The 61794-nt window shown below is 43.9% G+C and overlaps 1 long non-coding RNA gene across 2 annotated transcripts; it reads left to right on the top strand.

Moving 5' to 3' along the window:
* Window positions 1-6575: 6575 nt before the first annotated feature.
* On the top strand, window positions 6576-42567 carry LOC135982077 (uncharacterized). 2 transcript variants are annotated; one of them, XR_010599287.1, is made up of 3 exons: window positions 6576-6689; window positions 34673-34859; window positions 42450-42567. It is a non-coding gene; the product is annotated as an uncharacterized LOC135982077 (long non-coding RNA). The 2 variants fall into 2 exon arrangements; XR_010599286.1 differs by having other exon boundaries at window positions 6594-6689; window positions 34640-34859.
* The last annotated feature ends 19227 nt before the right edge of the window (window positions 42568-61794 follow it).

Genomic DNA, 61794 nt, shown 5'->3' with positions numbered 1-61794 from the left:
AGGGGATCAGGGGATCTATCTATCTGCCATGTTCTCCCTTTCCTCTGTAGCATGGTGGGAAGAATGGGTATTGGGAGGGGGGGTGTCTCTCTGCCCTGTTCCCCCTTTCCCTCATAGGTAGTGGGGCAGTGGGCATTGGGTATCTGGCTTTCTGCCCTGTTCCCCCTTTCCCCTGTAGATAGCTCACACCTGGGCCAGGCTAACTCAGGTTAACACTGCAGTGAAGACACCCTTATTTTTTTCTGCAAAGAATCAAGTCCAAGCAGCCCAGATGCACTTTTGAGTCCCACTGTGGAGGGAAGGGGGGAGTTAACCTGAGGGAAGAAACAGAGCCCCTAGGATACACATGATCTTATTTAATATTTATATTGAAGTAGTGCCTAGAAGCTGACCTGGCTAGGACCCTGTTATGCTAGGTGCTGCACCGACATATAGAAAATGACAGTCCCTTTCCCAAAGAACTTAAGTCTGCACAATCTATTGTGAGTGACACCTTATTTTGGTATCTCAAGTATGCAGTGCATATTGCCTTTGTGTTTTTCAATGAGATATTGAATCTCTCCCATTCACATTGTTTTCACAGTGGAAACTGCCAAGGTGTACACAAAAGACGCTCACACTCACTTTCATTGTACTTACTTGTCCTACTAACAGCTTTTGCTAATTAAAATTAATAATGTATATATGGTTTATTGTATTTCACTGAATGTATTTGGATGGGGAAACCAAACTGGTCATGATCATTTCTTGATTCTCTTGCACCAGTGTAATGCTGGGTTCACAACATGGCAGAACAATGTTATTATCATTTTGAAAATTTTCATTAAAATCTGTAAATATTTTATTTGTATTAAGTTGTTAGCCCTCTCAAGCATATACACCATAACTTTTATAATATCTTCGGAAAATTGTTGGTCTAAAAGAAGCCAATAGTATTAATTTTAAAAAGCCATCTGTGTGCAAACATGTAATATACTCTTGAGTTTCCTTTGGTCCCAAACAGAAAACCCAGGTGCTCATCAAAATAATAATTTTGTACATCTCTCATAAAGATAAGACATAACTTTGTGAAAGTCTTTTACTGGTTTACACTGTACCTATTAGCCTCACAGCTCTTGTCTGGGAAATCAGGTGGAAGGGATCTTTATTGGATTTGCACCTCTCAGTTCAGATAAAAGTGGTAGGGTGTCAGTAGTTCAGTTTTCTTTATTCGGTCCACTTAGGCACCAATTCTGGAAAGTGATCCACAAGAGCTGACCCTTCTGCCGGTGCAGAATCATTTTACAGTACCTGCCACAGAAACTCTCAGTACAATTTACAAGGGTGGATAAAGATTCTTACTTTTCATTGCTCTCCTTAAGTCATACTGTGTCTGTGTAAATTTAGTGCTTGTGAAAGTTACAGAATGGATAGCAGTATTTGTCTATTGTAGAGTTTTATAAGGCGTCTGCATACATGAACCAACTTGCAGGATTGGGGCCTAAGTCTATGGGCGGCGGGTATCATAGGCTGGGGGAGGCTGTGTCTCCCCAAACAGCCGGGCTTGGCCCCAGCCATGCTTCATCCCCAGACCCCCTCCTGCATCCCACTGCAGTTCCCCCTGTGCAGGGGCCCTGGCTCGGCGCTCCGGGAGGGGCCCTGCGGCTGTGCCACCCGCCCTCCTAGTGCTCCAGGGCTAGTGGGGGGGATGCCTCCCGGCACTCTGGGGCTGGGGACCGACAGCCACCGGGGGGGAGGGGTGCAGAATGGCTGGGGTTGGGGTTAGCCTCCCCAGCCAGTGGTTCACGTGCCATCCAGGTCTAAGTCCTTTGTATATATTCACAGAACAAGTATAGCAGTGGCAGTTGAAGCTTATGCACATTGGCATTGTTTCAAGTCTGACCTAGGGTGACTATCTCTAGAGGTGAAAGGGTAGATCAGTCTCCATACTTAGTCATTCTTGGTCTCTTTGATGAAACTGACAGTGAATACTAACTGGTGATTTTTGTGATGTGGCCACTGACATCTAAACAGAAAGCAAACTCATTTCTCAGCAGGGCACCAAAAATCATCAGATTGTAACAACTTTTGGTTACTACTGACTAAGTAGTGAAAGCCCCATCACAATTATCCAATCCCACTTAGGAAAAATTCTTAATCTTTAACGCCACTCTATTTAAAATAAATTCTTTTTCAAGAGTTTTAAACATCACTTTTTACTAAAGATACAGATAAGATATAACAGCTTATTAAAGAGTAGCTAATGCCTTGTGAAAAATGTTTATAACAATCTGCCTAGACACAATTCTGGATCTGTGAGATATTTTCATTATTTTGTTCCTCCCACCCATTTTGTAATAAGTTACAGGAAAACAGGATCTTTTTTGGATCTCCTCTGCAATAGTATACACAGAATTATCAATATGTTTGCAGTCATAGCTATTATGCACTGTATATTTATACGCTGTGCACTGAATGCTCTTTTCTTCATTGGTGATCTTTTTCTTAGTTAATAAAAATAGCTTATCTTAAAACAGTAAATGGAATAAAAAAAATCAATGGTATGTTCTTACTTTATTTTTACCTTTAATATTGAAAAGGACAGAATCTTATTTATACCAAATGGGGTCTCCCCTTGAGCTTGTTATTTAAATCAAAGTAAGCTAGATGCCTAAAGAAGAAAAATACAAATATCAATCCCATGGAAGAGGAAGTCCAGGGGAGCTCTTCTAGACACTTACTCCAGTGCTTAACTTTACTATCCCACACAGTCCCGTTAAAAATCACTAGGACTGCTCATGGCAAGAGTAATGAGCTGGGTGGAATGGTTTTTGGGGTTGCATTAAAACCCCCATTGATATCGATTTGTGCGAGCTCACCCTGTAATTAAGTAAGCATACGCCCCCACCTAAGATTAAAAGAGCATCTGAACCAGTCCAGGAGCTGTTGGCTGAGTATTGTTTTGGGCATGTGGTAAGGCAGAAAAGACCAAAGACAAGAACAGAGAGATGCAGAAGGGCATAGGCGTGAGAAGTAGGGGTGCTGAGAGTGTTGCAGCACTCCCAGGTTTTATGCAGGGCTGCTGGCCCCACACCCCACTCGCTGGCTTGGCGCATAAATCCTGGGGGTGCTTCCCGTACCTATGCCCTATTCCCAGCTCTCCGCTCACACTCTACTCCCCAACCCCTCACCTCACATGGGGCTCAAGTCCTGGCCATCAGCCCCACTCCCCAGCCACTGTGCCCAAGACCCCACTCCCAGCCCCATGCCTGGGGCCCTAGCCACCAGCCCCACGCCTAGCCCCACCCCCCGCTCCCAGGCTTCTGCGCCCAGCCACCCCACCCCCCACTCCTGCGGCTCAGGTCCTGGGGTCCCAGCCACCAGCCCCATGCTTGGCCCTAAGCTCCCAGGGCCCTCTGCTTTTGGCTCCACACATGGGGTCACAGCTGCCAGGCCCTGCTGGGGGCTCCACTCCTGGCCCCACTTGTAACTGTGGCTTTGGCCCCCTTACCCCATCCAGATCCCCCCCTCCTGGAGACATAGCTCTGCTCCAAGCCTTAGCAGGGCAGGGGGGAAGATAGGGGTAAGCAGACTGGATTTCAGCACCCCCACTACTAAAAGTGTTCCAGCACTACTGCAGAGAGGAGAAAAAAAAGCAAGAAAGCCAAGCATAGAAAGCCAAAATATGACCATACAAACATCACAAACCAGGATGTGGGAGCTCAGACCTAGTGGTTGGAGCAAGAGTCAGGAACCACAGCCAGAGGTCACAGCCATCAACAGGAAACTAAAGCCAAGAGGGTCAGCATTGGAATTATAAAGCCAGGAGGAAGGGAAAAGATAGCACAAGCATTGAATAGCCAGAAAGCACTGCTTGCTGTTGGGGTTAAGAGCAGGTTTGCTGACTTCCCCAGCCAATCAGGAAGCGGAGTCAATCAAGTAGCCCTGCTGTGGTTCAGCTGTGCTCATAGGCTGCTTGGAGACTGGGCAGCTACAGCTGCAAGTTCTCAGTCCATCCTGACAGTGACCCTAGAAAAAGACAGAGAGCCAGGGCTTGGCTCTGTTGGCAAAAGAGGCTTGAAGCTGTAAGCTAAGAAATGGCTCCTTTTGGTCTCAGTTCCTCCTGCCTTTTGAGAAGGACTTTATATGTTCCCTGTAAATAAATAAGACTGCATTAAGGAAAATACCAGACTCCACCAGTCTCTACTTTCACCCTCAACTTTGACTGCTTGGTTCAAAAAGGGGCAACAGTAGTAAAATTAAACACATGCATAAGTGTTTGCGGGATTGGGGCCTTAATTTGTACTAGGGGCCTGATATTGGGAGTCTTTCCATTGACTTCAATGGGGTTTGGATGAGGCTGAGGAGGGGGGCAGTAGAAGCAGAAGTGATTGGGGATTATATAGGCAGAGAGGGCCCTAGAAGAGGGGTTCTCAACCTTTTTCTTTCTGAGGCCTTCCCAACATACTATAAAACCTCAATGGCCCATCTGTGTCACAGCAACTGATTTTCTGCATATTAAAGTCAGGGCTGGCATTAGGGGTTAGCAAACAGGAGAATTGCTTGGAGACCCAGGCCACAGGGAGCGCCATGAAGCTAAGCTGCTCTGGCTTCGGCATCAGCCCAGGTGGCGGGGCTCAGGGCCTCAGGCTTCAGCCCCATGCAGTGGGGCTTTGGCTTTCAGCCTTGGGCCCCAGTGAGTCTGATGCTGGCCCTGCTTGATGGACCCCATGAAACCTGCTCACGGCCCCCCAGGGGATCCCAGACCCCTGGTTGAGAACCACTGCCTAGAGGAGCAGGACAGTAGGATGGGGAGGTTGCAGTATCTGGCATGGTGGGTAGAATAGGAGCAGAGGAGGTCAGGAATAGGGGGGCAGGGTCAACAACAGAGGAGGGGGACAGGAGTCAGGGTGAAAGGGGATTGGATAGGAGCAGAGTGGATGGACAGGACGGAGCTTGGATATGTGGGAGGATCAGGGCCGGCGCTTCCATTTAGGTGACCTAGGCGGTTGCCTAGGGCACCAGGATTTGGGGGGGGGCGGCAATTCGGCAGCGGGGGGTCCTTCCGCGCTCTGGGTCTTTGGCGGCAATTCTGTGGCAGGTCCTTCACTCGCTCGGGGACCCGCCGTCGAAGTGCCCTGAAGACCGGGAGCGCGGAAGGACCCCCCGCCTAGGGTGCCAAAATCCCTGGCGCCGCTCCTGGGAGGATACAAGCAGAGGGAGAGAAGGGCAAGGAGCTGGTATGGAGCAGTGGTTGGGAAATGGGGACAGGAGCTGGGTTGGGATGGGTGGGTAAGAGCAGATGGGGAAGGAGATGGGCTAAGGGCAGAAGTATCTATAACCATTATCTCACACTCCTATGCAGAACCTGAAATTGAGCTCATGAGTCCTGTCGGCAAAAAGCTGTGAAGCCTTTTGGCAAAGTGTTCTAGTGACTGGTTCACATAGAGGATAACAGGCTTCTACTGTTACCATTAGCTCAAGTGGTAGAGGTATGTGCTGTGGATCTAAACACTGGACCCTGCTACCGACCCAAGTTATGGGTCTGTAGGGTTCCTCATCATGGTATTTCTGTTTTTTTAATTTGGAAATGATGTAAAGGTTGCAAAGTCAAGCACTCAAAAGTTAGGAAATGCCAGGATTAAGGTTGCCTGTCACACTACTTGGCATATGTAATTATATTTACTGACAAAAAACTTTGTTAACACAGAGTTAAGGTTACCTGGTGATATCTTATGCCCTTCCAGAACATAAACTTCAGCACAACTCAAATTTCTGAAAACCAAGAAATGTAGAGTTAAGGTACATACCAATGTGATCTCAACGCTGCCCTGTGAAGCTGGCAATAGCTACTGGGAATTTTCTGCATGTACTCCAGCTGCATTTACTGTGTTATGTGTAGCTGTACTGCATGGTGAAAGGATTAGTTGGCGCAGTTTGTTAGAGCTGTGTTTGTGATATGCGGTGAGCCGGGGGGCGCATGCCCCTCTGGGAGCAGGTTGAGTCCCTCTCCCAGATCCCTGTGTGTGTGATCAAAGGAAAGAGGTGCATGTGTACACTGAGAGATCCAGAATGCCTAATTTCAGCACTGCATTGTGTAGGTTGTTTCAGTAATAGGGCACAGGGGTCTTCCTGCTATGGGGATTGTCAGCAGTTAGGTGGGAGATGAGTATGGTCTGTGGGTTTAATGAAGGATTCATAGATTCATAGATTCTAGAACTGGAAGGGACCTCGAGAGGTCATCGAGTCCAGCCCCCTGCTCTAATGGCAGGACCAAATACTGTCTAAGCAATGTTAGATGGCATCATGTGCATAAGGATGAAGGGGTTGTAAAATTTAGCATATATTCTTTCTGTGGAGTAGGCTAAGTATAAATTTGAGTGGAGGGCCGGCATAGCTCCTGTTCAGTACAGTGCAAATGCAGAGTGCAAGTGTAACCCAGGTGCCTAATAGGGAGATATCTCTTTAAGAGACCTATTGAGGGGAGGTAGGAGTGAGTTGGGTCTGGGTCATTGTTGCTAGGCAGATTTAGCACTCCACATCCAGAAGCTTCTGGAATTGGGTGTGGTAGTTTCTGGTATGCTCCAATGGGTTCCCTTGTTGCTGGGGTCAGACTCCATGAGGGCAAAGAGTCAGGGCAGCTGCTTTAGTAAAGACCATATATCCTGTGTGGTGAGTTGGGAGAAGCTGAGCCCAGGAGCAGAAAGCAGGTTGTTGTCCCTAACTTGGAAGCATTTTACAGCAGGGTTTTCTTTAAATCTGTACATTTGTGACTTAACTGAGTGATTGGTTAATCAGTTTGCTGACTGGCTAGCAGTGATTTCAACAGAGGAAGAATCTGTATGGATTCCAGCTGAAGGTTCCTACAAGCAAGTGGAGGGAAAATGTTGTTTTAAACTCAGCAGACTGAATAGATTTGGTTATCTAAGACTCTGAGTCTTAGGTGAACTAAACCTAAGCTTTTGGGAACTCTCAGTTTCTTTAGGGACTAAACTGTTCAGATTTTGGTTTGTTTTCTTTCTTTATGTTTATGTATAACTGTGAAGACAATGTCTGGGTTATAAAATAGCCATGTTATGTTGTAAAAATTAGATTATTTGTTTATTATAAGATTTTATAAAGTTATTTAATTAACTTCATTTCTTTAGTTCCTTTTGGGACTTGAATGAGGGGAGGTTGACCCTGTGCAATCCTTGCTGAAAATCCTTAGAGATTGAACCACTGGAGAAGGCAATGAAGCGAACTCTAGCCGACCCAAAGGTTATACAAGTATGTGCGTTGGGTGTATTGGGGCATTGCTCAAAGAGGGCAGAGTTAAGGTTATGTGGGCATTTACCTTAACACTATATTTCCTGGGGTTTAGAAGTCTGAATTTTGCTGAACTCAACGTTCTGAAAGGGCATGAGATATCATCGGGCAACCTTAACTCTGCATTAAGTTTTTGTCTGTTAATTTTTTTAAGCAGAAAGAAGTGTTGTTGGTAGGAGTTAGTAGTCATTTAGGCAGTTGTAGTTATGTAGGTTTGCAATTGACATGCTATTGTGGCCAGGTAATAATTGGGGGGAGGGATAGCTCAGTGGTTTGAGCATTGGCCTGCTAAACCCAGGGTTGTGAGCTCAATCCTTGAGGAGGCCACTTAGGGATCTGGGGCAAAATCAGTACTTGGTCCTGCTAGTGAAGGCAGGGGGCTGGACTTGATGACCTTTCAAGGTCCCTTCCAGTTCTAGGAGATAAGATATCTCATTTAATTTAATTTAATACCTAGCTGCTAGTGTTTTTCAATAGAGCTCGAAGCACTTTACCAAGAAGGGAAAACATCATTATACAGATGAGGAAATTGAGGCACAAAAAATGACTTGGGAGGGGCTCTACACTTCCATCTACAGCACAGGGGGCTTGGAGAGGTGTGAAGTGGCCAGTCATCTCAATGTGATATTTTCAGATGAATGAGAACACCTTGTTGTGATGAATAAAGCCTGAAAAATAGCTCTGAGACATAGAAACTTCTCCATTCATCTCAATGGGTGGCCTAGTACCCCTCCTCCCCCACACCTACCCCAATGCTAGTGCTTGAGAACCTTTGATATACATCAAGCATGCCCGTTCTCAACTCCTCACCCCAGTCTCAGCAGTGTATTCTTGGTGCATGCTCCCAGCATACCTGTTCTCAGCTCCCCACTCAGCTTTCCAAAGGGGCAGTGCTTCTCCAGATACTGGCTCACATGGGCCTCCAGATCTTGGCTCACCTCAGGGTAGGGAGAGGGGCTCTACATACTAGAGGGAGAGGGTGTCCCCAGATCCTTGCACTCAAATGGGAGGCAGAGAGAGATGCTTGGACACCCACAGAGGGACAGCCTCCCACCCCCAGATCCCAGCACACACAGGATGGGAGAATGTGAGGTTGACATGCTCCCAGGACCCCTAATGCCCCCCACTCATCCTGCTACCTGCCTACATGTAACCCCTTCCAGTATCTCTCCTCTTCCCTTGCAATTTCCCAATCCCTACATCTCCACCCCCCAACCGGAGTCCCCAGCCCCTATCACGCATCCCTATTTATCCCTCTTCCCATAATTTCCCTCGGCTTGCTGCAGCCCCAAAGCCCTCTCCTCCTATTCCCCCCCACCTCCATTTCCCTCTCCTCTCCCAGCAAGCATTTATGTATGTCATTTATTTTTCTTTTGGAAAATACTTTGGGGGTCTTCTGAATTTTCTGCTTGTAGTAGGGTTACATTTCCTCAGCATAACCTGCCTTCTCCCCCGCTAAAACCCTTTGACAGAGGCCAATGGTAGCAACATGTCTACATTTCATTTTCACATTTCTGCCCAAGGTTGGGTTTGAATTTGCGGTGCTTGAATGGTGTGCAGGTTTAATTGACATAATATGTCCTGGCCACACAGAGCCGGTGAATAGCAGATGGCTAGCCACCCTCTTGGGCACTCTATCTGCATATGACCAGTGTAATCCTTTTGATGTGTGAGCATTAGGCATGACCCTGTCTGTAGAACCTAACTCTTTCTTGAATAGTGTTCCCAGTATTGCTGCTCCAAAGGGATAGTGGATAGCAAGCACTAATTGGGTTAGATGTTTGGTCCCCAAAGGGTCTCAGGCACTCATCAGAGACCTGGCTTGCAAAAAATGTTCATAGAATCTGTCATGCTTAAGGAAAGATGTTTTTGGGGAGACTGTATATCAGGCACCTTGTGCTCAAATGGCCCCAAAATTAGCTCATTAACCCTAACCCATGCCCCCATAAGGCACACCAAATTTCAGAGCAATCCAAGTAACCATCCAGATTTTAGAGCACTTAGAAGAGTCATCCATTAAACAGAAAGTGACTCTTAACTTTAACTACAGTGGAGCTGGCTCTCTGCTATAATACATACTCAGAAATTGTCTTCAAAGAACATGGCTCTGGATATTTAGCCAAGAAAGGGATTTCACTGCTAGCCTGTGGTATGTAATTTTTCTGACTGAGCTGGTTTGCTACTACTGGCGTGAGCTATTCATGTCTAGTACTGACAGTTGTAGTTCAATCCTTGCTTATTTTCAATTGCTTAAGACTTCAGCTTGAACAGCGAGGCTTCCGTTTGAACCAGCGAGAGACAAATAGTGTTCATCTTGCCTAGAGATGTCTCTTAATGTTATGCTCTACTTGGCACCCATGGATTTCCACAAGATTTTCTATATTTTTTCACCCCTTCAACAGAACTATCTTTGCGGGAGATTGTACATTAGTCTGGATCCCAGTGGACACTAGGATTAGTGTGTTGAACAGGTCATTTCCCCCATTTCACTCCAAATTGAAGCCAAGATTAATTGTAGTATTCACCAGCCTCTAAAACAAGTTAGGTTATAGAAACTCTCTGTGAGCTCACAGAAGCAGTGCTAATCTCACTGCTCTCAATGAGGGTCTCTTTCTTTGACCAACTCATTCTCTCTCAGCAGGCCAAAACATAGCCACAGGATACGAGTGCTTAGTTTACAATCATGTTAATTTTGCTTCTAGTTTGTCTTTAGCCATTGGAGATTAATGAATAAAAGTGGTATTTAAATTTACAACCTGTTCTCTTCTAATCATTTGGCAGTATATGGCTTGTAGTTTGCTACTTTGATTACCTGAGCCAGTCTTCTGAAAGACTCCTCTGTTTCATTTAAAGCAAGACTTTTCAATAGATGGAGTGCAACCTACAGGTGAGTTGTGAGGGGTTGTTTCCTGATAGCTACCCCATGGGTTGAAAAAAAAACAATTCCTAAAATTTCATGGTCTCCCAGTCCCAGCAGAAGATCATGAAGGGAGGTAAGGAGCTGCTAGTTCTCTCCTTGCTACGCGCCCTCTGACCCACCTCCATTGCACACTTACCCAATCCCAAAGAAATTGTTCATCCTCTTCCTACTCTACTCCCTCTTTCCATACACTGCTCAACTCTGGTGCTGCCCCGTAAAAGAGAAGTCTCTCTCTCAATACACTTCAGAGTAAGAGCAAACTAGGACTGATTATTAGAGAACCAGGAGTTTGCTGAAAATCTCTCTTTGCCACCTCTCCTCCCTTTAGCATGGCTAGCTTTGCGTTTATGACAGTAGAATGGATTATACAGCTCCTTCCACAAATAAGGTATCTAAACAACAATCCTCCACCCCGACCCTACCAGTTCTTGAAAATCATTGCAACACACAGGTTATATAGACAGAATCTTTAAAATCTTCTTGCCCAACAGCCCAGGCATCAGCTCTGTTCAATTGAGCACCTCCAGAATAGAATGGAAAACTGATAGAGCATAGGAAGGGGGCTTTTAATGGTTAGTTACTCAGTAAATGAGTTGTTTCAGGACATGCAGAGAGAAGCTTTAGGTGTGAGGGTAGGAGTTCACATTAATTTGATAATATTTGTGAAACTGAGTGGAACACTTATGATCTTGATTATTAGAATTCTCATAACTATTCAGTGACCTTTGTATTTCTCAATACAAAGGGGAAGTTTACTGGTGCATGAGATGTATTTCTATATTATGTCATTAGCATTTATTATTTCTAGAGTGCTGTAAGTTTGTTTTTTCTCCACTATTTGTCTCTTGTCATATGCTAAGATTGTAACCTCTTTGGACAGGGACTGTCTTTTTATTGCATGTATGTATAGTGCCTAGCACAATGCGGCCTTGATTACAGCCTCTGAGGCCTTGGCTACACTTGGCGGCGCGACTACACTCGCGCTTCACAGCGCTGCGAGAGAGCTCTCGCAGCGCTGTATGTACTCCACCTCTCCGAGGGGAGTAGCTTGCAGCGCTGCGAGCGAGCGTGCAGCGCTGCAGGCGCTGATTACACTGGCGCTTTACAGCGCTGTGCTCGGGGGGGGGGGAGGGTGTTTTCACACCCCTAAGCGCAGCAAGTTGCAGCGCTGTACAGCGCCAGTGTAGCCAAGGCCTAAGTCAGAGGTGGGCAAACTACAGTCCACGGGCCACATCCAGCCCACGGAACTGTCCTGCCTGGCTCCTGAGTCCAGGCCGGGGAGGCTAGCCCTCCTCTAGTGATCTCCCTCCCCCACAGCCTCAGCACGCCATGCCGCCCGCGCTCTGGCCTGCCGCTCCTGCCGGGTAGCGTGGCTGGCTCCAGCATGGTAAGGGAGTGGGGAGTGGGGGGTCCCAGGAGGCAGTCAGGGGACAAGGAGCAGGGGGCGTTTGGATGGGGCAGAGGTTCGGGGGGGGGGGGGGGTCAGTCAGGGATGGGGAACAGGGGTGGGGGTTGGATAGGCGTGGGAGTCCCAGGGGGCCTGTCAGGGGGTAGGGGTGTGGATAGGGGTCAGGGCAGTCAGGAAGAAGGTGGGGTCCCTGGGGGGTGGTTAGGGGCGGGGAGGGAGCGGTCAGGGGACAAGAAGGAGAGGGGGTAGGATGGGTTGGAGATTCTGTGGGGGGCAGTCAGGGGGCGGGACCAGGCTGTTTGGGGAGGCACAGACTTCCCTACCCGGCCCTCCATACAGTTTTGCAACCCCAATGTGGTCCTCAGGCCAAAAAGTTTGCCCACCCCTGCTCTAAGTGATAGTGCAGTATTAATAATTCATGGCGCTGACTCCAGCTGCAGTTTGATTACTGTGTTTTCTGTAAAAAGGGTTTATAATTTGCTAATGGCCAGGGAAAAGTAATGCCTCAGACACAGGTTAACACCGGTAGCAGAGAGGACAAACTAAAAGTTGTGTAGATATAGACAGCTAGTTATGACTTTGAATCCCTCATGGCTGGTAGCCTTAGTGTTAGAGGATATTACATTAGAAGTGGACAACCTCCCAGCAAAATCAGAAGAGGGACTTGTTCTTATGTTTCATTTGGAAGGAATGACAATGGGAAAAGTAAATTAGAAAACAAATGTAATCCAACACAAAAATCTTTTGTTAAAATCAAGTTAAGGTTGAAGGCATTTATCAGTGTTTTTAGTGTGTATTACCTTTCAAAAATGTTAGAGCTAAAAAAAAAATCAATAAGAACAACAAAAATAACTTAGAAAATGTGCACCACAAAATGGTCTGCAATTATTAAACAAAATTGTGATTTTTAATTTGCCATTCTCTGTGCACTCTTCACTGTAATTAACCCAGTTGTGTCCACAGAGCTTCTAGGATCTGAAGCAAGTCTCCACATCTGTGCAGTGGCCCAAAATACATGTTATGCACATAAGGTAGGGAAAGGAGAACATGCCAGGGGACATGCAAAATTAGGGGATTTTTTGACAGCACAGTTTGCACTGTTTAACATTTGGTCTGTGCACTGTGTTTGATAACTGGTTGTGGTGTGGGTTAATTACTGATGTTTAGGTGTTCTAGTGGCAGCTGGCTAGCCTGGCAACGCTCTAATATTGTTAGTTTTGTAATACAAATGATGTGATCATTACATCACATCTTATCATGTGTATTTTGAATAATAAAGATAAATACAGGGTATATACAGTGGCAGATTACCCACTGGGCTAACGGGGCCCGTGCCCAGGGGCCCAAGCCAATTGGGACGCCCTGGAAAAATGGGCGCCCCCGCACCCTGACCCGCTCCATCCACTCATCCAGCACTCCTGACAGGGAATGGAGTCAGGGGGTGGGGGCTTGCCCTGCTCCCCCCACCCAGTGCTTCTGCTGGGGAGTGGGGTTGGGGTGTGCAGGGCTTGCCGTGCTTCACCTGCCTTGCACTTCTGCCAGGGAGCGGGGGAAGCCCCCGCACTCCGATTCTGCTCCCCAGCAGGAGTGTGTGTGTGTGGGGGGACTGTTTGTTCAATATCTTCGTTAATGATCTGGAGGATGGCATAGACTGCACTCTCAGCAACTTTGCAGTTGACACTAAACTGGGAGGAGTGGTAGATACACTGGAGGGTAGGGATAGGATACAGAGGGACCTAGACAAATTAGAGGATTGGGCCCAAAAGAAACCTGATGAGGTTCAACAAGGACAAGTGCAGAGTTCTGCACTTAGGACGGAAGAATCCCATTCACTGTTACAGACTAGGGACCAAATGGCTAAGAAGCAGTTCTGCAGAAAAGGACCTAGGGGTTACAGTGGACGAGAAGCTGGATATGAATCAACAGTGTGCCCTTGTTGCCAAGAAGACTAATGACATTTTGGGCGGTATAAGTAGGGGCATTACCAGTAGCTCGAGGGACGTGATCATTCCCCTCTATTGGACATTGGTGAGGCCTCAGCTGGAGTACCGTGTCCAATTTTGGGCCCCACACTACAAGAAGGATGTGGAAAAATTGGAGAGTCCAGCGGAGGGCAACAAAAATGATTAGGGGGCTGGAGCACATGACTTATGAGGAGAGGCTGAGGGAATTAGGATTGTTTAGTCTGCAGAAGAGAAGAATGGGGGGGATTTGATAGCTGCTTTCAACTACCTGAAAGGGGGTTCCAAAGAGGATGGATCTAGACTGTTCTCAGTGGTACCAGATGACAGAACAAGGAGTAATGGTCTCAAGTTGCAGTGGGGGAGGTTTAGGTTGGATATTAGGAAAAACTTTTTCACTAGGAGGGTGGTGAAGCACTGGAATGGGTTACCTAGGGAGGTGGTGGTATCTCCTTCCTTAGAGGTTTTTAAGGTCAGGCTTGACAAAGCCCTGGCTGGGATGATTTAGTTGGGAATTGGTCCTGCTTTGAGCAGGGGGTTGGACTAGATGATCTCCTGAGGTCCCTTCCAATCCTGATATTCTGTGATTCTATGATTCTATGATTGCAGGCAGAAAGGGTGGGGAGAGGCCCCCACTTGCTCTGGCCCAGGAGCCCACAAAAGCTTAATCTGCCTCTGGGGGAAGCAAATACCTCTATACCCAGAAGGCCAAACCATGGGCACATGAGTCCCATCAATAGTGCAGTTTGTAAAGCCCATTCTCTCAAAGCTAGTAATTATTTTAGGAGTATTGTTTATGTCCATCACTTTTGCATAAATCACATGCCTCATCACTTCAGAACCTCTGCCACCACTTTACCTACAGTTGACTTCCCAACATCAAACTGGTTAGCAATGGATCTGTGGCAGTCTGGAGTAGCCAGCTTCCAGATGCTTATAGCAACTCGCTTCTGGTCTGATGTGGCTGCCCTCATGTGTGTGTTGTGATGCTGGAGGGTTAGGGCAAACAGCTCGCAAAGCTCCAGAAATGTAGCTTTCTTCATGCGAAAGTCCTGGACCTACTGCTGGTCATCCCAGGTCCACTTGATGATGTGATCCCACCAGTCTGCACTTCTGGCTCTGCTCCAGAAGTGCCAGTCTATGCAGGGGGCATCTGTGGCTATTCTGAGAGTCATGAGCGGCATCAGCCAGTTGGGATCTTCCATGTCTATATCCTCCTCCTCCTGCTCCATCATGTTTTCCGTCAGAAAACACCACCAAAAGGTCCATCAGCATCTCATTTCAGTTCTGCCTGTTTCCTGAAATAGGAGTAAAAGCCCAAGCAAGAGAAATTCTTCAAATGGTGATTCCTCCACATTGCTGGGATTGTGCAGACCAAAATGATGGCTTGACAAAATGCGCTGGCAGGCTACAAAATCTTCCTGTGATGTGGGGTGGTCTGATGGGGAGACAGTTAAGTTTTCCCACACAACACCATGAACAAAGTGCTAGAGTGGCCACATTTTGGGAGGGCACTAGGTCGCTTCAGATATGATTGGTTGGACTCAGGTCTACCTACTGCAGTGTGGACTCTGGGGTCCTGGTGTGAGACCTGGGCTCAAAAATTCTTAACCTGGGGTCTCCAATGAGTGTGGACAGTCAAGCCCTGGGCTTTCAAACCCAGGGTCCATGAACTTGGCTTACATTGCAGTGCAGACATACTCATAGTGAGGAACTCTCAAATCCCTGGCTTCCTGCTGTACCTTGGTTGTTTCTTGGGCCTTGAGAAAAACCATGGGCTATATCCTCAGTTGGTGTAAATTAACAGAGCTCCATGGAAATCAATGCGAGTTTGCCAGTTTTCATCAGCTCAGGATCTGGCCCACGATTTAAAGGAAAGCTTCAGGTGAATAAAAAATAGTTTCCAAGTATCTGATTGAATGTAAAACACTAAATCACTAATGAGCACTTCTTATAAATGCTCCTTGTATAAAAAGTTAGATATGAAATTACTGAGCTGGAATCGGACCCATAGTCAGTGTGATCAGGAGGATGCGACCTGCAGGCAGTCACAGACATAGCCCTCATCCCACAATGAGCTCTCTGTGGGTGGACACCTGTGTAGGTGGAGCCCTATTGACCTAGAAGATTTCCTCAGCTCTTATTAGGTAAATTCCATATTTGTTCTGGGTTTTTAAAGCTTTTGTTGTTTACTGCATGTATTCACCAACTACTTACACTTCTGGTCAATGCTGGAGGTGCAGGGGGACCAAAAGAGTGTAGGCCGGCTCTACAAACTCCAGCTGTTCCCTTTGTGTCTGCCTCCATTTTGTGCTCCCACTCCTGATAGACATAATCGGGATGCATTTCCTGTGTAATTATTATTAAACAATGTGACAAGGAACTTGGGAAGGGAGGAAACGGTTACAGAATAAGGTTATGTGGTTACGTAGTTTTATGTGCATATCCTGAAGCTGTTTTACATGTTTGTATATAAATATGTATACATGAACATAGCACTGTTGCCTTCAGGGCCGGCTCTGGCTTTTTGGCCGCCCCAAGCAAAAAAAAAAATAAAAAATGGGGCGGCCAGAACGGCAAAGCAAAAACAAAACAAAAAAAAGCCTGCGGCGTGGCCGGAGCGCGGGTGCAGGGGCACCGGCTGGTGGGGGGAGAGGAGGGAAGGGAGCGGGCAGAAGAGAGAGAGAAGTGGGCGGCCAGGGCTACAGCAGGGGCGCTGCCACGCGGCCCGTCCCGCTGCGCCGCCTCCTGCCGCCTGCTGTGAGGGCTCCGCTCCGGTCGGCGGGGAGGGAAGGAAGAGGACTACCCTGCAGGACGCTGGAGCGGAACAAGAACAAAAAAAAAAAAAAAAAAAAAAGCAGCCGTGCCACCCTAGGATTGGGCAGAATGCGGCCTCCAACAATCTGCCGCCCCAAGCACCAGCTTGCTCAGCTGGTGCCTGGAGCCGGCCCTGGTTGCCTTGATGACTAATAAGCAGAGGTCAAGGGGGCAGAGCGCACATTGTAGGCAACTAGGAAAGCAGCTCCTCTATGTGCTTTCAACCATGTAAAAGTTTCACAGTTCACCTTCACTGTGTCTTCTTTCATTACAAGTAAGGGACCTAATAGCCAGTATGTTATACTCCCCCCTGTCCACCAGGGACTTGATATATAGTCTAGTTCAGTGGTTCTCAACGTATTACACAATGCGTTACCTGGGCTGCAGGGACTGGGTGGCAGGGCAGCAGTAGCCTGGGACCTTGACTCTGGACCCCCACCATGTGGGGCTGGCTGGCTGCCCACCCCGGAACCCCGCCGCACAGCTGCACCAGTCAGACCCTGGACCCCGTGGGGCCAGCTGGCAGCCTCAGACCCCAGGCCCCACTGGGCGGGCAAGCAGTCCCAACCCGGACCTCCGCTGCGCTGGGCCAGCCGGCTGCCCGCCCCAGACCCCCTCTTGCACTGGGCTGACTGGCTGCCCCGACCCCCGCTGCGGACCCCAGCACGCAGGCCAGCCTTTAGCACACAGCTGAACTGGACTGCAGCTGTGTGCTAATTGGGCCATATACGGCCCACGGGTTGAGAACTGCTGGTCTAGTTAGTATCCTGCCTCTAGCAGTAGCCTGGTGCTCCAAAGGAAGGCAGGACAAAAATGCATCTAGCCAGTGGGTATAAACTATACATAAGGGACACATTGCTCCATGATTCCTGCATATATCCTGAATCTCAGATGTTGTACTAGGGAGAAATTTGCATCCTGTTGTTGTTGGTATTTTGGCTTGCACAGCTGTTAATTTTGTTATCTTAGATTTTTAGCTCTAGCCCTAGTATAGTCTGTATTACCTGTGGCATTGAATTCCATGGGTTGTCTGTGCATTGCAAAAAGCACTATTCCCCTTTATTGGTGCTACCTGTTAACGTCATTAAAAGTCCTCTTGTTCTTGTATTATTTAACATTGTAAAAAGGAAAGACAAATCAATTTTCACTATGGCCTTCATAATTCTAAATTCCTCAATCAAATCCCCTTTGCACTTCTCCATTCCAAGCTAAATAACCTTAACTTTTTGCACTCTACTTCTAATCACAGAAGTACCATATTGAGCTAATGAATTTCCAACTGTCATCTGCAAATGTGCTGCTTTGGGGAAAGCAGTGAACAGCTTTTTGAAACCCACCAACCCACATTTCTTCTGCGGCTGGTCCCTATACAGCTGGTCATAGGAACAGCTCATGAATATAAAGCTACTTAAAGCATGTGAACAATCCCATCTTTGGTCAGCAAAGTCCCTTAAGCACATGCTTAAATTTATGCACATGCCTTAGTGCTTTCCTCAACACGGAGGGATTACTTATGTGCTTGAAGTTAGGCATGTATTTCAGTGTTTGGCTAAACTGAGACCTTAGGAAGCAGCTCAGAGGTTCAAAGCTTTATGTCTTTGCAACACATCATTCAGCTGGGAGGACCTGTATGCCATCTCCACAGAGCTCCAGTGGATCCCCTTCCCCGAGGAATACGTAGGCTTCTGGTGAGTGACATAACAGTTAAGGGGAGCAATCAGGAGAGAGGAGCTAAAATAACCCCCACAACCAAGGAAAAGTATAAAATTAAATAAAAAGAGAAGTCAAAAGAGAGAAAAAACAAGGAGGTGAAGGGAAAAAAGAATGTGAATGGAAAGGGGTTGGAAAGAGAGAGAATGGACAGAAAGATGTACAGTCATGACACCTGCTGGAGAATTGGGCAAATGTGGGTCTATCTATCAATCTCTCACAATGGGTGAGGGGCTCCAACAGAAAAGAAAGTAGGGAACTACTGAAATATAGGGCCTGATTCTTTATGTACACTAAGGTCACTTTCCACTGTGCTAGCAATGCAAAGGGGGCATTAGAGGATGTATAAATATAATTTACTCTCACTTTAAGACTCCTTTACACTACTGGGATGGTGTAAAGTGGCCTTAGTATGCCTGAAAATTGGGCCCACAGAATTCAGGTGCTATAACTCAGTGCATCCCTACTGTATGTGTCAGTCGCATTTAGATTTGTACCATTCTGGTCCATCCACATCCTGTTAAATAATGTATATTTGCTTTTTTTCTTTTAGGGAACACAATTCCAATTTAATCTAAAAGCTTCCACTTAATATACTTGCTGTCTGTGATAATGTAATAAAAAGGGAGGTGTTTGCAGAGTAGATGCCTGTACATTGCTTTCCAATGTACTGTATTATTGTTTTTCAAGTAATCTCTTTTTTGATGCAGTAGGAATTTGTCGGTAGATAAGGTTTCCATCTTTAAAGCACTTTGTTTTCCATAAGGAGCTGTTGTTTAATCGATGAGAACTAGATATGGTAGCACCTCCTGGGATGGTTCAGTTCACTGTTCAAAGGCAAGTCTCTTGCAGCTCTGCACTTTGCTATTTTATACAGTAATATTTCATTCTTTGCAGATATTTAGGGAACAGTATTAATTAATTTGCACATAGTTGTTTTTAATTATGTTCTCCTCTGACAAGCTTTGGGGATGTTTTATTATAGTGTGAGGCTGGGGACATGTAGAAGATTAAAAAGTCACACTTTAACACTTGCTTTTTGTACATACTTTTCTGTCTTTGCTACATAACTTGTGCAAACAACCAGCATTTACAGGGATTAAAGAGAGTTACATAGCTAAATCCATATGCACCCTAATGAAGAACAAATTCTGGCAGAAGAGCTACATGGACATAGGCATGAAAATAAAGGGATATGTCAATTTAAGGTAACTGAAAACTGCTACACACTGAAAATACATGATGCTGCAATTGTGCATGAGGGGATAAAAACAGACATGTATCCCCATGTGTCCTATAGGTGAATGTATGGCACAGGGAAAAGGAGTGTTGTTTATTTGTAAGTGGATGTGGCCCATGTCCACACCAATATCCTATTTGACAAACTACACACAGCTTCCTTCTCTTGATGGATCATTGATTTGCTTTTTTAACTGTATGTAGTGGCACCTATGGACTAAGGGAATGCGTGCTAATAAAAGGGAATAATAACAAATACATCTTGTCGCTGTTTGTGTATCATTAGTTGCAATGATTCCCTGAATAAGACAAGTGGCTCTCTATTGGGATGATTTTTTACTGAAGAGAACCCCAAAGTACTTCAAAGGTACTTCAAAAACCGAAAACTCTTCCAAGTCTTGGGGATTGTCTATTAACACCTGATTTAGAGATCTGAACCGTGATCTGGGTACTCATCACACATTATCCATCTTTGTTTTCCCCGTGATTTTTATAATCACTTTGGGCCAAATACTGAGCCCCGTGCAAAGCTTATTAACAGGGAAGAGTGCAGGGATTCTCAGTGGGAGATTGGAAGATTTTCTGCTCCCCACACTGCAGAGTACCCTTTGTGAGGCTTTTCCATGGCTGTTAATGCACCCTAAAGGTTGCAGTAGTATCTGCAGCCTCTGTCGCTACCTTCATGGGAGGTTTTGGCGTGTGGTCTAATTGCCTCACACCTGTTGCTTCCTGAACTTGCCTCTGATCCCAGTGGCATGGAGAGTTACTACGGAATACTGCTCTGTACAGCATGGCAGGGGCAGAGTGCCTCTGGATAGACTTCACAGCTGGGAACTTCCAGCATCAGAACTGTAGAGGTTCTGCTGTTCTGAGGCCTTTTGTGATCCTTTCAAGGTTACAGGATTTGACCTTGTCTGTAGTAGTGGAAAGGTAGAAACATACAGGCTGATTTTCATCCTGGCCTTAAATGAGTCTCCCTGTTTGTGCCTACTATTTAGTGGTGCCAATACTTGCAGGCACAATTTTAGGTAAATTTTTAGATATCAAAGTAGTAGAGTGCTATTAAGTACCGAGACATCTAATAGACCTAAATTACACCCACAGATGCAATTTTTCATCAGAGGAAAAAGAGAGCCAACTTGTCAAATATCTCGCTCATTGATGCAAATTCCATAACATGGAGGCAAGGTGTTCACATGGGAAATCCCTCTTCTTTGCATCTTTTAAAAAAAAAAGTCTTCCCTCGTATAGCTTTTGTAGCACTATAGAAGGTTTTGTCTTAAAACCTCTCCTATTGGTTGGGATTGAAGTAATATTTACTGTTAATACAGAAACAGAACAGGAGCTACTAATTTGCTGCCTTGAATCTCAGCAACCACGTATTCAGTTCCATCCCTCTAGAGCAGGGGTGGGCAAACTTTTTGGCCTGAGGGCCACATCTGGATATGGAAATTGTAGGGCAGGCCATGAATGCTCACGAAATTGGGGGTTGGGGTACAGGAAGGGTGAGGGGTCTAGGGTGGGACTGGGGAGGAGGGGTTGGTGGTACAGGAGGGTGCTCCGGGCTTGGACCGAAGGGTTTGGAGGGCGGGAGGCGGATCAGGGCTGGGGCAGGGGGTTGGAGCACAGGAAGGGGTCAGGGTTGCAGGCTCCAGGTGGCACTTACCTCAAGCAGCTCCCAGAAGCAGCGGCATGTCCCCCCTCTGGTTTCTATGCAGAGTCGCGACCAATGGGAGCTGCGGAGGCGGCGCTTGGGGTGGGGGCAGCGTGTGGAGCCCCCTGGCTGCCTCTATGTATAGGAGCCGGAGGAGGGACATGCCGCTGCTTCTAGGAGCCACGTGGAGTGGGGCAAGCCCCTGACCCTGCTCCCCAGCTGAAGCGCCAGAGCGGGCAAGCTTCGGACCCTGCTCCCTGGTGGGAGCTCGAGGACCAGATTATAATTTCTGGAGGGCCAGATGCAGCCCCCGGGCCAAAGTTTGCCCCACCCCTGTTCTAGAGACAGTCTAGATTTGTACAACTGATGCAGAATAAAGAGAGAGCTCAAAAAGTACAGTTGTCCAGTGCATAAGCCCTTTCACAGCAAAGAGATCTAAAGTTGGACTGTCCGTACATGATGCAGATAAGTAAAGTATTTTTGATTTAAAAAAAAAAATCTTTCAGATTTTAACTCCTGGGGGAAAAAATCTAATGCCTTTTCTTTTTCAGAAATGTAGGTTGGGAGACATTTTTCTCTGGTACCATATCTTCATATCTAGATCTGAAATTGATGTGGATTCATTCTACACTCCCTCTATATGCATACCACCAATGGAGTATCTAAGAAGATGACAAAAATTGTTAATTAGTCAAGTTTGCTTATACTTAGGATTGATAGGTTTTCAGGTTTTCTAATTCCACACTCTACTGTAACTAACCCCATTCAAAACAGCACCCTAACCTGATGTATAGGACTAGAAAAAAAAAGTGAAAACATGGGAACTATTCAGATTTTACCTTTACAAACTGCATACTTGTGTGTAACGGCTATACTGCACATTTCCAGTTTAGTGAATGTTTCCTGGCTGTCAGTAGATAAGCCTTAAGTTCTGCTTCGAGTGCTTGTTCATGTCCATTCCAATTAGGTGTGCGCATGCAATGTGCATGATTGTCGGAAGGTTTTTCCTCTAGCGGTACTTGTTGGGTTGGCTGTGGAGCCCCCTGGAGTGGTGCCTTTATGGCGGTGTATATAGGTCCCTGCCTTTATGGGTGTATATAGGTCCCTGCCGAACCCGCCTGCTCAGTTCCTTCTTACTGCTAGTGATGGTTGTTGGAGCAGCTCGGTCTTCTGTATTGCAAGTATTAGAGGGGTAGCTGTGTTAGTCTGGATCTGTAAAAAGCAACAGAGGGTCCTGTGGCACCTTTAAGACTAACAGATGTATTGGAGCATAAGCTTTCGTGGGTGAATACCCACTTCGTATATGCGTCTGTTAGTCTTAAAGGTGCCACAAGACTCTCTGTTGTATCGCAAGTGCCTACTTAGCGGTCTTTCTTCGAATAGTTGTTGTAAATAGTTAGTTAGTTACCCATTAGTGTTAATTAGTTGAATAGTACTTAGCTGGGGGATTTTCCCCTATTCCCTTTCCCCCAGACCGGGGCATGCCCCAGTCCCAAGGCTTTAAGCCCTGTGAGACATGTCTGAAGCCTATGCCACGTTCCGATCTGCATGACTCCTGCCTCAAGTGCCTCGGGGAGGGTCATCTGGTGGATAGGTGCAAGATTTGCAGGGGCTTTAAGCCCAGAACAAAGAAGGAGATGGACTCTCACCTGAAGCTCCTCCTAGTGAAATTTGCACTTCTCCCATGGCACTGGCAGCCTCAGTGCACCGGCGTGGGAACCCTTGGCACCGAGAAAGGACTCCAGTATGGAGCATCAGCACCACTCCCCAGCCCCAAGGCCCAGCTCCACCTTGAGGCACCGTTCACAATCGCCAGTGCCACATAAAAAGAAGAAGGCAGACAGGGGCCGCTCGCTGGCATGGCACACCAGTGAGGTGCATCCTGTGTTGGGACACCCCAAACCTGGCCTCCAAGTCCAGCAGCCATCGACTCCAGCCATGACAGGGGTGCTGTCGAGTTCAGTGTGGGTGGACTCTCCCATGCCGGAGGACTGGGAGGGAGAAGACCTCAATCTTCCTTCCACACCAGACACATTCCAAGTGGCATGGGATCTGATCGCCATGACGGCTCAATCCCCGGGCACCACCACCTACCACGGTGCCGACATCGATGGCTCTGACAATGACGGCACTGATGATGGTTCCGTCTCCATCAGACATAAGAGCAAACCCGTGATGATGGGTCATCACTCATCCTTGCTGCGGCACTGATCTCCGGCACCATCGGTTTCTGCTACGCCTTGGTCTGCATCTAAGTACTCCTCTGAGTCGGAAGTGGACTCCTACCCCCGGTACCGCTCTAAATCCCAGCACTGTTCCCGGCACCGCTCGAAAAGCAATGCACCCCAACCGGTGCCAACGGTGTCAAGGCCTCCCCAGTGGCAGAAGTCAGTGCAGTGGCCCTACTGGACCCCATCAGGTCCAGGGACTGGGCTCGAGGGCAACTTCAGTGGCCTCGGGACCCCGTTGGCCACATGGGTCTTAAGGGATCTAGGAGTGTGAGCTGCATCCCCAGAGGAAAACCTGGGACAATCCAATCCTCAGATGGGAGCTGTTTTCACCCACCCTCGGTGCAAGGAAGGACACCTATAGCTGATGCACCTGAAACTGCCCCGGTGACCATCAGGGAGATTCGGAAGGGCAAGAGGACCCAATCCCTCCCCGGGCAACTTCTTCCTCCTCGCCCAATGAGGCGGTGGCAGGAATGACTACCTCTCTGCCAGCAGTAGACACCAGGGTCCATCAGGAGCTCCTTTGGTGTGTGTCACAAAACTTGAACCTACAGGCTGAGGAGGTCACAGAGGATTCACACCCAATGTTTGATATCCTGACTCTTGAGGGGCCCTCTAGGGTGGCCCTTCCTCTTACTAAGACTATTGTAAATACAACTAAGGTTCTCTGGCAGAATCCAGCCTCTATCCCACCAACAGCTAGAGGGGTAGAACACCGATATTTTGTTCTACAGAAGGGGTACGAGCACCTCTTCATCTATCCTCAGTCGGGCACATTGGTGGTGGATGCTGACAATTGCAAGGAACAACAAGGACAGCCGGGTCCCACTCCAAAGCTCCAAGGAGCCCAAGAAGCTGGACCTCTTTGATTGCAAGGTGTATTCTACTGGTGGGCCCATCAGAATGCAGTGCTTAGCCGGTACGGTTACAACTCCTGGGCCTCCCTGTCCAAGTTCCTGGCATTGTTGCCCACGGACTCCAGTTCGGAGTTCACCACAATACTCCAGGAGGGTAAAGTGGTGGCTCGGACCTCCCTCCGAGTGGCCCTGGACTCGGTGGACTCAGCTACGTGGACGTGGCCACCGCGATTACTATGCGCAGAAGCTCAGGCTTCTGGTGTTGGGCCTTCCTGTGGAGGTCCAGAATACCATCCAGGACCTCCCCTTCGACTGTGCTGGTCTTTTTGCAGAGCAGACAGACTCACGGCTACACAGTCTGAAGGATTTTAGGGCAACCCTTAAGTCCCTGGGAATCCACACCCCAGCTCCGCAGAGGAAGCCCTTCAAGTCCCAGCTTCCCCAGCACTTCTACTTGGGGAGCATGATGCAGGACTTCAGTCAAAAGAGGGGCAGGAACAACAGGAGGAGGCCATCAAGATCCCCCTCTTATCAGGGCCATGGTTTGTCCAAACAGCCTCCTGGCCCTAAGCCTAATTTTTGAAGGTGTGCCCGAGGACGGAGCACCAGTCCATCTCCCGGATCCTTCTCCCCCCCTTTGTGAACCGTCTGTCCCAGTTCTGTCATGCCTGGGACCAGATTACCTCAGATTGCTGGGTACTGAGCATGGTAGAGGTGGGATATTCTATTCAATTCTGTTCTTGCCCTCCCATCCCCCTTCCCCGTCCCTCTTCAGGGACCCCTCTCATAAGCAACTCCTTTTACAGGCGGTGCAATCGCTCCTCGCTCTCAGGGCGATAGATGAGGTTCCTCAGGAGTTCAGGGGAAAAGGGTTCTACTCCAGACACTTCCTCATCCCCAAGGCCAAGGGCAGTCTCAGAGCTATCCTAGATGTGCGAGACTTCAATGTATTCATAAAGAAAGCGAAGTTTTGCTTGGTCTCTCTGGCCTCCATCATTCCTTCCCTGGATCCGCAGGACTGGTATACCACCCTTGACTTGAAGGACGCATACTTCCACATCTCCATCATCCAGTCCCACAGATGATTTCTCCAGTTTGTGGTCAACGTCCAGCACTACCAGTTTACAGTGCTCCCATTCGGGCTCGCAGAGGCCCCTTGGGTATTCACAAAATGCATGGTCGTCATGGTGGTCTTCTTCCGCAAACATCGGGTCTAAGTCTTCCCATACCTGGATGACTGGCTCATCAAGGCCAGGTCGCAAGCACAAGTGGAGGAGCACCTGGCCCTCACTCGTGCAACCTTTCTCAGGTTGGGCCTCATGCTGAACATTCCCAAGTTCACACTGACCCCAATGCAGAGGATAGAATTCATTAGGGCTCTCCTGGACTCCACGCAAGTCAGGGCATCCCTGCCCAAGGCCCACTTCCAAGCTCTCAGGGACATTATCAAGAACCTCCGCTGATTCCCCCCAACCACTGCCAGAAACTCTTGAGGCATATTGCGACCTGCATGCCAGGTTGCGTCTCCGTCGCCTACAAATGTGGCTGGCACAGGTATACAAGCCCAGTCAGGACTCTCTGGACAAAATAGTCACACTTCCCTCTCAGGCTCTAGAGTCCCTTGGTTTGTGGTTGCAGGCTCGGGTGGTCTGCGGGGGAGTACCCGTTGTCAAACCACAGCCCTCACTAGAGTTAGTCACGGACGCCTTGGTGCTTGGGTGGGAGCACACCTGGGCACTATCAGGACACAGGGCAGGTGGTCCCAGGCAGAATTATCGCTGTATATCAATGTCAGAGAGTTGAAGGCGGTCCATCTGGCATGCCAGGCATTCCAAGCTCATCTTCAAGGCAACTGTGTGTCAGTACTGACGGACAACACCACAGCGATACTCTATATAGGGTGGTGCTCGCTCTTCTCCCCAGTGCCAGGAAGCCCTCAACCTGTGGGACTTCTGCGTCGCCTATTCCATCCACCTGGAGGCGTCATATCTGCTGTATGTGAGTGGATATCACCCTGGACATCTTCTGGAGGTGGGGCTTTCCCCACTTGGACCTATTCGCGACATGGAGCAACAGGAAGTTTCAGCGCTTCTGCTCCTTCCTGAACCACAGCCCAGGTTCCATCACGGATGCGTTTCACCTGTCTTGGGTGAATCACCTGCTCTACACATTTCCACCCTTCCCTCTCATACATAGGGTCCTCCTCAAAGTCTGCCTGGACAGGGCCTCATTGATCCTCATAGCGCCGGCATGGACCTGCCAACACTGGTTCACCATGCTGTTGGACTTATCAGTGGACAGGCCCGTAGCCCTTCCTCTGTTCCCGGACCTCATCACACAAGACCACGGCAGGTTACAACATCCCAACCTGGAGTCCCTCCACCTCTCAGCGTGGAAGCTCCAGGGTTAAACCAGTCTGAACTTCAATGCTCCAACTCAGTTCAGGAGGTCCTTCTCGGAAGCAGGAAGTCCTCTACTCGAGCCACTTACCTCGCCAAGTGGAAGTGGTTATTGATTTGGCCTATGCAGAAGGGTACTCCTGCACCACGAGCCTAGATCCCATTTATTTTGAACTATCTGCTTGACTTGAAATGGCAGGGGTTGGAGACCTCTTCGATCAGGGTTCACTTGGCCGCCGTCTCTGCTTTTCACCCAGGGGTGGAGGGTAGGTCGGTCTTTGGAAACCCGATGGTAAGCTGCTTCCTCAAGGGGCTTGATAGACTGTATCCTCAGGTGAGGCAGCCTCTTCCTCCTTGGGACCTCAATCTAGTCCTCGCCAGGATTATGGGTACCTCCGCCCCCTCTTTGAGCCCATGGCGACATGTTCCTTGCTCTACCTATCTTGGAAGGTAGCTTTCCTCATGGCCATCACCTTAGCCAGAAGGGTCTCCGAACTCAAGGCACTGACATCTGAGCCCCCTTACACTGTCTTTTATAAAGACAAGCTGCAACTAGGCCCAGGCCCCACGTTTCTCCCTAAGGTAGTCTCTCAATTCCACATAAATCAGGACATTTTTCCTACTAGTGTTTTTTCCCAAGCCGCATGCCAATAACAGAGATCACATGCTTCATTCCTTGGATGTGAGACGCACCCTGGCTTTCTATATCGAGTGCACAAAGCTGTTTCGGAAGTCCCCACAGCTCTTCATTGCTGTTGCAGAGAGGATGAAAGGGCTTCCGATCTCCTCCCAATGTATATCATCCTGGATCATGTCGTGCATCAGGACTTGCTACAACTTGGCCAAGATTCCGGCCCCGACATTGATGGCATGCTCTACAACTGCCACTCTCATAGCTCAAGTACCCATTCAGGATATATGCAGAGCAGCCACCTGGGCCTTTATCCATACCTTCCCCTCGCATTATGCAATTTCGCAACAGTCCAGAGATGACGCAGCATTTGGCAGGGCAGTGCTGCAATCTGCAACCAGATGAACTCTGACCCCTCCTCCAAGAGTACGGCTTGGGAGTCACCTAATTGGAATGGACATGAGCAAGCCCTTGAAGAAGAAAAAACGGTTACCTACCTCTCGTAACTGTTGTTCTTCGAGATGTGTTGCTCATGTCCATTCCAATACCCACCCTCCTACCCCTCTGTTGGAGTATTCCAACAAGAAGGAACTGAGCAGGCGGCGAATCGGCAGGGACCTATATAAACTGCCATAAAGGCGCCACTCCAGGGAGCTCCACAGCCAACCCGGCAGGTACCGCTAGAGGAAAAACCTTCCGACAATCGTGCATGTGATGCGCGCACACCTAATTGGAATGGATGTGAGCAACACATCTTGAAGAACAACAGTTATGAGGGGTAGGTAACCATTTCTTTTCTGGTAAACAGAGGGGCATAATAAGTGCAGCTTGCGCAGCCACTGATTCAATCCCTTTGATACTGACTAGATGATCTTGAGAATTTTCAAAATATTACGAGTTTAATTTCAGCAAAGCAGAGTTCATTTGTGATAAAGAGATGTCTAGAATCCAATTCATTATGTCTATAGAAAAACCTAAAATTTCTAATCTTTGACAAAATATGAGAACAGACTTTTCTGAGTTTGCAGTAAATCCCAGAGCTGATAGTGAATGCTAAACACACTGAATATGAAAAGAGAGGATCTCCTTGGAACTTGCTGCCAATAATATAGTCTCTAAGTCAAAGAATAATCTCATCCCTAAGCTACTTAATAATGAAAAGAGTGGTCAGAGAAGCATAGCCGTGAATGTTCTTGGAGCTCTAAAAAGGCTAAAATGATTTAAATTAATTTTCTAAATCTATCAAGTGATTATTATCTCTGAATACAGCCCTACTTTAGGAAACCAGAAACCAAACTAAGTATAAATGTGAACAATATTTAGGAAAGAGAAGGGTAAAACCTCTTATAGCAGTATTAGGGAAGTGAGGGAACAAATACAAACCACTTAAAGCTGCTAAAGGCCTGGGTAGCATAAGGAAGTCAATATATATCTATCTATATATAAGGACCTGTAGAACCAGGAATTTAAAGATAGGTCTAAACTGAAAACCACAAAAACGAATGCCCTGCTGAAGTTTGGCGTGGGGTGTATGAGTCCACATCAAGATTGGAATTGCAGTTAACCTGAATTTATTTCCTCCAGGTTCCACTACAACTAAAGCTCTCAGGTCTATTGGGAGCAAGAGGGATTAAAAGTGGGTGAGGTTGATGGGAAAGGCACGTTGTTTTGCAATGCTGAGGGTTTTTAAGCTGTGGGATTTTAGGAGGACCTTCCTATTTAGGAACTCTAGAGCCTACTTCCTATGTATATTTTTATAATGTTAGTAGATGAATCTAGACAAGTGGTTCTCAAACTGATTTGTTCGTGTCCCCCTTCTGTGTGTCTGTAGTAGTTTATTCCCCCACCCCCACTACACAAGTACATATACTGAAAAAAAATGAACACACAACTCTTACTAACTATTAAAAACAGTAAGGCATTGATTCAAACAGAGCCAAGGATCCATTGTAATAAGAGCAAAAGCAAAACTGTGGTTGTGCTCAGTGCTTATGTTATACCAATAGAATAAAAACCAGCAGGATCTTATTAAGAGGGATAAGGCAAAGATGCACATTTATTGTAAATATAATGATAAAGCAAAAGATAAAAGTAAACAACGTTGTTCGACTACTTATTCCTATCACTATTTATTCCTTACACACACACACACACAGATTCATTCACACAATCATTCATTCAAGTTCTGTATAGGTGTTATAGTTACCAGCCTAGAAGTTGCTCATGCCAAGTTACTGGCCAGGTATCTTGGTCATGAGGATGGAGCCGAGTCTGTGTCAGATGCACCTGATGCTCCTAGAGGTTGGCAGCAGAACCAGAGACTCAAAGTCATCAGTCTTGAGAGTCCATTCTTATAGGAATTAATTCCTCTGTTAGTCTATGGGAGCTGTTTCATTCTGCTGTTGCTGACTCAATCAGCAAATGGCACATTCCTGGACACATTCCTGGTGGCTCCAAACTGTCCAAAGTTTGTGTTTCTCATCCTTCCAGGATGGGGTGGATCCCAGTTTACCCTCAGGGGGTTGTTTGGTGGTCCACTTGACACATTCTTCAGCCGATGGATACTCCCTTTCTAGGCTGGCACCTCCCTAACCATTCATGTACATCAAGCATTCATCAGTATACATTCTATATCTTAACCATATTTTAATTTACTGTCTCCACCACTTTCGGGGTGTGTGCTAATCCATTTGAGACTCCCGGCTCTTTAATCACAGAGGGTGGGGGTCTGTCCTAGGAGCCGTTGAATGAAGTGAAAGTCATTTAACAGCTTATAGTGTTTGTTTACATTGTATCAATTACTTCAAGAACAAAGTCAATTAACTTGTTCGTAAGTTTTACATAGTAATAAAGTATCTTTCACAGGATAGATATAATCAATGGTTTCTACAGACAGTAGCTTACAAGTTTTAACAGAAGACCCAAGAGATTTTTGTACTTGGTGAAACTGTTGGATTTTAAAGTGTGGGGGACAAATTATGAGGGGGTCACTGTCACTTGGGGGAATCACTGTTAGTACCTTCTTTAATATCCCTACACTTACAATTAAATGTGCACACCACATCGTAGCAAACGGATTAACGTATAGAGGGCAACAATTTTGTATAATGGTATGCAAGCTTAACAGAAATCTGTCAAAATGCATAGCACCATCTAGGATCAAATGCACAGTGCCATTTGAGGAGCTGATATGTCTGGAGGAATCAGCTTTGTTATTTATTGCTGTGGGTAAAATGTGCGCAACACATTTTTTCCCCTGAAGCATCTCAACCCCTCTTCCCCCGGCATGCCTCCCAGTTTGAGAACCTGTGGTCTAGAGCATTGGAAGAGACATTTTAAAAAATCTAACTATATATTAAATCAAATCAAGGTAAAGTAAATAAATAATGAACTCTGAAGTTTGGTTTTTGTGGCTATTGGATTTAGCCAGTCATATCTGTATGTTAGAACCCGATCCTAAAAGAGGCTGAGTGCTTATTTGCTTTAACTGAGATTTCCAGAGGAGGGCACTCAGCATTTCTCAGGTTATGCTTAGGGCCATATAGGATCTGACCCTTAGATGATGGATGGAGAACCTTTAGGAAAGGTGACCTCCTTTAACTGCAGGGCCTTAATTTGCTCACAGAATAGCAAATACTTCTCTATTGAAGCAGACTGAGATTCCTTACAATGACAACACAGAAAATACCTCTGGGAAAGGGTCTTGAATTAATTTTCTGTTATCGGGTTTCACCTGATATTTGTGCTGATATAGCACTTGGAAGAAGCAGCTCTGTTGGATGTGGGCTATTATAATGACACTGTTTGGATAAATGTTAGACAGGATAGAGAATCTGGTTATTTTTTGTTACGTCTCTTCCTTGCTTAGAAATAATGGGCCAGATCCTCAGCTTGTGTAAATCAGCATAGTTCCATTGACCGTTTACACCAGCTGATGATCTAGACCAAGATACCTAGTACAGTGAAGGGTAGAATTTTTAAATTGTCAGGCCAGTGCTGCTAATGAAAAATTGTCAAGGCCGGCACTAGTAGTGAATGACATGCTAATGAAAACATGCATGAAAACTTAGTTTGCTCAAGAAAGAAATGAGTTGATAAATCTTTGGCTCCGTTAAGGGAAAAGTGAGAATATAACATAAATATAGTCTCTTACAATTTCTCTGGGAGTTGCACGGGTAATTAGACACACAATGATTTTTTGATCTAAGACAATTTGACTTTAATGGGACATGTGTGGCTAAATAGCCATGCAACTCTTTGAAAATGTAGTAGCTGGGTTGCAACAGGTCATAGTGACCCTGGTGAATGCAGCAATGCACCTCAAAAACAATATTGTAGGTGGAATTGCTGGCCCAGGAAACCCACTTATTGACCTGAAATTCAAAAGCCAGGAAGCAACAGTGAAGCTATTTTTCACTCTCTCAAGCATTGCAAAAGGAGACTTCATTTCTTTAGGATAAAAAGTATAGAATTAGATTTTGTCATATGCCTTTTGGGAGCCCCAAGACAACTTTGCACCCTCCCAATTCTGGGCTGCCGTTGGGGCTGAAGTAGCCCCCAGCAGGATGTATGTAGCACTGCACTCCTCCTACCACCCTCCTGGCTCTGCACCCAGCGTGCTGCTCATGGCAGGCCTAATGAATGGGCCTGTGGTTGGGGAGTTCTCTCCTGGCTGGCTGTATGCACTTGTGTGTGTGATACAGACTCTTAAGGATCTAGATAAAAAATAATAAACAATGGGCCAACTCCTGCAATCCTTCCTTCGTTTTTCAGGCAAAAGTCCCACTGACTTTGCCTGAGGTAGGCCTGAGTAAGGGTAGAGTAAGAACTTCAGGATCAGTGAAAAGGATCAGTAATGATGAATTACAGCTGTGTATGGAGGCCAAGTAGATGTGAAACTGAAGTAAAAACTGTAGGGATGTTAGCCCTAGTGACTGACCAAAGTTATGCCATTCTGCTTGCCTACAATTCCCTTTATTTCAATTGGCCAAAGGATTCTGCACTTTCTATCATAAAATGGTTGTGTAGTGTTGCTACACATTGTTAAACAGCTGCTGTGTTTTTCTCTAGAAGTAATATACAATAATACTTAGTTCTGATATAGTGCTTTTTATCCATAGATCTTAATGTGGTTTACAAAGGAAGGTAAGTATAATTAACCTCATTTTACAGGTGGGGAAACTGGAACAGAGAGATGAATTGACTTGCCTAAGGGTACACAACAGCGGTAGAGCTGGGATTGTGAACAGAACCCAAGGTCTCCTGACTAGGGTTCAGGATGCTAGGTGTGAGGTTCTGAACAAACTACTTTGTAATCACTTTGTAAATCTCTTTGGAATTCTTCTGGATGAAAGTCACTAAGTTATTATAATTTGTGTTCATTTATTTAGGACAATTTTTGAATCTTAATTAAAATAAATACATAAATAAATATTAGCTGCCATGAGTCTTAGCTGGAAAACTAAGTTGCAGTCCTGTGAGCCTTGTACGGAGAATTTGTTTAAATGAAATTGGTTGAAGCCAGCCTGGGGAACAATGGGAGTTATACTAGCCCCTCGATGGCATGGGCCTAGAAGAGAAGATGGATGCACGGTAGGAGCAGGAAGGGATGGCAAAAGTACCCTAGGTACTATGGTCTCCCCTGGAGAAACAGTTATGGACCTGGGCAAGTCCATACCCAATTAAGCCTCAAGCAATATTACAAGGCTTCTCACAAACATTCTGTTTTTTGGAGAGGGGTTGAATGGACTTGAATTTTGCAGAGATGTTTGTGTTCAAAATTGGCTTCAGATTCAGTATATATTCAATTGTTATTATAAACTAGGTTCAATATCATGACAATTTCAAATGGACCTGAAGCAGCCCACAGCTTTCACCTTTCGTCATCAACAGTATAAATGCTACAAACTTTGATGTAGATGTTGGAGTAGCTCCTTCAGATGTTTCATTACACCTTGCATAGTTGAAGAGGGGGAGTACATTTATTTGACCCAATAACTCTATTGTAAACAACCAGCTGTGTGGAAGGTTGGTTTTGTATGAGCGTCTCCAGTTTTGAGAGCTCATTCTTGATCTTCTCCTGTTTGCTGTACAGGATGTAGATCAGGTGGTTCCTCAGTTTCTTTGAGAGCGTGTGGCACAATCTCTCACCATAGTCAGTGTAGTATGTCGACTGCAATGGATTTTTTACCTTCAGTCCATTTGGTATAATGTCCATCTGTTTGCACTTGGAGAGGAAGATGATGTCTGTCTGTATGTGTGCGAGTTTTTTCATGAAGTTGATGGATTTCCACTTCATACGGCTAAATTCAGTGCCTTGCATGGTGCCAAGTATCAGAGGGGTAGCCGTGCTAGTCTGTAGCCACAAAAACAACATCAGAGGACCTAACCATATCAGCCCCACACCATCAGGGGCTCATTCACCTGCACATCTACTAATGTGATATATATGCCATCATGTGCCAGCAATGCCCTTCTGCCATGTACATTAGCCAAACCGGACAGTCTCTACGTAAAAGAATAAATGGACACAAATCAGACACCAGGAATGGTAACCTACAAAAGCCAGTAGGAGAACACTTCAATCTCCCTGGACATTTAATAACAGATTTACAAGTAGTTATCCTTCAACAAAAAAACTTCAAAAACAGACTTCAAAGAGAAACTGCAGAGCTACAATTCATTTGCAAATTTAACACCATTAATTTGGGCTTGAAAAGGGCCTGGGAGTGGCTGGCTCACTACAAAAGCAATTTTCCCTCTCTTGGTATTGACATCTCCTGATCAATTATTGGGAGTGAACCACATCCACTCTGACTGAATTGACCTTGTCAACACTGGTTCTCCACTTGTAAGGTAGACCAACACGGCTACTCCTCTGATACATAGATATACCAGACAGCAGTATTGGCCCATTATCTATTAATCAGAGGATGCTCTATCTCCCAACACGTCTTTTGTCTCCATTGATTTGAGAGTGTTTTTACAGTCCTTGTTACCTGCCACAAGTAATTTTAGACAATCTCCTCTTTATGTGCATCTTAACTGGCAAAGTTCTCCATATGGTTTTAAGAAACCTGGAGATTAAACCCTAATCTGCTGGGGAATAGAATGTTTGCTAAGCAAACAACATTGTTTTTTTAAAGGAAAGTATACCTACTGCTCTCTCTCCTGGCATTATATGGAAAACATTTAAAGTTGTCAAAAGGGGGCATCCTTGCTTTTTCAGACAAATGAAAAATAGGCCATAAAATAAATTGTTACATTTAGAGTTATATTCACTTAGATAACCATTATAAATTGCCTGAGTGGACAGAGTCTTTAGCCAATGCAAATAGAACAGATGGAATATCAAATATCAAAATTAGTTCAAAGACTAATCTAATTTCTCCTTTTGTGGACTTTATCTATCTGACCTGATGTAAGGTTTATCCAGAGTGCATCAATTAATGAAAAAGTTTATCGGTTTGGTTACCAATTTACATTAATCCATACCAGTTTGATGGCTTCATTGTAATGTGTGCAGGTTTGCCTAGTGATCCAGCCTTTTGCTGCCTAGAGAGAAGAGGCAGGAGAAAGACCCAGGAAGAACATTTTGGGGGCCACTATCAGCTGTATGAATTGTCATCACCTCCTGTTGCCACTGCATGGTAGCTATACATAAGAAGTCTGAGTCTGGTGTAATCTCAATGACTTCACTGCGGCCACACCTTATTTACGGGAGTCAGAACACAAGTAGGATCAAGGTATTCGTACTATTTTTTATTCTAGCTAGAGAAGAAAATACTGACTAGATATTACCCATATAAGTAGATCAGGTAATCATATATATGTAAAATGATTCATATGTGTAGCCATTAGTATTGTGGGTGGAGTATGAGTATATGATCTGTATTTCTCCTTTAAAAGCTTATCTGAGATCATATAGTTTCATCTTGCATGTATGTCTTCATTTTTCTCTCCCTCACCTAGGGGTTCACCTCATTCAGCTAAAATGTGTTAAAACTATGACTTTCCCTGTCTACACTCGGATTTTAAAATGTTACCATTGTGTTTAAAAAAAAATCCACTTTTATTCCAACCCAGATTCTGTTATTTTACACATTTGATTAAGTGCAGTGGAACATGAAGTTTGGTAAGAAAAGCAACAGAAGTTGTAAGGTGTAACTTTTCATTGGGTTACTCTATATTCACTTTGCACAGCTGTAAATAGTCACCCAAGTTGCAAGGCTGTAGAGAATCAGGCCCAAGGGATTAAAACTTGAAAAGGGAGTTGAGTCAAAATGAGAAGGAAAAACAAAACAAAGGATTATAAAAAATGAAAACCTGAAAATATAATAGGGAAAGCCATTAAGTATAATCTATCCAGACCAGTAGCTAGAATAGAATTGAAATAAAACACAGACAAATGAAAAGGAATTATAGTTAAGATAACCAATTTTTTTTAAATGAGTAGATGAAAAATGTACTGTGGCATATGTATGTATGTTTACTGTAGGAAATGCAGAGGTGAGACAGATAGGGCTCTTCCATGGCTCGGAGCATGAGCATATACATGCTAGGATGCTGCCCTAAAGACCTCCTTTTTCCCACCTAATGTGATCATTTTCAGGATTACTGACTGCTGCATTAAAAAAAAAAAAATCCTCCTCCATTTCATGGCTGTTTTGTACTTCCTTTCACCAGATGGTGCTCCTTCAGGTTGACTGCAGCAGGATATAAATACAAAGATTGCCAGTTTGTTTTGGGTCAGATGATGCCCAGGTGTGTGGTTTTACTTCAGTACGAATCAGTGGGTGTCTCAAGACAAATGATAATTCATTGCACTGAGTTTTTTAAAATATGAATCTGTCTTCGGTAGCAATTGAAAAAATAACACTCAAAAAATTTCATATTGAGAATACATTTACTGGCATATACTGTTAAGATATTTAACAATATAAAGGCCATAAGCTGGTTTTTTTGTTTGCTTTTTTTTGCATTGTGAAAGGGACATATTTTGAGACAGATATGTATGGTTGCTGCACAGAACTGGATCAGATTAAATGCTTCAATTGATTCAATCAGAGAGCTCCTTTATTGCACAGCTACTTTTTGTGAGTCTCCGGTCCTTTTTGCTAGTACCCTAAGCTAGACATCACTTCCACAGTTTGCACATTTGGCTAGTTAGGGCTCAGTTCTACTAGGTGCTGAGCCCTGATCCAATAAAGCATTTGTGTGTACTTACCTATAAGCAAATAAGTAGACTTCAGTGGAACAACTCAAGGGGAGGCATAGCTCAGTGGTTTGAGCATTGGCCTGCTAAACCCAGGGTTGTGAGTTCAATCCTCAAGGGGGCCACTTAGGGATCTGGGGCAAAATTAGTACTTGGTCCTGCTAGTGAAGGCAGGGGGCTGGACTCAATGACCTTTCAAGGTCCCTTTCAGTTCTAGGAGATAGGATATCTCCATTAAAACAAACAAACAAACAAACAAAAACACTTGTGTGCTTAAAGGTAAGCATGTATTTAAATTAGGGTTACCATAGTTAACAAATAAAAGAAAGAGGACCCCCTGGCCCCGCCCTAACTCCGCACCCTCCCACTCCCAGCTACGCAAAAAGGGCTGCCCGAGCGCTACCGGCTTCACGGTTTGCCGGGCAGCCCCCAGACCCTGCGCCCCCGGCTGGCGCTTCCCCAGCGCAGCTGGAGCCCGGGAGGGGAAGCGCCCAGCTGGGGGCGCAGGGTCTGGAGGCTGCCCGGCAAACCGTCAAGTCAGTAGTGCTTGGGCTTTGGGCAGCCCCTATGCCTCCGGACCCTGCGCCCCCGGATCGGGCACTTCCCTTCCCGGGCTCTGGCGGCGCAGGGTCCGGAGGCATGGGGGCTGCCCAAAGCCCGTAGCGCTCGGCTCTTAAACAGAGCCGAAGAGTCAGGGGAGGAGCAGAGCCACCGCGGGAGGGGAAGTGCCCGGACGGCATTTTTCCGGACATGTTCAGCTTTTTGGCAATTCCCCCCGGACGGGGGTTTGATTGCTGAAAAGCCGGACATGTCCGGGAAGAAACGGATGTATGGTAACCCTAAAAATGCTAAGTCTAAATGACTACACAAGGAACAAGGCAGAGGGGAATGAGGCCTCAGGTGTAAATTTGTCTGAAAGATATTTAGTCTGTTCTTGAAATTAACCTAGGTTTCTCCACTTATGGCAAACTGCAGTTTCACAAGTCTTCGTTCATTCTCTTTAAACCGTCACTTCCCTCTGTCTGTGTTATACTCTTGTATGCAGTGTAGTTGAAGCCATGTCGATCCCAGGATATTAGAGAGACACACACTTTTCTGTGGCGCCATGAACTATTGGTGATTTTAGCTGCTGTTTTATCACTTTTCTTATCACTGAAGTTCATGGTGTGATTCTGTTCTATAAGTGATAGTGAGTTTGAAACAGTACAGCTGTCTCTCTGTAATTGTTTTATTGAGCTGTAGCTGGCATTACTGAGATGCCTTGGATTGCTTGAATTTACCATTGACTATGGAGTTCCTGGATATACTGCTAACTCATCACTGTGTGGCAGCACAAATGACCATGGCTTTCCACTTACTTCCAGTTTAGATTTTGTGATGATTGGTCTTATCCACAGCTCACTGATGTCAAAGGAAAGACTCTCATTGATGTCCCTGGGCTTTGGATCAGGTCCTAAATGAAGATCCCTTTGTCTACATAGTTAGGTGTATAACAACCTCATGAGCATGCACAAACCTAGGTGTTCACAAATACTTAGATGCCCAAAAATGATAAGAGATCCACTTCCTGGACACTACAGTGCAAATAAGCGATGGTCATATAAACACCACCCTATACCGGAAACCTCCTGACCGCTATACTCACCCACATGCCTCCAGCTTTCATCCAGACCACATCACATGATCCATTGTCTACGGCCAAGCCCAAAGATACAACCGCATTTGCTCCAATCCCTCAGACAGAGACAAACACCTACAGGAGCTCTATCAAGCGTTCTTAAAACGACAGCACCCACCTGAGGAAGTGAAGAAACAGATTGACAGAGCCAGAAGGGTACCCAGAAGTCACCTACTACAGGACAGGCCCGACGAAGAAAGTAACAGAACACTACTAGCCATCACCTACAGCCCCCAACTAAAACCTCTCCAGTGCATCATCAGGTATCTACAACCTATCCTGAAGGACAATCCCTCACTCTCACAGACCTTGGAAGACAGGCCAATCCTCGCTTACAGACAGGCCCCCAACCTGAAGCAAATACTCACCAGCAACTACACACCACACAACAGAAACACTAACCCAGGAGCCAATCCCTGCAACAAACTCCGTCGCCAACTCTGTCCACATATCTATTCAAGGGACACCATCATAGGACCTAACCACATCAGCCACACCATCAGGGGCTCATTCACCTGCACATCTACCAATGTGATATATGCCACCATGTGCCAGCAATGCCCCTTTGCCATGTACATTGGCCAAACTGGACAGTCTCTACGCAAAAGAATAAATGAACACAAATCAGACATCAAGAATTGTAACATTCAAAAACCAGTAGGAGAGCACTTCAGTCTCCCTGGACACTCAATAACAGACTTAAAAGTGGCCATTCTTTAACAAAAAAACCTTCAAAAACAGACTTCAACGAGAATCTGCAGAACTAAAATTAATTTGCAAACTTGACACCATCAAATTCGGCATAAATAAAGACTGGGAGTGGCTGGGTCACTACAAAAAGTAATGTTCCTTCTGTTCATACTCATACATTCTTGTCAACTGTTGGGAATGTGCCACATCCACCCTGATTGACTTGGCCTTGTTAGCACTACAAAAAGTAATTTTCCCTCTGTTGATATTCACCCCTTCTTGTCAACTGTTGGGAATGGCATTTAATCTGATCCAGTCCTGGGCAGCAACCACACATATCTGTCTCAAAATATGTCCATTTCACATCCACCCTGATTGAACTGGCCTCGTTAGCACTGACCCCACACTTGGTAAGGCAAATCCCATCTTTTCATGTGCTGTATATTTATACCTGCCTACTGTATTTTTCACTCCATGCAGCTGATGAAGTGGGTTTTAGCCCACGAAAGCTTATGCCTAAATAAATATTTTAGTCTCTAAGGTGCCACAAGGACTCCTCATTGTTTTTGCTGATACAGACTAACACGGCTACCCCTCTGAAACCAAAAACTATATGTAAGTTTAGAAGCAGGCCTGAGATCATTTGAAAACTTGTCACTTAAGGACTTAAATTATCAACTCCAGCCACAGGATGATTTGGAGCTAAGGATTGTATAAAGTTAACTGCTTCTGAGAGGGGAAATTTCACAAGTATTTTAAGGCCTGATATGGAGAGATGTCAAATGCCTCCTGCAAACTGCTTAGCACTCTCAACCCACATGGACTTCACATATTTGGGGGCATAAGTATTTGTTTGCTTAGGAAGCTTGGATTTGCATATGCAGATTAGGGTGACAAGATGTCCTGATTTTATAGGGACAGTTCTGATATTTGGGGCTTTTTCTTATACAGGTGCCTATTACCACACCCCCACCGCCATCCCAATTTTTCATACTTGCTGTCAGGACACTCTACTGCAGACCAAATAGTTAGGCATCTAACTACCAATTACTGTGCACATTTGCAGTGGTCTCCCTGACAATTTTCATGAACATAAGAAAAATGATTGCCATAGACTCTCCGAATTAATTATTTATTATCGCCAGATCTAAACAGGAAATATGTGAAAACCATGGTTGTCTGTGCAGCAGCACTGCATCAAATAAGCAGTACATCCAGGAAGTCTACAATCAATGGTAAATTCACGCAATCCAAGCCATCTTGGTAATGCCAGCTACAGCTCCACAAAACATTGTAACTGCAGAGAGCTTGTTTCAAGCTCACTATAGAGCAGCATTATGAGCTTCTGTGATACGAAAATTGATACAAGAGTAACTGAAACCTCCATTGGTTCCCCACACTACTGAAAAGTCTATTACAACAAGGGAATAACCCATACAGATAGAAGTGACCCTTTAAAAAGAATTAACCCAGATTTGTGAAACTGCAGTGAGATAAGGAGCCATAGATGATCCGATGCTGTACTATTGTACCAAAGTGAGGTGCTGCATGCCTCCTGTGAAAGGCTGAGCATCCCCAACTCCTTTACCTTGATGGAAGTGGAGGGAGCTCAGTGCCTCAGAGCACTGGCCCCTTTGCTTACACTTTGTAGCCAGTCTTCAGGGCAAGGATTGTCTCTCTTCTATGGTGGTACAGCGCACAGCACAATGGGGCCTTAATCCTGACTGAGACCCTTGGGTGCTATTGTAACCCACACACCTCCTGGGTGTCGTGTTCTGTCCCATCTAGTGACACTGAGACCACTTAGAGAGAGAGAGAGTTAAATGAGTCTGCTCTACAGCCTTAGCTAACAGGCAGTTGGCTTTTAGCTCAGGCTGTAGAGGCTCATGCACTAAGCTCCAGAGATCCCAAGTTCAATCCCGCCTCCCGCTGCCGGTGTTACACTATCACGATACTAATAATGACTATAATAAGGATGTGCCACATGCTTGTAGAGAACAGCGGAACTGTGAAGAAAACTCAGCATACAACTCTTCATTAACAATTTCCTACTTTAATTTCAGCCAGCAATGAACTTTGCCATGCTAAGTTTGGCTGTTCAACAATACTTGAGGTCTCAAAAAATGATTCAATGGGCCTGGTTTTCATGTATATTAATGGACGTGCAAGCAGTGAAAAGGGTGACTGCTAGAGTGATGTAAAGATGCCTTAGAGTTAAAGAGAATCTGGCCCAGGAGTTTTGCTATTCTATTCCAAGACCGTGTAGAACTTTATTGCCAGGCTACGCTTCAATTTAGCAGTAAACATCCCTGAGGTCTATTGGTCTCTATTTAAAACACATGATCTTGTGGACCACAAAATCTTGGACTATCAAGAACATTCAGAGAAAGACAGAAGCGAGCAGTGTATATCAGTCTTGAAGTCTATGGAGTTACACTAGAAGTGAATGTGAATTTAGCTTATTATTTTGTCCATAATGAAACTGAGGACAGTTAGTATTTCAAGTCAGAGGTGGGCCTGAATCGAAAACTCTAATTTGACATCTATGAACTTTTGGGACATTCAAAGATGAGTCAAAATTTCCTAGCTAGCCCCAGATCAAAATCCTGAATTGAAACATTCCAAAATGATGGGAAAATTTGGATCTAGATCTGAACTTCTTGGCTCAGGCTCATCTCTATTTTCAAGTAACATTATGTGGACTAAGAAGAACAGGAGTACTTGTGGCACCTTAGAGACTAACAAATTTATTAGAGCATAAGCTTTCGTGGACTACAGCCCACTTCTTCGGATGAAAGCTTATGCTCTAATAAATTTGTTAGTCTCTAAGGTGCCACAAGTACTCCTGTTCTTCTTTTTGCGGATACAGACTAACACGGCTGCTACTCTGAAACCTGTCATTATGTGGACTATTAATCTGAAGTAACTAACGTGTAAAAAAAAAAAATAATAAGAAAATAGCAAATGAAGCAGTGAAGCCTTTTTTGTGGAGAGAGCAGGTGGGTGGCAAGGAAGGGAAAAGCAGAGTGGACTGATAAATAATGTGCTACTCTCCTTTAGGAGACTGTCCTTTTATTCCTGAGTCTTACAGTGTCAAAAAGATGTCTTACTGATTTGACTTTCTGTGCAGAAGAACACGCAACAGTTACTTAGTAAGTGCTTTTATAGGGATTCTCACCCACACCTTATAATAAACTGAGCTCCAAGATAGGATATCTTTTGTGCTTTTACAGAGCTTAGATGATAACTGTGAAAAATTATCTGGTGAAGGTTAGCAAACTGTACCCTTGGCCATTTTCTCATGACCCTAGCATGATAAAGTTTATTATCTTGGATCATGGTGCATCGTCAAATAACAGGTTTGCTTGTCTGGCCAACAAGAAGTAATTGAGGATGACCTGAACAAAATAGGTCAGCCTTGAACGAATAAATGTTTCTCTTATTTTTATTCCTGGATCCTTCTGTATGTGTGATTCTGTTTAAAAGCAATGGGAAACACATCATAATACAAGGACAGTCCTGTTGTAATTCCACTGAAATACACAAAATCACAATTTTAGACTGTACAGTCCAGTGCAATTTTTACAGTTTTTTAAATCTACATTTTTATTCCTGGATCTTCATGAATTTAAACAAGCAATTTCACAGCCTCCTGTAAGTTGGAATTAGGAAATCTGCAACAGCTGTAACTGTTTAATACTGGAAATTATGCTGACCTTAGGTTATGTGTCCTCAAGCCATGTGTTTTTTTAGGTACAAGGCCAAAGTATGGAGCAGGAAAATTACCACTCTCTCCAGGAGCCATCAGCTCCTGCCCACTTTCCTGCAACAGTGATTCCACCAGCCACTCCCAGATCATGTTCTGAGATATGTAAGTAATTGCTAAACCAGTAGACTCCTCTCTGGTTTAAACTAACCACATTCTTTCTTTTAGGATCTCGGACAGCAATATCTGTCCAGACATATCCCTACAGCTGAGTCCCCTGATGTTGATCAATACCCACTGACTCCTTGATTAACTCAGTAGTTCTCCAGTACTTAAATAATGTAATCCTCAGGAAGAGTTTTATCTTACCACTTTAAAGTTCTATTTCTCTATCAAAATAGTCCCAAAGAAAATATTGTAGCAAGACAAAAACTGTAGGACAAGATATATTACACCCATTACTTTTCAGAACAGTGTTTTACTAGAAAGAGGAAGAAGAATAAAAAAGTTATTTTGGCTACATGCAAAGACTTACTAAGGCTCCTGTAGAGAAAAGGAGACTAATAACGGTGCCAGAAAGCATAAAAGATAAGTGTGTTATCTGGAAAAAACTGTGGGTATGTTACTGAACTGGCTAGTGGCTAGTACAGTCTTTAAAATTACTAAATGGTAAATTAAGACAAGACCCTTGGATTCTGGGTCCTGCGGACAAAGGGGCTCGGCTCACTGGTGTATTGAAGGCAGACCAGCAGGTGGTGATAAAGCACATGGCTGACTGCAACTATACTCTTCATTTTAGGCTGTCCTCAGGAATTGGGTAACAGGTTTGGTCTGGATCATTTGAAGGGAAAATCAGGAACTCAGGAGCATGAGGATGACACAAATTCATATGGGAGCTGGGAGGAAGAGAGTCTGGAGTGAGAAAAGGAAAGATGGGAGGAAAACTCTCTTTAAATGGAGTGAAGGAAAAGAGATGAAAGGTGTTTTGGTGGAACCAGTTTCATTCAGTCTTGAAACATCATGAAGCATAAGGGACTAAAAGTTCTGAAGGCCTGAGAGTCATAAAGTGAAACCTGAGATCCAGGCACATCTGTGCAGTCATTTGGGTACCTACTTTTGTATGTGCAAATGTCACAACTGTATGCACAAATCAGGCATAAATATGTGCACAAATAGGTTTAAAGTAATTTCACATGCAAATGACCAATTTACATACACTACTGCAGTAAATGCACTCAAAAATTACACATGGGCCTTGCCTTATGGCACTAGTTCCCGAACTGTAGTCTGTAGATGCCAATGGTCTGCAGAAGAGACCATGGAGAGCTGACTGGTTATATGCAGCTGCCTTCTTCTTTTTGTTTCCAGATGCTAGCTTTGTATCCAAGACAGCTACAAATACATTAAGTACTTTTCTAATGTTACTTCTCCCCCCGAACAATTGCCAGAGGGATGTTATGCCGTTGTGATTGGGATGGGAGGTGGTCTGCGCCATTGTGAATGGGAGGGGAGGTGATCCTCAAGACACTCTCTCTATTAACAGGTTTCAGAGTAGCAGCCGTGTTAGTCTGTATCCACAAAAAGAACAGGAGTACTTGTGGCACCTTAGAGACTAACAGATTTATTAGAGCATAAGCTTTCGTGGACTACAGCCCACTTCTTCGGATGCATATAGAATGGAACATATATTGAGGAGATATATATACACACATACAGAGAGCATAAACAGGTGGGAGTTGTCTTACCAACTCTGAGAGACCAATTAAGTAAGAGAAAAAAAACTTTTGAAGTGATAATCAAGATAGCCCAGTACAGACAGTTTGATAAGAAGTGTGAGAATACTTACAAGGGGAGATAGATTCAATGTTTGTAATGGCTCAGCCATTCCCAGTCCTTATTCAATCCTTTGTTGATTGTGTCTAGTTTGCATATCAATTCCAGCTCAGCAGTCTCTCGTTGGAGTCTGTTTTTGAAGTTTTTCTGTTGTAATATAGCCACCCGCAGGTCTGTCACTGAATGACCAGACAGGTTAAAGTGTTCTCCCACTGGTTTTTGAGTATTATGATTCCTGATGTCAGATTTGTGTCCATTAATTCTTTTGCATAGAGACTGTCCTGTTTGGCCAATGTACATGGCAGAGGGGCATTGCTGGCACATGATGGCATATATCACATTGGTAGATGTGCAGGTGAACGAGCCCCTGATGGTATGGCTGATGTGATTAGGTCCTGTGATGATGTCACTTGAATAGATATGTGGACAGAGTTGGCATCGGGGTTTGTTACAAGGATAGCTTCCTGGGTTCGTGGTTTTGTTCAGTGATGTGTGGTTGCTGGTGAGTATTTGCTTTAGGTTGGGGGGTTGTCTGTAAGCGAGGACAGGTCTGTCTCCCAAGATCTGTGAGAGTAAAGGATCATCTTTCAGGATAGGTTGTAGATCTCTGATGATGCGCTGGAGAGGTTTTAGTTGGGGGCTGAAGGTGACAGCTTCACCTTCAACAGAACACCACTAGCTGATGGACATACACTTACTGATGTCTGAAGAGGGGACTTTGGGAGTAGTGGGGCCGGGGCCGGGTGTCTTCGGAATTCCTACAGTGAGTCACAGCACAGGAGTAGCTACTGAGCAAAGTTTTATTCCAGTCCCCCAAAGGGGTTAACTCCCAACATCTGCACCTGTTTCTACAGGGAACACTACGACAGTCCCATGAGACCAAAGCAGACTGAGTTCAGAGTCTCCCACCCTCAGTGCCCTTTGGCCCGGTGGGGAGGCCCATACCCAGAGCAGAGTCTGATCCCTCTTAAAGCACTTTCTTAGTGAGGCCTTGTTCTAAGCCCTGCCCTCCACACACTCCCTTTGGAACAGGGTGGGCATTTTTTCTCCCCCACATGAGACTCCTTGCTCCCCTTGCTAAGGGTGGAGTGCACACAGCCCCAGACGGAGACAATTTTGTGATAATGTATGGACAGCCAAAGGAAAGCTAGCTATCAAGAACCCTGCATTTTAAAAAAGTATGTTTTATCAAACTGTACCAGAAGGTTTGATTTCTACAGTTGGACCCTTGCTAGAAGAGCTGGATTCCTTGCGGTCAGAAATGCATTTAGAAACCATGTTTTAGATACATGTAATTCATGCTGACTGAAAAATAAAGCTTTACATTAATCAAGTCTATCTGCAGAGTAGGTGCGGGGCAGTCAGTGCTTGAAATATATGCATTAGAGAGCTATACTGCAGACACATTGCAGCAGCGATCAATCAAGAGAAAAAATTAGTTCAAAGGCAGGTTTCACTGTAATCCTAGAAAACAATGAGCATTCGTGTGCAAACAGGCGCCCCAAAATCATGTATTTCTAAATGCTGGGAGGAGAGGCGGGGGACAATAAGATCAGCACTTGGAGTTTAAGAGTAGGATACTTGCCAAAAAAAAAAAAAAGATTTGGAGGGTTGTATAAATGAAAAGACTTTAAGCTAAAATATATTTTTCAAGTTAGACGTAGTGTAACTGTGGTGGCACAGCTAAGATGAGATTGGAGTTCAATATGCATAAAACAGGAGTAAAGGAGTGAAATGAGCTGGAAAAATGAGGAACGCTGGAATAAGTGTAGGAACAAAATGCTTCTCCTTCACATGAAGTGCCTGAACTCTTTGGTACAGGCTTTGTGTAAATATGTTAAGGGCAAATGTAGCAATTATATTATTAGAGGAATTATGAATCAAGAATCCAAAATAAGGGAAGGACTTAAATATATGGGAGGAGTGAAAATATTTGTACACTAGCATCAAACTTTTGCAAAGTGTACATCAGAGTGTTTGGAAAAATATTTATTATTTGCTGGAGAAAATGTGTGATGGGGATAGTTTAACTAAGCACATATTCTGTGTTAGTTGTAAATGAGCATCAGAGTTAACTTTGATTTTTATTAGCCTTTTTGTGTTCTGTTGGTTTCTCCTTATTAGAAGACCATGGGCTATGTTCAGCCCTGGGTAATCCCAGCTAGTAGCACTTTTTTCCTTTTGAACATCCTGCTACTAGATGTAATTTGGTGGCCGTGAAGCAGTGCTCTTATTAACACAGGATCTGGTTCCCCTCTGCAACCTTACCTGCACATCCCTTTTTACCGTGTACTTAAACATGCAATTCTTCACACCTGCACTGGGCAGGATCAAAGCCTATATGTGTATTTTATTACCATGCTGCTGAGATAAAGAACTAGAGTTGTTGCTTCATGAACTGCTCTAGTTACCAAATAGCTTGAGGTCCTCAGCGTCTCAGATGATTTTCTATATGTGAATTCTTATCTATCGAAGGCTTGACTTTCCAGGATGCTACTGTCCATTGAAATGAATGATCTTAAGCTCACAGGAAACTCTCAGGAATGACTAGAGATAAAATATCAGATAGGGTTAATATATTGTACTTAGAAACTTTGTCAATTATACACATTTCAGGCACATTACAAATGAAAATTTTTTGATGGAATGGTTTTCCGTCAGAAAATGCAGTTAGTCAAAATAAAAATTGTCATAGGTATGTGCCGATTTCAATGACATTTTTGATGGGAGAAAGTCAAAATAAATCCTTTTGACTTTCTTGTTTCATTTTGATAAGGTAAAAATATTTAATTTAAACTTTATTATTTTGATTCATTTCATTTTGACTTTAATATTATAGTAAAATTAATGGTAACATATTGCAGGTTTATATTTAATATAATACAATATAATATATGTAATATTTTATATTATATTGTTTCAACATTCTAAAAACAAAGCATTTGACGTTATTGAAACAAAACAATCCGACATTATTGAAAGGAAACATTTCAGTAGTTTCAAATCTAAATTTTTTTCAGAATTTTCATTTTTCAGGAAATTTTGGCTTTTTATTCCGATTTGGAGCAAAAACAAATTGTGAAAAGTTGGACGATCCTGCAGAATGGACATTCCAGTTTCCAACATGTGCTCTAAGGCATATGTCATTCTTGCAGAGTGAAAAATGAAGCCTGACATTGATCAGATCTGTCAACAGAGAAGGTGATGATGAGTCCTTACAAGTCAGATAGGGAGGAGGGACTCAAGTGACTAGCTGGCCAATAGGAGGCAATGTGATGTCTCTAGTGAACAGGAAAAGTGATTTGGAAGGACAGCGAGAAGGCACTATATGAGCAGGTGACTGGAGGCAGTGGCCTGGAAGCTCAGTTGCAGAGATGAGGCCAGGTTACAAAGCCTGATAGGTAGTAGCTGGGTAAGCCTGGGGGCAGATGGAGCAGCTGCTGTAAGACTGGGGAAGTGACCATGAGCTGGTGCAATACTCAGAAAGAGGAAAGGAACTCAGTGGAATTAGATGAACAGTCCTGTGATGGGGTGGAATAGGTCCACCACGAGATGGTTTTATGTAGAGCTAGGCTGAGGGAAGGCAGCCCAGCTGCTGCAAGTAGGGCATGTTAGGTCAAACAGTCAAAACCTATGGAGAAGTCAGGTGACAACAGCTGAGGGGAAAGGGTCAGCATCTTGGGTACCAGAACCGAGGGACAATGTAATTTGATGCAGGGATATCATATTGGGATACTGCCTGGCTAGAGGGGTTTATTTAGAAGCTACTGCACCTAAGGGCCTGATCTTGCTCCCATTAAAGTCAATGGAAAACTTCTATTGTCTTCAGTGGGATTCAGACTGGACCCCTAGGATTTTGGCTTAAATTCACAGTTTGTGACAGCTGATGCAACTGCACTGACATCAACAGAGTAGAGGGAATTTATGCCAGTGGTGAATTTGGTCCTTTGCACCTAGATTATTTGCACCTTTTCTTTACTGCTAGTCGTAGTAAAGCCCCTTTTCTTATTATTAGCTGTTTGCGTGTTTACTGCAAACCCACCAGTATCTGGAGTCTATAAGGCCTAGAGTCTGGAGTGTCATCTATGTTTGCCTCTGAACTTGAGGCACATATATCATGCTGTATGTGAAAGAGGTTGAGGGAAAGGGTGTATCATCCCACTCATGGTGACCTCCAAAGAGGGGGGGTCTTACTGCCCATCCAGGACCTGTTTCTAGAGCATGGCTGTGAGAACATCTAAAGCTGGGTCATAAAACTGCAAACTTGCATGTGCAGCATTGCCGCTTGTGCAATCTAACAGCAGCAGAATCTGGTCTATTTCTAAGATCACAACAAAACATAAATGGTTTGTATTCCCATTTGTTTGGGAAACTAAATGACAGTAGCAGTTTTCAACAGAATGCCTATATGAGTGGAACTTTATTAAGTACCAGATACATATGGCTCACTGGTGAGGGAGATCTTTCCGCCCAAACACACCCATTGTGTATTCCAGCTTGGAAGCTGTTAACGATTTAGAGGTAAATTATCTCAATTTCTGTGTGTATTTCACATTAGCATTTATCCCTGTGCAAAAAGTTGAGAACGTGAAGTAGAACAACATTTTCTGATAAATAAAGTAAAAGAATGACAGCACCAGGAAGACCATAGCAAGCCTGTACTTAGGGCGGACTCCTGTTCTAGTGAAATCAATGGGATTTCTGCCTTTACTTCAGTGGGGCAAGAATTTGCTCTGTAATACAGAGTATATAAAACAGCTCAGTACATCTCTCATACTAGAGCGACAGATGAAGAAAAAGTCTAGACGATAGCTACTGATTTGGCCATTTGAGGGCTAAGGCAAAAAGATAGGGGAGTAAATGTAGGGACCTATAAAAGAGCTAGCAGTCTCCCAGAAAATCATATAGCTCACCATCACACTGAATTGTTACAGTATTGCAACAATGTCACCTGACTACCTTACAAAAGACCATTGAGAAAAGGTGCTCGTGTGCACTCAGATGCCCAGTTTCCTATGGTAGTGGTTTGCTTTTCAGTGGAAGTTAAATCTCACAGGCTCTGTTGGAGCCCTTAGGCTTCAAGTGGGAATGGCTTCCAGAAGAGTGTACCTTGTGGCATGAGTTAGACAAATTAATGTAGTTTTTAAAGATATTTTATGGTTAAGTTTAAGATGAAGACTCAACTTCTTAGAAAATATGCTAGGTGTATGTTAGATCTTCTCACTCCTGCAGTGTTTTTGTGGTAATAATAATAATATGATATAGCAATTTTCATCCATAGACCCAAAAGGTCTTTACAAAGGAGGTCAGATGGGGAAACTGAGGCCTGGACCAATGACATGACTTGACCAAGGTCACTGGCAAAGCTGGGAATTGAACCTAGCTCTCAGGCTAGTGCTTTAGCCAATTGGCCACATTGCCTTGCAGCAGTAATAGTAACGGGAGTAATGGTACTAGGAGTAATTGAACTGAAATAAAATGTACTTCTAGGACAAGGCTATTTTGCTTACTTTGACATTTTTTCAATTTTTTTTTTCACCTCCATGGGATGATGTCTTTTTACATGCTGGAGATGCCAGTCAACAAAGCATATCCTGATAGCACAGTGCCTGACAAGCAAATCATTATACACCTAGTCACCTCCCTGCCAAGTCAACCACATAAGGTCTTTTGGAAACCCTCCTTTTCCTTGCTGGGAAGTTTCTTCACAGGTATCACTGGAAAGAGGAAATGTGCTTGGGACCCCCAAGTTAAAATTCTGAGTGTGTGTGGCCTAAAGATGAATAATATTTTTCACATCAAATAGGCAGACAGTGATTGTTCTTTTCTTCATTTTTCACATGAAAAATACATAGGAAAATTATAAAATGCAATATAATATATGCCACTGCCGCCCATCTTGTGGGATGAATATGTCATCCCATGTACTGTAGCTAAACATAAATGAACCGTTATTAATGATTGCCATAATGTTTTCTAGCAGTTAGCTGGCTATGATTCTAGGGGAAAAAAAATTTCCACTGTGTTTTGAAGGGTTAGGTTATTTAAACTTACCATCAACTAGAATCAAATCAAAGTGAGCTAATTTTTCTTAAACACTAATCATTTTAAGGCTATTGAACTAAATATAGAGGCAGTTCATTAAATCATTAAAACAGCCTGCAATAATGCTCACAAAGTCATTATAGAGCTATTCCCTAGCCAGAGAAGTAGTGTTGCCTTAAGCACAGTTTAATCAAATTAGATGGTGGGCTATGTCATGGGGTTTCTCCTATTGATATTCATTAAAAATACATGATTTATCACTAATCTCTGTAAGGTATATCCTGCTCTTCCAAATGAATGTTGTAAATGTCAGGGGGGAGGAAAACAGAATAGTTTATTGTTATAAGAATTGAAGTGTGCTGTGATCACATTTACATTCCATATACTGTGTAATTTAGCAACAGATAATCGTTTTAATGTCTTTTAAATTTTTTTGTCCTTAGTTAAAGTGTTAACAAAAATGGAAATCCTTGAGGAATAGCAAGTTTAGATTTTAGTACTGCACAGGCATATGAATTAGCTTTAGAATTAATTATAGTTCATCATACAGCTTGCTCTTACAGTTCATCAGAAAGTTTCATGCATCCATAGCTGAACAATCTTACATTATGGGGGATTTTGGCTATAGTGTTTCTTTTGTTTCCCTATTAATTTTTCTTGACCATTTCCTTAATACAGCCGGCGCAACATGGCTGAAAACACTAACGAAAGGACCATACAGAATAACACCACTGCTATGTTCTTTAGTGATAACGAGTCTTCATTTCTATAGTGGTTTTCCACCCAAAGTACATTACAAACTGGATAGAATGAGCCCGTCACCTAATACCTAGTTGAAAGAAAGCAAGTGTCTAATGGTGCACTGCAGTGCTACGCTGCAATTTAGGCTAGGAAGAGATACAGGCCTGATGACAGGGAGACTTTGGAGAGGGTGAAATATAAATACCCCAGTTGGAATTTAGCTAGGATTAGTATTGCTAATCTTTTGAAAAGTGCATGTAAACTTTAATGTATATAATCTAGGTATTTATGAATTATTATGATTTATTGCTATTCTCACTGCAAGCAGTCTCGGACCTCAATTTAACATCTTGCTAGAAAGCTGATGGCATCATCATCATCATTTCTGTATACACCAAGCTGGGGCATTTTTTCCTATAGAAGAGTGCCACCTACTTAGTAATCACTACTACCAGTACCTGAAGCATTCATCTAGAGACCTGAGCCAAAATCCTTCAGAGTCAAAGGAGACGCTCCTATTCACTTCTATGGGCTTTGGATCAAGCCCTAAATGTTCCTTGGAGGCCTCCCATCAAAGTACTGAGCTGACCCAACCCTGGTTTACTTAAGGGATTTGGTGGGATTAGGACACAAAGTGGCAAGGAACTAGTTTTATTTGCTTGAATTAAAATTAAAGACATTGTTACAGAGCAGCTGAACTGTTGCAATTGACTTGACCATGAGTAAGACCTAATTATAAACTTTGCCATATTTACTAACCTGTTCATATAAAAGCTGTGATTTTAGAGAAACCCTTGGACTGAAACTTTCAGACATGGATTTATTATCTTTGTTAAAACATCCACCTTGTCGTATTTATACCATACAGGCCAAATGCTCCTCTGAGTTGCACCAATGCATATCTGAATACCTTCGCTTCTTTCGAGTTACTCCTTATTTACAATGGTGTATCTGAAAGTAGAACTTGATCTAATGTATGTAGGAAATATTTGAAAACATTTTAAAAAGGCAAAATACCTACTCTTCTGGATATCTTGTATGCATGATACTTCAGCCTAACTAGACTACAATCAAATGAGTTTTAGACTGGCATTGTTACCAACTTTTATGATTTCATTACAAATCTTGCTATATTTAGTGTCCAGCTCCTGGTGTCATGGGGTTATGTGATAACCTCCGTTTTCATTTCAAAAACAGTACATTTCTTACCCTCATAATTGAGGAGAAAATCTTGAAAACATGCCACAAATATACCCCAAGTGTAAAATCCTGATCCCATTGAAGTCAATGGGAGTTCTGCCATTGACTTCACCAGGGTCAGATTTTTGCCCCACAGTTAAAAAACGAGGAACTAAATCAAAATCTAAAATTTATTTTTTTTAAAACCAGGATTTTTTAAAAATCACATGATTTTTGCAAGGCCTGACTCATGCTTGGGGGTTGGCAATCCTGGAACTGAGGCAGCAGCAAAGAATTCAGGAGATTGGCTCTCATGATTTTGACAAGCTAAGGCACCATGTGGGATGTGAGTGTAAAGCTATGACTGCACGGAGTCCCACTGACTTCAGTGGTGGAGGTTGGCGCCGGCACATAAATCAATACATGAACTACATGTTGCCCCAATCCAGCAAATACACAGCTGCTTAGCTTTACACACGTGAGTACTCCAGCAGAAGTCAAACCTCATTAACTGGTGGGTCGAAAATGACTTTCCACTTCTTTATGGTTTCAGTGTGTTACTCATGTACATAAAAGTGAGTATGTATGTAAATGCTTGCAGGATCGGGGCCTTTGTCTTAGTGTCTCAGCCCTATTACCAAATCAAAATAACAGATATAAAATCCTTGTGTTTCCTTCTTATTTCCTTCTCCACCCCTCCATAGACTAGCATAAAAAAGCACCAAACCTTTCTGAAAGACACCGTCTGACATTGCCGCTGATTCATTTTGTAGCTATCCAAACTTTTTCAAAGATAAATTCAAGTTAACAATAGGGTGACTGGCTACTAGCCATAGAATCTTCAGCTCCAAAGCCTATAAAATAAGTGAGACATGAACAGGACTGTGCTTAATTATTGGCAGCAACTAGCATTGCTTTTCAAAATAATAAATGGGGATCCTTACAAAAGTCTCTTCTTAAGTAGCTAAATGTATAATACACCTAGGATATTGTTTTAAAATGCATTTAATCTTCAGTAATTTGATGAGAGAAAGAGTTGTATTGGTCATTTCTCTTGTGTAAGAACTGTGTTGTACCTAAGGGCAAGGAACATTTATTTTCATGATTAATACCTGTGTGTTTCATGGCCTAATGAGAAAGTTCTAGATGTATTTGAAATGAAATTGCCATTTTCCCCCCCTTCACTCAAGTCACGTAAACACTTTGATTACTTGCCTTCCTTGTTTGCGCTCAACACATCTTATATTACCCACTGACACTCTGCCAACATTATTCTTCTATATTTGTGGCCGTAACATAGCAGCATATGAGTTTCAAAATGACTAATTTTAGGTGGACAACTGTGGGTGTTTGTGTAACTTATCATACTTCCTGAAGATGAATGTCACACAAATTGTGGAAATAAAAATTAATGAAATATTTCCCCTACTTCTCCCTAATGTCCTTATAACCTGACAAAGAATTTTACTGACAGGTTTTGTTCTACTAGAGCTAAGAATCAGTCAATCTTTTCATTACAATCCTCCTATTTGCAGGAGTTTATTACTTGAGATGTAAATAAAAACCAAAAACATGAGGAGGTGAAACCAGGCATGTAGTAGCTCAGCTTGAAAGCAGCTATTTTCAAGGCATGCAGAGCCCCCTGCCCACTCCTAAAAAAGGAACTCAGAAGTATATGCAGCATAAGCAAAGCTCATGATCTGTCACTTCTGCGTCCTTTGTCCATCCATACTCTGAGACCTAGCTCCCACACTGGCATGTTTGAATTAAACTGTAAGATCCTTGGGGTCAAGAACTTGTCTTTTGTACTTCTCTGGAAAGCACTATGCACACTTATGGTCCTCTACAAATAATAAAACATGTTTGATTATTTCCATACCTTTTTGCACCCCGATAATTAAAAAATGACTTATTTTTTTAAATGAAATTTCCTGAGTCATTAGTCTATCCACTTAATGTAAGATGTCGAGCTTGGAAAGTGGGGGCAAGGAAAACAAAACTGATTATCAATTCAAAAAAAGGGTTAGTGGATATGTACAACTTTAAAAAAATATATTATTTATTTATTGTAATAGCTCATAGGAGCCCTCCAGGACGCCATTGTACTAGCCATTGTACAAACACAGAACAGAAAGATGGTACCTGTCACAAAGTATAATAAGGATTTGTCATACAGGGCTTTAGTACATAAGCAGAGCTGCCCTGGTGGCTGCCATTTTGTTATCCAGAATCTAAGCATTCCTTTTTTTAAACATTAAGGGCTGTTGGCTTCTTTGCTGGCAAACTCCATTTACCGTAAGCCCTTATGATCATGAAGATACTCTTAAGAATGTGAACTGATTGTAAATTGACACAGCGATGGCAGCAAAGAAGCTTGAAGTTCTGAGAAACAAAATGGGCTGTTAACTCTGAAGCCTATCCAGAATATAGATGGCAAGATTGTTAACTGTTTCACTGCAGATCACAGCATGTATGAAAGGAGGGTACTCATTTTCTGAAGATTCTGTTCAGGAAGCAAGGAGCTGGGAGTAGCTAAGCATCCCAGTGGCTGGACTGGAGATGGTTGGCTCCTCAGAAAGATGATGCAACTAACTTCAGCATAAGTCTGTTTAGTTTAAAGACTGCAAACTTGTCTAGACCAGGGAAAAGTACACTGGTGTAATTAATGGAGACACACTATACTGGGGTAAAATGCAGCTTGCCCTGTTGTAACTAACTCTGGGAGCTTACTGGGGTAAGCCACACTAGGGCAAATCACATCTTTTGTGCAAAGCACACAGCAGTGCAAAAAAATCCCAGTAAAGACAGGATCTCTGTTTGTTTTGAGACTGTGTTGTTGTTGCTAGTTTAAAGGCTCTACTTTCTCCTGTGTAGAAGAGGAAGCATTTTAAAGACTGTGGCTGTTTCCAACCCACTTTACTCTTGCTCTGTCTCAAAGAAGGAGGAAGGAAGAGAGAAGCAGAAATTTTGTTTTACCACAAAAGAGGAAGTGGTCTCAGGAAGGTGTTTGGGGCTTGCTACCTCAAGTTCAGGGTCTGAGACTGAAGTGCAGAACAGGTTACAATTTCCCTCTCTACTCAGCACTTAAGAACTACCTTATGACTCATTGTGTGAGCAGCAGAGAAGTTGTGTATGTGTACGGAATCAGCCCTTATGTCATCTGCTTACAAAATGACTGCCCTTATCAGAAAGTTTCTAATAATTTCTTCAAATTAAACATCAGGGGGTAGCCGTGTTAGTCTGTATCTACAAAAACAACAAGGAGTCTGGTGGCACCTTAAAGACTAACAGATTTATTTGGGCATAAGCTTTCGTGAGTTAAAACCTCACTTCTTCGGATGTTAGTCTTTAAGGTGCCACCAGACTCCTTGTTGTTTTTGTAGATACAGACTAACACGGCTACCCCCTGATACTTGACACCATGCAAGGCACTAAATTTAGCCGTATGGAGTGGAAATCCATCAACCTCAACAAAAAACTTGCACAGATATAGACAGACATCATCTTCCTCTCCAAATGCAAACAGATGGACATCATACCAAAAGGACTGAAGGTAAAAAATCCATTGCAATCAACATACTACACAGAGTATGGTGAGAGACTGTGCCACACACTCTCAAAGAAACTGAGGAACCACCTGATCAGCATCCTGTACAGCAGACAGGAGAAGATCAAGAATGAGCTCTCAGAACTGGAGACTCTCATACAATACCAGCCTTCTACACAAACTTCCACGTGGCTGGACTTTACAAAAATGAGACAAGCCATTTACAATGCACACTTCACTTCTCTACAGAGGAAAAAGGGCTGTAAGCTATCAAATTAAACAATGCATGTATTCTTTTTGACTTGAGATGATAGATATATTAATTGAATTTAATTTTACTTGATGTGTTGTGCAACAGCTCAATTTGAAAAAAAATATGACTGGTGGTCCAATAATAAGAGTTAATCTTTCCTTTTAAATTCTAATAGCTCTGCACCAATCTTGGACCAAGGGCAGGCATGAATCTCGTGGTTTCTGTGGCTCTTTTCCATTCTAGCTTCTGTGTTTACTGCAGATTTCACACTTGGATACTTTATGAGAACATCATATCTGATCAGTATAAGACACGTCTGGTTCTGTTCTAACACTATTCTATATTCAGATGAGCACTGTGGGTAATGCTTAGCCATTATTTTCAACATCACACTGTGCTATTATGACCTAATGTCCTTTGTATAGAATCCCATCATATGCATTAATTTCATCTTGATGGTTCCACTAAATGTTGGAAGACATCTGGGCTTTTTTTCTGTTGAATTTCCTTCTAGGGTTACTTTTTCAAGCTGTTGAAAAGATGGGTCCTGTTGTGGTTCCTGCCTGAAAGTGTCAAATTTAGTTCTGGAAATGAGTAATTTTCAATATATATGTCAAACCTCTAGGGCGGGTCCTGAGACATTAGGGACTTCAGTGCCAGGAAAACATTGACAAGAACCAGTCTACATCTTTAGACAAAGGAGGACAGAGCCATCACCACATTTGCCTGAGTAAGAAAAACATGTGAATGAAGAGCAAATGGCCAAAACTCAACGCAAAGGATGATGGTGGTAAGGGGGAAAAGTGAAATGCTGGCTGAAGACTTAACTTCCTCTTTAACTGAGGGCATCTCACCCACTGATTATGAGAGTGCCATATAGCCTTGGTGTCCTACTGTACTCCTAGACACTCAACCAGTGATAGCAGCTTTATTTAATAGTTTTAGCCATTTTAAATGCCAATTTGATGTTGCCATGTCACTGGCTGTGGTATGGTGATGATATGATATGACTGAAATTCTATTCCTGAGTAAATTGCACAAACTCACTGCGAGTGAAGTGGGATCTGTTGTCTCAAGTTACACAGTTTGGGACACCACACCTGCTGCAATACTTCATTGCTTTTTCTATGATGATCGCTGTGGTAGTGTCTAACAATTTGTCTAGTTCCCAGAATTCTGAAAAGTAGACTATAATAATGATGCAGTTTGTGTGGTTTGAATGGAAAGATCCATTCCTACTTTGCTCCAAGGTCTATTGGGAATACTGTGTATTTTCATTGTCTCTTTTGGCTGCTTGGCCTACATTCAGATATCTCAATTGCTTACCAGGTTTCTGATATCTTGGTCAAATCTGGTCAGTATACAGAGTCTCTGGCTTTCCAGATACAGGCTTCTATTCAGAATGGCTCTGATGTATTCTTGAGAGAATTTCTGTTAATGATCTGGGTGTTATGATTTGACTGCTTTTATATATGATGGTGTCTGGGACGCTTGGTTTGTATCTGTTTGTCAGAGGTTGGTGATGGACGACAGGAGAGAGATAACTTGTTCATTACCTGTTAGGTTCACTCCCTCTGGGGCACCTGGCATTGGCCACTGTCAGTAGACAGAATACTGGGCTGGATGGACCTTTGGTCTGACCCAGTACGGCCCTTCTTATGTTCTTATGTTATGTTAATAGTGCCAGTATTCTTAAGAAGCGGGTGTGACTTCTCCCCGGTGGATGGCCATCCTGACAGAAAGATGGATGTGAACACTTGTAAATTTCTGTCTTGTCTAGTTTGTTCTCAGATTCTTAAAACTGGCACAGAACTGGCTTGGTTGACGCTTTCTCTGTCTTTCTGTGTTTTCCATATTTCTATCAGGTTGAGGGTCTGATTCTTGTTCAGTTGCCATATTTTCATGCTACAAGCTCTGGATAAGAAGTCAGTTATGTATATCTCAGTCTCTTTCTTGTAGCATATGTCTAAGTTACAACTGCAGTTTCAGTAGCATGGGCTGAAGGCAGTTTGGGGCCACTAGCAAGCAGTGGCTTTTAAAAATGTTGTCTAATAGTTAATGGACACTTTCTACTTGAATGGCTTCTCATCCTTGAACATATTGGTCAAATTTTTCACATGTAAACACAGCTACAAGACATTCCTTTTAAATTTAAGCATATCTTTGTTCTGTTGGTAATAGGGACCTTGACACGAAGCTACCAGCTCTCTCTTTTGTAGGAGTGATTCTCCCAGTCCCATCTCTTATTTATTTTTAGATGTACTTCCTTGGCTCTTTCTAGCAGGCAGATGAGGTTGTGGTTGTGATCTGCCAAAGCTTCTGCCATGCTGTCACTGTGTCTGTACACCAGAATGTCATCATCTATGATGCTGTTCCCTTCAAGTCCTGCTAGTATGTTTAGCTGGCAGTATTAATATATTTCCACCACAGGTTTGAGTCCAAACAGCATTCTCAACCATCAGTATCTACCTGCTGGTGTCCAGAATGTGGTGAAGTAGCTGCTTTCCTTATCCAGAAGCACTTGCCAATATCTGTCTTTGGCATCAAGTACTGAGAATATTTTTGCTTTTGCCAAGTCAGGTAATATTTCTTCAATTGTAGGCACTTGATAGTGAGCTCTCTTTTTAGTGCTTTCTTTAATTGCTTGGGTCTACAAAAATGTACAGCTTGCCTGGCTTCTCACTGGCTACCATGCTGCTTATCCAGCTTGTGGGCTCTGTGACATTAGCAATGATGCCCTCTTTTTCCATTTGCTTTATTGCTCCCATTATTTTTTCTCATAATGCAATGGGTACTCTGTGAGGCAGGTGTTGTACTTGCTGGATTGTTTTATCTATTTCCAAATGCAGCATGCCTACAAGATATCCCAGTCCTTCAAAATGGCTTGGTAATCTTTTTATCAGCTTTGCTGCAGGGATGCCACTGTGCATTGTCTGCTCTGCTTTTGTTTTCCTTATGTGTCTACTATATGATGCTCATCACTATAGTATCTGAATGCTTCACATACATTAATGAATTTATCTTTGCAACACCCCAGTGAGGTGAGGGGGTGCTATTATCCCTATTTTACAGATGGGGAGGTGAGGCACAGAGAAATTAAGGTCAAAAGTAGTCACTCATTTTGGATGTTCAATTTGAGTGCCTAGGACCTGATTTTTCAGAGTACTTAGTACTTTATATGTGCAAAGCACATTGACTTCAGTTGCAGTTATGAGTGCTCAGGCAGTTCTGCAAATCAGACTCTTGGGTCTCAAGTCACGCACCCACAAAAATGAGGAACACACAATTTGTGACCACCTCAGTAATGCTGTGACTTTAAGTGACTTGCTTAGCATCATGTGGAAACTCTGTGGCATACGCAAGGATGGAATCCAATTCTTCAGGGCAGCATTCAACTGCCTTAACCGGGAGACCATCCTTTCTCTTTCTGCCAGCCCCTGCCTCGTTCCCTACATACCTTCCTACTTCTGTAACAATTAAGGCAGGGATCTTACAGTCAACAGTCTGCTTTACTACACAACACTGATTCATCCCCAGAGCAGATCCATCCTGGGCACTGAATGAAACAGGAGTCCTGTGGAAAAAATAGTATATGATAATGTAATTAAAGATTATGTCATAATGTATACACACAAGGGAGCCAAATTGCAATTGCACAGGCAACCTTAATTCTGGCATTTCCTAACTTTTGAGTACTTGACTTTGTAATCTCAATAATGTTCTTTTAATGTAGATTTTGTATGTGTAATTTCCTAGGTTTTTAAAAAAAGAAACTAAAAAACACAAACATTTTATTATGTTGCATTATATTGACACCCACATGGTTCATCAGCAAGTTTGGAACCTTTATATCCACCACACCAGGGGTTCCCGAACTTGGTTCGTGGCTTGTTCAGGGTAAGCCCCTGGCGGGCTGCGAGACGCTTTGTTTACCTGAGTGTCCACAGGTACGGCTGCTCGCAGCTCCCAGTGGCCGCGGTTTGCTGTTCCCGGCCAATGGGAGTTACCAGCCCTACCTATTTTGACCCTTATGCGGGACGTTTTCTGTTATAACATTTTTCTCCCCAGCACCCAGAGGTTGAATTTTGTGTGTCTCTGTTTTGTAATTTGTGCATTTCCTTTTGCATTAGTTGTGGTGTACTTTTACTTGTATTTTCATGCTTTTTTTGAGTTACTTGGTGAATTATCTCTGTATCTGTGCCACTTATTATCTGCAGTTGATGTGAGCTTTTTCTCTGGTTTTGCCATCCATAGCACTTGGTAGTTAGTGTGGGCTCCCTGAGCATTCTCCTTCGAGCTCCTGCATCTTTCATCCCAGTTACCAGCCTAGCCTGAATTAGTTCATCTGTTAAGATTTGATATTAATGAGTCAGTCACTTTGCACCATTTGGCAATATACTGATCTACTATTTCTCCAGATTCAGATTACACTCGTTGAAAACAGACCTTTCGTATATGGCATTTTTTGTGGGTTGAAAATGCTTGTGGAGCACTTCTGTGATTTTACACGAGTCCTCCTGGTCTGCTGCTGACCTAGCCAGATGCTGCTGGAGCGCACAGCAGCCCTTGCCAATTACAACTAATAGCGTGGCTGCTCTTATTTTGCTTTCCTTTTTATTCATTCCTGTTGCAATGTTGTAGTTTTCCCTCTGTGTTCTAAGGAACATCCAAGTGCTAAACACACCCCCTTTCATGCCCATCTGCTTGGGGATAGGGATCAGAAATCATGCTGCCATGATTATTGTGTCCCCTGTCTTCCTCCCCCCACTCTTTGTTTCTGATTTCACATACCTTCAGGAGCTGACTCACTTCTGATGCCATATTCTGTAGGCAAGTGTAACCTACTGGTGAGTGTGTGTTCCAAGTTGCCCTCAAAGCTGATCATGGAGCTTGGCTCTTTTGCTCAGGATGTAGCAGCTCATGCTTTGAGCTCGGAGGATCCTGCTTCAGACCTTGGTGTGCTGGCCAAGAGAGGAGCCATCACATGAGCTTAAAGAGAAAAAGTCAGGACACTGAAACATTCAGGTGTTATTCCTTCCTCCACATTTACAGCCTTCTCTCATCAAGCACTTCCTGAAAATGAGCTCTCTTAATTTCTAAATATGACCTTATACATAATAATACTGTTGTAACACCCTCATTGAGAAGCTATCTACTGTAATACAGCTGCTTGCCTTAAGAAGGGTAAGGGATTGACTCTTCTCCTCCCTGACCCCATATGAGCTGTTGATAATGGGCCATTCAATTGCAGTAGTGAGACCAGAAGGCAACAAAGTGAGCTGGAATTTGTTTCCAGGGAGGGGACTTCACTGCCCACATAAAAGGCCCAGGGAGGTCTCTGACCTCCCTGCTCCAGCAGATCATATATTGTGTGCTGGTATCGGGGAATGCAAGGGGTTTTCTATCCAGGTACATAGTAGGCGGCTGAGACCCTTTGCTGGTAGCTTTGTTGAAGATTCTAATAGGGATATAGTAGCCCTTTAAGACTGAGGAGAGAATTCCCTGGGTCCATACTACCCTGTGCCAGGGGTTATACTGCAAAAACAGAACCCAGGGGCACAAGAGACAACCCCTCAGCCCATTAAATAATCCCAGGGTGGCAGTTTGTAGTTTGAGAGAGAGGCCAAGCTTCTGACTCTGTCTAAAGCCCAGGCCTGGAGCCCTGACATGTGGGTAGCACAAGGCTCTGCTCTCATTCTGAAGGATTCCCTGGAAATATAGTTCAAGGGGCTACTGGGATTTGTAGGCCTCCACAGCAAGGTATGTTGGGAAGAAGGGCAGGATATAAGCATCC

This window comes from Chrysemys picta, chromosome 3 (genome assembly GCF_011386835.1).
Source record: "Chrysemys picta bellii isolate R12L10 chromosome 3, ASM1138683v2, whole genome shotgun sequence".
In the NCBI taxonomy this organism is placed as follows: Eukaryota; Metazoa; Chordata; order Testudines; family Emydidae; genus Chrysemys; species Chrysemys picta.
This window is presented reverse-complemented; position numbering and strand designations above follow the sequence as displayed.